Source organism: Elephas maximus, chromosome 1 (genome assembly GCF_024166365.1).
Source record: "Elephas maximus indicus isolate mEleMax1 chromosome 1, mEleMax1 primary haplotype, whole genome shotgun sequence".
Taxonomy (NCBI): Eukaryota; Metazoa; Chordata; class Mammalia; order Proboscidea; family Elephantidae; genus Elephas; species Elephas maximus.
In genome coordinates, this window is record NC_064819.1 from 80,067,077 (window position 1) to 80,139,165 (window position 72,089).

The 72,089-nt window shown below is 39.2% G+C and overlaps 1 protein-coding gene and 2 non-coding genes across 3 annotated transcripts; all 3 read right to left on the reverse strand.

Annotated features, from left to right (window-relative positions):
- Positions 1-12,236: 12,236 nt before the first annotated feature.
- Positions 12,237-12,310, reverse strand: TRNAT-UGU (transfer RNA threonine (anticodon UGU)). Its single transcript has one exon. It is a non-coding gene; the product is annotated as a tRNA-Thr (tRNA).
- A 17,200-nt stretch (positions 12,311-29,510) lies between these two features.
- SCAND3 (SCAN domain containing 3) lies at positions 29,511-55,233 on the reverse strand. Its single transcript, XM_049886850.1, has 4 exons — positions 53,903-55,233; positions 36,945-37,092; positions 33,138-34,633; positions 29,511-31,476 (listed from the first exon to the last, which is right to left on the reverse strand). The coding sequence occupies exons 1-4, from the start codon at positions 54,320-54,322 to the stop codon at positions 29,560-29,562; spliced, it is 3,981 nt and encodes a 1,326-aa protein (XP_049742807.1). The 5' UTR covers positions 54,323-55,233; the 3' UTR covers positions 29,511-29,559.
- Positions 55,234-57,770: 2,537 nt separating this feature from the next.
- TRNAS-GCU (transfer RNA serine (anticodon GCU)) lies at positions 57,771-57,852 on the reverse strand. The gene has a single exon. It is a non-coding gene; the product is annotated as a tRNA-Ser (tRNA).
- Positions 57,853-72,089: the final 14,237 nt, after the last annotated feature.

The window sequence follows — 72,089 nt, forward strand, 5'->3', positions numbered from 1 at the left end:
ATGAAGAAGAAAACCCTTAAAGGATTCCCACTGAAGGTCTGGCTAGTTATAGAGTACACCCCACTTTCCTCCTAACTTCTTCCACTCACCAAGATCCTTCCTGTCTTAGTTACCGAGTACTGCCCTATGGGAAATACCAGGAGTGAGTGGGGTAGTGTATGAGGGGAGGGAGCAGGTAAGATGGAAGTTAGCTACAGGGAAATAAAAAAAGCTCTCAAAGAGGTGAGTTTGGGAAATAAGGTAAATTCATATAAAAATTTTAATTGAGAAAGAATAATATTGTCTAAGATTAAAAAACCACCAAACCCATTGCCATCAATAGCAACCCTATAAGACAGGGCAGAACTGCCCCATAGGGTTTCTGAGGAATAGTTGGGAAATTTGAAATGCCTACCTTTTGGTTAGCAGGCAAGCTCTTAACTGCTGGGCCACCAAGTGTCCTATTTGAGATTGGCACAGTGGTTAAACATTACGTGGAACAGATTTCATTGAATCAATAAAAACATAATATCCAATTATATCATGTCTAATGATGCTAAGATTGATCTGTGATTAACGGCCATTTTCAATGGTGCTTGTCCAGCTTGGTTTTAAGACATCTTGCCACCAAAGATGAGAGTTTGGAGAAACACCTTCAGGGTGGAGAACTGAACATTCTTGCAGTTGGTGTTGAAATAGCAACCCCCCTCCAGGCAGAGATACTGGAAAGGTAGTTTGACATCCGTGGGGCTCCCAGCAAGAGGAGTTGACTATGATTCCACAGTTTTCTGACCAGTGTTTTATGTTGGGGAATACTGTGAATGTTCAAGGTATTCATTCCGTGAATAGCTGTCTAAATCTCAATCCTATGAAATAACAAAAGCCCCTAGAGAGACTAGAGTGAATTACTAATCATTCGCAGAATTATTTTGGCTGTAGGAAATTATTTTGTGCTTTGCCTGCAAGGAATTGTTTTCATACATATATGAAGTCTTTATTTAAATTTGGCTTTTGCTACCATTATAAAATTGGTTGCTTGTATCTTTAAGGGGTTATTGTAATCCTGAGGAGCCAGTGGGATCTTCTGGGGCCCCTCAAAGGCCCATGACTGCTTATTAGAGCACCTCTAAGAATCAAGGTTAACTGGTTGAAGCAATTTGTCATTTGTCTTGCTATGAAAACATTTAGTTCAAAACAAATCTCTCACTCAAGAGGGTCGTAACATTTTAAACATTTATGCATTTGCATACAAAGCATGCAGCTATCTAGAAAAATGGAACTAATGAACTGGAGGTGATTTGAACTTACAGTGGCCACCACAGGGCTTTTTGATAGGACCAAATAATCTATTTGAGACAGGACCTAGAACCAAAAATGGCCTCAGATCAGTAGGCTGTCGTTTTTGATTGGTATAAATTCTCAAACAGACAATATATTTCTTCAGTTTATTCCCTTAAAGATAACATCCAAAATTAGGAACTACACTCTTCTTGCTCTCCTTCTGCTAATTTCTACGGATGCCTTTCTAAAGACAGCCACTACCTTTTGTTAATGACTTCAAATCTGATTTTAACTCTAAAACTGTAACTGTTCCTGTGGTTTTTCTTTTAAAGTTATCTCTATCTTTTAAGGTAATCTCAAAAATCTATCAGTTTCTCAAAAGACAAGAATCACATGATTTTATTAATTGTTGCAGAAAAGGCATTTGACAAAGTTCAACACTCATTCATGATAAAAACTCTCAGCAAAATAGGAATAGAAGGAAAATTCCTCAACATAATAAACGGCATATATACAAAGCCAACAGCCAACATCACCCTAAATGGAGAGAGCCTGAAAACATTCCCATTGAGATCGGGAACGAGAGAAGGGTGTCCTTTATCACCACTCTTATTCAACATTGTGCTAGAAGTCTTAGCCAGAGCAATTAGGCTAGATAAAGAAATAAAGGGCATTTTCTTTTTTAGACTGGCAAGGAAGAAGTAGAAGTATCTCTGTTTGCAGATGACATGATCTTATACACAGAAAACCCTAACGAATCCTCCAGAAAACTACTGAAACTAATAGAAGAGTTCAGCAGAGTATTGGGATACAAGATAAACATAAAAAAATCAGTTGGATTCCTCTACAGCAACAAAAAGAACATCGAAGAGGAAATCACCAAATCAATGCCATTTACAGTAGCCCCCCAAGAAGATAAAATACTTAGGAATAAATCTTACCGGAGATGTAAAAGACTTATACAAAGAAAACTACAGTACACTTCTGCAAGAAACCAAAAGAGACTTACATAAGTGGAAGAACATACCTTGCTCGTGGATAGGAAGACTTAACATTATAAAAATGTCTATTCTACCAAAAGTGATCTATACATTTAATGCAATTCCAATCCAAATCCCAAGGACATTCTTTAATGAGATGGAGAAACAAATCACCAATTTCATACAGAAGGGACAGAGGCCCCCGATAAATAAGGCATTACTGAAAAAGAAGACAAAGTGGGAGGCCTTACTTTACCCGATTTTAGAACCTATCATACCACTGCAGTAGTCAAAAGAGCTTGGACCAATGGAACAGAATTGAGAATCCAGACATAAAGCCATCCACATATGAGCAGGTGATATTTGACAAAGGCCCCAAAACAGTTAAATGGGGAAAAGACAGTCTTTTTAACAAATGGTGCTGGCATAACTGGATAACCATCTGCACAAAAATGAAACAAGACCCATACCTCACTCCATGCACAAAAACTAACTCAAAATGGATCAAAGACCTAAATATAAAATCTAAAATGATAAAGATCATGGAAGAAAAAATAGGGACAATGTTAGGAGCCCTAATACATGGCATAAACAGTATAGAAAACATTATAAAGAATGTAGAAGAAAAACTAGATAACTGGGAGCTCCTAAAAATCAAACCCTTATGCTCATCCAAAGACTTCAACAAAAGAGTAAAAAGACTACCTACAGACTGGGAAAAAGTTTTTAGCTATGACATTTCTGATCAGCGCCTGATCTCTAAAATCTACATGATACTGCAAAAACTCAACTGCAAAAAGACAAATAACCCTATTAAAAAGTGGGCAAAAGATATGACTAGACACTTCACTAAAGAAGACATTCAGGTAGCTAACAGATATATGAGGAAATGTGCATGATCATTAGCTATTAGAGAAATGCAAATCAAAACTACCATGAGATTTCATCTCACTACAACAATCCTGGCATTAATCCTAAAAAACCTATAAAAAACACAAAATAATAAGTGTTGGAGAGGCTGTGGAGAGATTGGAACACTTCTACACTGCTGGTGGGAATGTCAAATGGTACAACCACTTTGGAAATCAATTTGGCGCTTCCTTAAAAAGTTAGGAATAGAACTACCATATGATCCAGCAATCCCACTCCTTGGAATATATCCTAGAGAAATAAGAGCCTTTGCACGAACAGATATATGCACATCCATGTTTATTGCAGCACTGTTTACAATAGCAAAAACATGGAAGTAACCAAGGTGCCCATCAACGGATGAATGGATAAAGAAATAATGGTACATTCACACAATGGAATACTATGCATTGAGAAAGAACAGTGAGGAATCTGTGAAACACTTCATAACATGGAGGAACCTGGAAGGCATTATGCTGAGTGAAATTAGTTGCAAAATGACAAATATTGTATAAGACCACTATTACAAGAACTTGAGAAGTAGTTTAAACTGAGAAGAAAACATTCTTTTGTGGTTATGGGCGGCGGGGGGCGGGGGGACGGTGGGAGAAGGGTACTCACTAATTAGTAGATAAGAACTACTTTAGGTGAAGGGAAAGACAGCACACAATACAGGGGAGGTCAGCACAATTGGACTAAACCAAAAGCAAAGAAGTTTCCTGAATAAACTGAATGCTTTGAAGGCCAGCGTAGCAGGGGCAGGCGTCTGGGGACCAGGGTTTCAGGGGACATCTAAGTCAACTGGCATAATAAAATCTATTAAGAAAACATTCTGCATCCCACTTTGAAGAGTGGCGTCTGGGGTCTTAAACACTAGCAAGCAGCCATCTAAGATGCATCAATTGGTCTCAACCCACCTGGATCAAAGGAGAATGAAGAACACCAAGGACACAAGGTGATTACGAGCCCAAGAGACAGAACGGGCCACATGAACCAGTGACTACGTCATCCTGAGACCAGAAGAACTAGATTGTGCCCGGCCACAACCGCTGACTGCCTTGACAGGGAACACAACAGAGAACCCCTGAGGGAACAGGAAAGCAGTGGGATGCAGACCCCAAGTTCTCATAAGACCAGACTTAATGGTCTGAGACTGGAAGGACCCCAGTGGTCATGGCCCCCAGACCTTCTGTTGCCCCAGGACAGGAACCATTCCCGAAGCCAACTCTTCAGACGTGGATTGGACTGGACAATGAGTTGGAGAGAGATGCTGGTGAGGAGTGAGCTTCTTGGATCAGGTGGACACTTGAAACTATGTTGGCATCTCCTGCCTGGAGGGGAGATGAGAGGGTGGAGGAAGTTAGAAAAAAAAAAAGCTGGCGAAAAGGACAGGAAAAGAGAGGGTGGAGGGAGAGAGTGGGCTGTCTCATTAGGGGGAGGGTAACTGGGAGTGTGTAGCAAGGTGTATATGGTTTTGTGTGAGAGACTGACTTAATTTGTAAACTTTCACTTAAAGCACAACAAAAATTATTAAAAAAAAAATCTATCAGTTTCTGAGCCGTGGCAAACAAGGCAGTGGGATTTTTTTTTTCCACATTAACAAACTGTACCATTTCTCAGGGATCTGTCCCTTAATGTCTCATCAGAACAGTTCCTGAGGGGAGGAAAACTCACACTTTAAAGCTTTGATCCAAGAGTGAATTGTAAGATAACGTAGAACATTTACCTGGTCTCAAGATCCTCAAATATTCAGGGGAAGAGTTGCATCAGTATGTCAAATGTACAATCGCAGCCAACCAGTTGTATAGCAACTCTGACAATGAATAGTAGTTCTGCTTAGCTTATTAAATTATGTATAAATGGAAGATGGTACTTACAAAATAGACCCAAGGAGGCCCCAGTAACAGTCACTGGTCTAACAGATGCTAAATCACTCTGCATGTACATGGTAAAAGAAATTCATATAACTTCCCCCTGAGTACCGCCAGAGTAGCTTAAGTCAAAACACCTTCTAAAGAAAATCTTAAAGACTGAGACAAACTCCCCTTGACGCAAGTCTTTTGTGATACTCCAAAATCACAGATCTTGATGCAAACAGTGGAGGCATTGTTCTGCTATGTTTATTAATAAATTAGAGCATGACATGGGAGATTAGAAAAAAATGCTAAAATCTCATTGGATAACAGCCACCTTGAAGACTGGAAATGAGGCACAGGATATGACTGAACATTACCAGTGGACTATATTAAAAGGCACTTTTTAAAAAACTACTAAACAATTGTTGGCCCAAAAAGCGCAACAACTGGGTAAACACAGTGCCCTCAGAGATGCTCAAATAAGTTTAAATTCAATTTTAAAACCATGAATTTCACTTTCCTTCTAAACATTACAAACAATTTTGTCATTAGAAAAAAGAGGTTTCAAATAGTGGCATGATATTAACCAAAATTGGATTCTGGGAAATTTTCCCACCGAAAATTATTTCTCAAAATTATTAACTTCCACCTGCGCGCGCGCGCGCACACACACACACACACTCACGGGGTCGGGCGGGGGGGAGTTGAAAAGAATATGATGGAGTCTTAGGTAGTGGGGAGAGTCTTGGTTACTAAGACTAAAAACAAAAGATATGCAAACAGTTTCTGTCAAGCTTTAGGAAACTTCTGCTTTGTCTTTTAACCAAGTTTCAAAAGTTTTAACGGTTCTTTTAAAATAATTATAGCAATTAAAAAAAAAACAAAAACCAGAGCCTTGATAGCTCAGTGGCTAAGAGTTCGGCTGGCTAACCAAAAGGTTGGCAGTTTGAATTCACTAGCTGCTCCTTGAAAACCCTGTGGCACAGTTCTACGCTGTTCTATAAGGTCCATATGAGAGTCTATAAAATTTCAAGTCACTTATTACTTCTATCTTGGTGAATACTTGGACTAAATATTTTTCTTTTTTTGGTTTAAAGGGCAGTTATATTTCCTTCCCCTGATTTTATCACCATGTGTGATACAATGCAAACAATATTTTGGTTCATACAAGTTTTAAGTGGGAACTTCCTCAATTCTTACACTTGTCTTACAGATCAGATGAATGTCCCTTACTTAAATTATATTTCAGGCAAGTTACAAATAATGTGGACTCACAGAATTAATCCATTTACAATACATTAATAAGATTTTAGAGTATCGCTTTTTTATAGGATTTTAATACCATTTAGGATTGTGATGTTTTAATATTATTTTAGCACATTAGGCTAATAATAAATTGAGATACTTAATAGGTGATCTTCAATTAAGAACAAAAATATTTTTCAAAAAATTAAAAACGAATAGTGCAAAGATAGAAAAATATTTGCCACCACACATTTTTTTCTTATGTACTCTTGTCTATAGGTAAATCATTGGTTCTTCATAACATTCAAATTGAGGGTAAAATCAAAGTAGTATAAACAGAGTCTTATAACATGCTTGGTAAGATTAATTAAATTTTAAAAGGTAAATTTTAAAGCTTACATGTTAGTATCTATTATTATTTAATATTATTTTATTGGCAAAGTGGTGAAGAGTTTGGCTAACCAAAAGGCTGGCAGCTCAAATTCACCAGCTGCTCTTTGGAAACCCTATGGTGCAGTTCTACTCTGTCCTATAGGGTCCCTGTGAGACAGAATTGACTCCATGACAATGGATTTTCTTTTTTATGTGTATATTATTAAAATATATACAAATCAAGTATATTACAAGATATTTTATAAAAGAAGTTTGTGGATAAGAGATAGAAGAGAGCTGTTGACCCAAAATAAAGATGTCATTGAGTATTGTTTTCTGCTGTTCTATACATGCTTTTTTTATACATGCAGGAAACCCTGGTAGCGCGGCGGTTAGGAGCTATGACTGCTAACCAAAAGGTCAGCAGTCTCAACAAGGGTTTCTCTCATTTTCGCTGACCCTCTACTTTACCAAACATAATGTCCTTTTCTAGAGGTTGATCTTTCCTGATGATGTGTCTGAAGTAAGCAAGTTGAAGTCTCGCCATTCTCACTTCAAAGAAGCATTCTCTTTGTGTTTATAACCACAGAGCTAAACAATTAAGATAGTAAGGGATTCCTCATCTTCAGAGAAGCTGAAGATCCTGAGGTTTGTTATGTTATATTTTTACTATAAAAAGTATGGATAAACTCATTATCAACTCAGCCAAGACTGTCATGTTTATTCTTAGACATCCGTGCTGTTATCTGACATCTTTTTTTTCAGGTTGCTTTTATCCAAGATCAGGCCAAAAAAGTGTCTTAAGGTGCCTGTCTTAAGAAAGGTAGCTGTACAGACAGCAGACGGAGTCACCAGGGACTGGTAGGGAAAGAAAAGTGCCTAGCTCCTAAATTTGTCTCTAAAGACCAATAAGGTGTTTTTTACACCCAAACCTTTTTGGGTGCTACCTAGACAGCCAGTTAATAACACCAAAGTCTTGCTCCCTCACCTTCTAATCCATACCATGGCACTCAGATACAGTGGGCTGGTGCTAGAAATATCTAGAGAAGATTGGAATGATCCATATTTTCCTAATTAGTTCAAAAGTAATGCACTGGATGCTCTGCTTGTTGGGCTCAGAATGTGGTGGAATTTTATCAACTCATAAAGAAAAGGAAAAGTTTCATTGATATGTATATTACTCGGTGACCATATCCCATTTCATGATCAATAGAAGTATGCTTATACTCATGTACATTCCACTTCAGGATCAGTAGAAACAGACTTTGGATGGACTTGTTATCAGGAGGGACCAGTACCTAGAGAAGGACATCATGCTTGGTAGAGTAGAGAGCCTGTGAAAAATAGAAAGACCCTCAGTGAGATAGATTGACACAGTGGCTGCGACAATGGGCTCAAACATAGCAGTGATTGTGAAGATGGCACAGGACTGGGCAGCGTTTCATTCTGTTGTACATGGGTTTGCTTTGTGTTGGCACTGACTCCACCATACCTAACAACAACAACAGAAACATACTTATATTCAAACACATGGGTTGTCGTAATAACCAACGATAGATTTCTAAGCAGATTTTATCTTTAGGTTTAAAATACTTCTGTCAGTTCAGAGCAGGAGAAAAATGTAGAACAGAGTTCAAATTCATGTAAAAAGATCAGACTTAATGGTGTGACAGAGACTGGAGGAACCCCCAAAACTATGACCCCAGACGCTCTGTTAACCTGGAACTGAAACCATTCCTGAAGCCCACTTTTCAGACAAAGATTAGATGGGACTATAAAACCGAAATCAATACACATGAGGAATGTGCTTATTATTTCAATCAGGTATACCAGGCCAAATGGGCAGCTCCTGTCCAAAAGCAGAATGAGAAGGCAAGAAGGGACAGAAACTGGTCAAACAGACACAGGGAACTCAGGGTGGAAAGGGGGAGTGTGCTGTCACATTGTGGGGATTGTAACCAATGTCATGAAACAATACGTGTATAAATTTTTGAATGAGAAATTAAAAAAAAAAAAGAAAAGGTTAAACTGTAGGAAAAAAATACTCCTGTCAGTTGGCATCAGTGGTGACTTAACATTTTATAGGATGAACTCCAGTACACTGGAAATTCATATTGTCTGTAATACGTTGGCCCCTTCAAGGTGAGCATCAATCGAGACATTTGTCAAAAACAAACAATCAGAATACCATTAACAGTTTGCTATGCATGTTTAATAGGCAATTTGCAATTGGCCAGCACATCATTTACTGAGTAAATCAATGCTCTGATTAATTAAAAAATTTAAAGCACTATGTATATAATTTTATCAAGAACTTTGAACAAAGAAATTTTGATTGGTTGATGATTACATCAGAATAGCAGCTGGTGGATTCAAACTGCCAACCTTTTGGTTAGTAGCCAAGCTCTTAACCACTGTACCACCAGAGTTCCAGAATGTGTTTAAATATTATCAAAGTTTAAACAGAAACCTTGCTAAGACAGTCACAAGATCAGTGAGCAATGGTTGCAAGACCTCTGGGGTCTTGGAAAGAAGACACGCTCATTAATCTTTGTTTTCTGAAAGAATAAATTTCGTGTTTCAGTGAGCCTGATCACTTAGATACAACGACATGAAACAAGACAAGTTACTTTTAAAGGTTAGAGTTTAAAGCATAGCTACAGGCATTAAAAAATTATATATGTCTATGATTATATATATATAGGAGCCCTTGTGGTGCAGTGGTTAAGAGCTGGACTGCTAACCAAAAGACCAGCAGTTCCAATCCACTAGCAGCTCCTTAGACACCCTATGGGGCAGTTCTACTCTGTCCTATAGGGCCATTATGAGTGGAACTGACTCCAAGGCAACAGGTTTGATTTTGGGGGGTTACGATTATACAGGGAGCCCTGGTAGTGAAGTAGTTAAGTGCTAGGCTGCCACCCAAAAAGTTGGTGGCTTGAACCAGCCACTCCATGGGAGAAAGATGTGGAAGTTGGCTTCTTTAAAGATTACAGCCTTGGAAATTATATTGGGCAGTTCTACTCTGTCCTATAGGATCACTAAGAGTCAGAATTGAATTGATGAGAACAGGTAATGATGATACAGCCCATAGGTTTCTAGTGTTTAATAAGATGACCTTTTGTGTCATGGGTAAGAGAATTCTCCCTGTTCTCATAAAACCAAAATTTATAATTTTATTTCATACCTTGTGGATTAGTTACAGTAATCCTATTTGCTTATATTTCCCACCAGAAGATTCTCCTCTCCTCCATTCTGATAATGTTAGTTACTGGAATAAATTAATGAGAGTCATTGAGTCTTACCATCAACAGGTTTCAGATCTTTCCTCATACTTGTGTAAAGATGCCTGCCTGGTACAGGTCAGAAACCATATTTCTGGGAGAAAAATCAAAGAAATTAAAGTCTTGGAAAGGACTATACCAGGAATTCATAACAGCAGGAGAAAGATTCTATTTCAATTTTAAGAAACAAGACATTAAGATCCAGGTATTCCTATATTCCCACTCGCTCTCCAGAAGCAGTTACTATCCTATAGTAACTGTCCTTTTTTGTGTCCTTTTTTCCCTGTTTTCTGCTTTAATCAATGTACTTATATCCACAAACAATATAGTTTTGTGTTTTTAAGTGTACAGAAATGAAATCATACTGGGGGAATTATTCTGCAGCTTGTTGTTTTTCATGCAAGGATAAGAAACATGGGGTCACAAACGTAATCTGAGGCACCATTCATTCATTCCACATTTCTTTACTCATTGAACAAACGTGGCTCCAGCAACTGAGAGCCATGCAGCTCCTGACGTCGGCTGAGTCCTCGGGAGAGAATGGGATTCGGAGACAAGTACAGTATAGCCACAGTGGGCTATCCCGTCCTTTGCACTCTGAACCTCTGCGGAAGGAGTATTTGAGGCTAGGAATGTATGAATTCTGTCTCTGAGGAGTAGGAACCAATGAGAAGCCGAGAACATGGCGGAAAGTAGTGAGCTCCTAGTCCTCGTCAGAGAGGGGCGTGGTGGGCCTCAGGTTTCGAAGTGCTCCCGGTATTCCACTACTTTTCACCCTATCCTCACTCCCGCTCCCTGAGACTCATGGCGGGTCTCTCCCAATGGACTCCACTTATGAGTCAATTATGTATGCTCAGAGAACACTGGGAGCCCTGGTGTCACAGTGGTTAAGAGCTATGGCTGTTAACCAAAAGATTGGCAGTTTGAGTCCACCAGTCACTCCCTGAAGGCCCTATGAGGTAGTTCCACACGGCCCTACCAGGTCGCAAGGGTTTGGGTTTTTTTGTTTTGTTTTGATTTTTAAGAGGACAGGGTTAGAGATGCAGAGTGATGGAAGCTCTATATCAGGATGCAGGTAAGGGTAGAACGGTGAATTTCCTTTTAGAAAGTGCCAATTTAAAAGTTAGACTAAGTGGTGAGGGTAACGATGCGAGGTTGGGGCCGAGGAAAGGCTCAGGCAGAAACTAAAAACCACCCAACAGGAAGGAGGCTACTGCAAATCATAGCTGAGGGTTCTTTATTTTCCAACGATTAAGATGGTAAAGTGCCTCAGAAAGACCCAAAACCACACGGAGTAAAGGAGCTTTCGTCAATGTCAGACTCTGCTCCACCACCTGCCGGGCGGGGCAACTCCTCACCACTAAGCCAGAGAAGAAAGGGCAGGAAGGGAGGACGGCGGGGCGGCGGAAGGGGAGCGAGGAGAGACGGTGTCACGTGTCGCTTCATTCTTCATTTCGATTGGTGGAGGCATCATCTCCGAGGGTCTGGAAGGTCTGCTCTGCTTTTTCTCCATTTTACTCTTAAAGCTCTGCTATTTTGAGAATAGCAGACTGGAACCACCGAGAATTTGAGATGTCATTCCCAGTAGAAAATATTTTACTGAACCAAGACTCTTCAAAGTGGACCCTGAGAATAAGAAACACGGGGACACAACACTAATCTGAGGCACCATTCATTCATTCCATCTTTATTTATTCATTGAACAAACATGGCTGAGAACTTCGCGCTTATACCAGGCACAACTGAAGCACAATATTCCCTGTATGGGTGTCCTCGAAGATGGGGACCAGGGAAAGGGAAAAGCGTCCGTACGCCCTAGGCAGACTGCACTGTCTTGTCAACACGGAAGCGCTAGAATTGTCTCCAAAACACTCTGCTTCTCTTAATAATCATTGACATAGTTGAGTTGTAAATTCTTAAAAAAAAAAATTCCGGAAAAACCTCAGAAATAGTCACAGTACTTGTTCTTAAGCCTAAGCCGCAGTTTGAAGCAACAATCGAACGCCTGGTCGCTGCAGCAAGCAAACGGTTATAATTTGGAGAGGTTTCATGCCCAGTCCATCCCCGCGCCCTGGGCAATCGGAGTTCACCTGAAGACCCCTCCTGTGACAATGGTGCCACAAAGTGGGTTGGGATAGATTAATTTCCCCAGGAAACGATATTCGCCCTTTTTTCAGTGGGGTGAAACGAGTTACTGATATTTAAACTTGTCTCTTGGAATCCTGTCTCTTCCGGGGATTGGGGTAGGGGCAAGGATGTTGTGATCCTGTCACCGAGACATTTTCTTTTCTTTTTAGTAGTAAATAAACGGTCACTAAAATACCACTGCAAGGCCCCACTGGGATTCGAACCCAGGATCTCCTGTTTACAAGACAGGCGCTTTAACCAACTAAGCCATGGAGCCAAGACGCTTGGTGGTTTCTAAAAGTGCTTTTTATTTACTTTCCAAGAACAAAGGTATCGCTATTGCAATCAATGTGTGTATGTGTTTTGTTTTGTTTAATATTCTATTAAAATTATTTAACATGAGTCCAATTTCAGCTTCTTAGCAATCATTGTAGTACGTACTTGGAAGGACCTTGAAGACTGAGAAACAGTTTACCATTGAGATGCTTACAACCTGTGCTCCTTTTTCTCACCCATCAGAAAATGACCACCAAGGTCCTCATTTCTCTCAGTGGCTTCATTCCTAGTGTCCCATGTGATTCCTGCCCTCACGACCCTCCGGTCGCTGAACCATGCAGCTCCTGACATTGGCTGAGTCGTGGGGAAAGGATAGAATTCTGAGACAGGATAGCCACAGCGGCCTGTGGAGGAATCCCGCCCTTTGAGTTCTGAACCCCTGTGAAGGGAATATTTGAGGCCAGGAATGTATGAATTCCCGTGAGCTGACCTCCGAGGGGCGCATTCACCCTATCCTTAATTTCCAACTTTATCCTTGAACACAGCCCATGGCAGAATCTTTATTATTATTATTTTTAAATCGTCTTTAAACTTTAGAAAACCTCTGCTCATTATTTAAGCGCTAATTTATCATTTTCATTCAAAAATCCTCTCTCCTTATCACCCCAGTCATTAGGCGATGATACCTTACCCAAGTCAGTTACCATGTAAAAAGGCAGTATTTTCAGAATTAGGCATAGGAAGAAGTCTCCCCCAAACACACACGCACCTTTAAAACAACAATAAAAAAACCTTTACCGTAATATCCAGTGTGTGGTTTCTTTATGTTTTTACCAGAATTTCTCAAATTTACGTTGTTCAGTTCTTCACACTTTTCTAAATTTGCATAGTCTTTTTAAAATAAATGGAACAACGTATATTTTTCTGCAACTTGGATTTTTCTTTCAAAATTATATTCTTAAAAGTAATCTATGTTAATGTGCATAATTGTAGGTCACTCGTTTTTAAAGTCAACTTTATTGAGGTATAATTTACATACAATAAGATGCACCCATTTTAATTATATGGCTCAAAGACTTTTGGTTATTCCTACGTAACCACCATGAAAATGAAGATACAGAATATTTCCATCATCCCCAAAATGTTCTCTCAGTGATCACTCTTTTTTCCTATATACATAATTTAATTTATTTTGTTGTTGTTGAGAATATACATAGCAAAACATACACCAATTCAACAGTTTTTACATGTACCATTCAGTGACATTGATTACATTCCTTGAGTTGTGCAACCGTTCTCACCCTCCTTTTCTGAGTTGTTCCTCTCCCATCAACATAAATGCACTGCCTCCCTAAGGTTCCAGTCCAATTTTTCCAGCTGCTATTGTCAATTTGATCCCATATAGATGGTTCTTAAAGGGCATAATGCTTAAGGCAGACATTTTTTACTAGTTAAGCTAAACCATTGTTCGGTTTAAAGAAGGCTTTGAGGATATTTTTGGTTTAAGGTTTAAAGATGATCTCAGGGCAATAGTGTCACTCTTGTCCAGCGTGCTCAGACTTGCCAGTTATCTGGACACTGGCATTTGAGAAAGAGAAAGTAACTTTACTGCAATGAGCAGAGCAGGGAGCCAGGAGGAAGTTCCTCAGATTCGGCTCCCCAAACTACAGCGAAGCAGAGCTTATATGTGATTTGGGCAGCAAGATGGTGGCTGAGCAGGTGTACTAAAAAAAAAAAAAAAAAATTTTTTTTTTTTTTAGGGAGGGAAAATTCTAGAAGGCTGCCGGGAAACAGGAGGTGATGTGGTTCTTGTCGGACCTCTTGCTTAGGAATAGGGTCTGGGTGATGATTTTCCTTCTGATATTTTCCTCCTGTTGCTGTGTCCTCCACTGAGCTCAATTAGGGATCACAGCTGGCCCTTCTGCACATGCAGGGCGGGCCAAAACTGGCTTGGGCTAGTTTAAGGACTAATAGAAATTTACTGGCATTCATAGGTTCAGACTATAATAGTTTCAGGGGTTCATCCAAACTTCGTGGCTCCAGGAAGTCTGGAGTCCATGAGAATTTAAAATTCTGTTCTGCATTTTCCCCCTTTTGTTTAGGATTCGTCTATGGAATCTTTGATCAAAATGTTCAGTAATGGTAGCCAGGCACCATCCAGTTCTGGTCTCATGGCAAATGAGGCAATTGTTCATGGAGACAATTAGCCACACATTCCATATCCTCCTCCTCTTCCTGACTCTCCTTTTTCCTCTGTTGTTCCAGACGAATAGAGACCAATTGTTTTTCCTTAGACGGCCATTTGCAAGCTTTTAAGATCCCATGTACTATGCATCAAGCTAGGAGGTAGAACAGAGACACTAAACGTATTACTAGGCCAATTAACTGGGATGTCCCATGAAACCATGTCCCTAAACACCCAAACCAAGAAACAAAACCCCATGAGGTTTCTGGTGTACATAATCAGCTTCAGCAGCTGCTCTTTTTTTTTTGTCATTGTTGTAAATGTATCCATCTTAGTTATCTAGTGCTGCTATAGCAGAAATATCACAAGTGGATGGCTTTAACAAACAGAAATTTATTCTTTCACAGAGAGGGGGCTAGAAGTCCAAATTCAGGGCACCAGCTCCTGGGGAAATCTTTCTCTTTCTGTTGGTTCTAGGGGAAAGTCCTTGTCATCAGTCTTCCCCTGGTATGGAGCTTCTCAGCGCAGGGACCCCAGGTCCAAAGGTCATGCTCTGCTCCTGGTGCTTCTTTTTTGGTGGCATGAGGTCTCTCTCCTCTCTGCTTGATTCTTTCTTTTATATCTCAAAAGAGATTGACTCAAGATACAACCTAGTCTTGTAAGTTGAGCCCTGCCTCCAATCCTGCCTCACTGACATTGTAGAGGTTAGTGTTTGCAACACATAGGACAGTCACATCAGATCACAAAATGGTAGACTATCACACAATACTGGGAATCATGGCCTAGCCAAGTTGACACACATTTTTGGGGGACACAATTCAATCCATAAAATATCAATCACACAACTTATGCCAATTCAACAGGTGTACAATTTATTGACAATTAGACTAATGTGCAACTCTATCTTCAATCAACATGATATTTTCATCGCTGTTAACTTTCCATTCTCCTCCTCCCTATCACCCCTGGGGAAACCCTGGTGGCATAGTGGTTAAGTGCTATGGCTGCTAACCAAAGGGTTGGCAGTTCAAATCCTCCAGGCGCTCCTTGGAAACTCTATGGGGCAGTTCTACTCTATCCTATAGGGTCGCTATGAGTTGGAATCGACTCGATGGCAGTGGGTTTAGGTTTGATCACCCCTGGTAACCACTAATTAACTTTGTTCTCTATCCATTTGTCTTTTCTTGTATTTTTATATAAGTGGAGTCATACAATATTTGTTCAATGCAATAACTAAGTGACTTCTTTCACCTAACATAATGTTTTCTAGCTCCATCCATATTGTAGCATGTATCAAGACTTCATTTCTCCTACTGGTTAAGTAGTATTTCATTGTATGTATGTATCACATTTTGTTTATCCATTCACCTTTTGATGGGCATTTAAGTTGTTTCCACCTTTGGCTATTGTGAATAGTGCTACAATGAAAATTGGTGTACGAGTTTCTGTTTGAATCTCTGTTTTCTAGTCTTTGGGGTATATACTTAGGACTGGAATTTCTGGGTCACATGGTAGTTCTAGTTTTAGTTTTTTGAGGAAATGGCACAATGTTTTCCACAATAGCTGTATCATTGTGCATTCCCACCAATGGGTAAGAGTTCCAATTTCCCCATATCCTTGCCAACATTTGTTATTATCTTAGTTATCTAGTGCTGCTATAACAGTAATAACAAGTGGGTGGCTTTAACACACAGAAGTTTATTCTCTAACAGTCTAGGAGGTTATAAGTCTGAATTTGGTGTGCCAGCTTCAGGGGAAGGCTTTTTTTCTATGTCTGTTCTTGGGGAAGGTCCTTGTCATCAATCTTCCCCTGGGTCTAAGGGCTTCTCAGCACAGGGACCGTAGGTCCAAAGATGTGCTCCACTGCTGGCTCTTCTTTCCTGTTGGTAATGAGGTCCCTCTCCTCTCTGTTCACTTCCCTCTTTTATATCTCAAAAGAGATGTACTCAAGATACAACCTAATCCTGTAGATTGTGTTCTACCTCATTAACATAACTGCCTCTAACCCTGCCTCATTAACACCATAGAGGTTAGAATTTGCAACATATAGGATAATTACATCAGATCACAAAACCACAACTTACTGGGAGTCATGGCCTAGCAAAGTTCACAGACATTTTTGGGAGACACTACTCAATCCATAACAATTATATTCTGTGTTTTTTGTTTTTTTTTTAATCTTAGCCATCCTAGCGGGAGTGAAATTGTATCTCATTGTGGTTTGGATTTGCATCTCTCTGATGGCTAATGACGTGGAACATCTATCTCTTCATGTGTTTGGTGGCCATTTGAATATCCTCTTGGTGAAATTTGGTGAAATGTGTATTCAAGCCTTTTGTCTATTTTATGATTAGGTTTTTTGTCTTGTTAAGTTGTCAAAGTTTTGTGTATATTTGATTGTTAGGTTCTTGTCAGATACATGCTTTCCAAAGATATTCTCCCAGTTGGTAGCTTATCTTTTTACTTTTTTGTTAGTCTTCTGATGAACAAATTTTTTAATATTTGTGAAGTCCTACTATTTACTTTGTCTTTTGCTGTTTTTGCTTTTGTTATTATATTAGATAATCCGTTGTTAAAAGCTAGCCCTGACAACATTGCCTCTGCTTTTTCTTCTAAGAATTTTATGGTTTTAGTGTGCACGTTTAGGTCCTTAATCCATTTTGAATTTGTTTTGGAGTATGGTGTGAGGCATGAATCCTATTTCATTTTTCTGCATGAGGAAATCCAATTCTCCCAGCACCATTTATTGAAGAGACTCTTCTTTCCCCCATTGAATGGACTTAGCACCCTTGTCAAAAATCAGTTGACCATAGATGTGTGGGTTTATTTCTGGACTCTCAATTCTATTCCATTGGTCTATGTGTCTATTGTTATACTAGTACCAGGCTTTTTGTTTATTTTTTTAAAAAAAATTTATTGTGTTTTAAGTGAAAGTTTACAGCGCAAATTAGTTTTGTTACCAATTGCCAATCTGACACAAAAGGCCCTTATTTTTTCCCCAGTAAGAATACATGTGAAAGACAAAACTGTATCTTCAGGAAGCTTTATTTTGTTCGAGTCAAGCAAAAGGAGTCAGTGAAGAACTAAGCCTCTCTAAAAGACTGACTCGTCAGAGTCAGAGAGGCCACAGGTATAATAGTTTAGGGTAGGGTAATTGTGTCATTTTTGCTTATGGGTTTTCTGGAATCACCAGGCAGTAGTCATCCGTCAGTCACGGTGCGGATATCTGTGCCTGTTCCAGGGCCAGTTCCTCTGAAAAACATCTTACAAGGGAGCACACTGTTCTTTCCTCATCACACAAAAAGGATGGGGGTTTTGTGTACTTAGCCAAGCACATAATTTTTGTAAGTAAGTTGCAAGTTGTAGATGATGCAGGGCTCCTTGTCTAGGGGCTCAGTCCCTTTTTCTTCCCTATCAGTTTCTCATTCAAAAATCTGTACACAAATTTTTATGTGACTTTGGTTGCAATCCACACAATGTGTTAGCACTCTCCCCCTTTCTTTTTTCGCCCCTGTTCTCTATGTCCATCTGTCCAGTTTTCCTGTACTTTCCTGCCTTCTCTTTCCTTTTGGGCAGGTATTGTCCATTTGGTCTCATATATTTGATTGAACCGAGAAACACATTCTTCACATGTATTATTGTTTGTTTTATAGGCCTGCCTAATCGTTGGCTGAAAAGTGGACTTTGGGGGTGACTTCAGTTCTGAGTTATTAGGGTGTCCGGGGCCATAGTTTCAGGGGATCCTCCAGTCTCTGTCAGATCAGTAAGTCTGGGGGTCTTTTTGTTTGTTTGTTTCTTGAATTTGAATTTTGTTTTCCATTTTTCTCCTGCTTTATATCCGGAACCCTCTGTTGTGATCCCTGTTAATCAGTGATGGTAGCCGGCACCTTCTAGTTCTTCTGGACTCAGGCTGGTGGAGGCTGTGGTTCATGTGGTTCGTTAGTCCTTTGGACTAATATTTTTCTTGTGTCTTTGATTTTCTTCATTGATCACTCATTTTTACTACTGTATCTTAGTTGTTGATAAGTTTAGCATGAATTATTTACTCATTTTCCTGTGAATGGACATTTGAGCTATTTCCAGTGTGAGCTTTTATAAACAGTGATGTTATAAATATTCAATTATATGGCTTCTAGAGATGCTCAGAAGTTTGTAGGGCATGCACACCTTCAACTTTACTAAACTCAAAAAGCAAACCTATTGCCATCAAGTCGATTCCAACTCATAGCTTCCCCATAGGATGTCCAAGGCTATAATCTTTATGAAACCAGATTGTCACCTCTTGCTCCTGAGGAGTGGCTGGTGTGCTGGAGCCTCCCACCTTTTAGTCAGTAGCTAAGTTCTTAAGCACTTCACCGCCAGGGTTCTTTTTAACTTTACTAACTTTTTTTTTTTTAACCCCACAGTTGCTGAGTCGATTCTGATTCATGTGACCCTATAGGACAGAATAGAATGCCCCCCCACCATAGGGTTTCCAAGGCTGTAAATCTTTTTTTTAATAATTTTTATTGTGCTTTAAGTGAAAATTCACAAATCAAGTCAGTCTCTCACACAAAAAACCACATACACCTTGCTACACTCTCCCAATTACTCTCCCCCTAATGAGACAGCCCGCCCTCTCCCCCCATTCTCTCCTTTCGTGTCCATTTTGCCAGCTTCTAACCCCCTCCACCCTCTCATATCCCCTCCAGGCAGGAGATGCCAACATAGTCTCAAGTGTCCACCTGACCCAGGAAGCTCACTCCTCACCAGCATCCCTCTCCAATCCATTGTCCAGTCCAATCCATGTCTGAAGAGTTGGCTTCGGGAATGGTTCCTGTCCTGGGGCAACAGAAGGTCTGGGGGCCATGACCACCGGGGTCCTTCTAGTATCAGTCAGACCATTAAGTCTGGTCTTATGAGAATTTGGGATCTGCATCCCACTGCTCTCCTGCTCCCTTAGGGGTTCTCTGTTGTGTTCGCTGTCAGGGCAGTCATCAGTTGTAGCCAGGCACCATCTAGTTCTTCTGGTCTCAGGATGATGTAGTCTCGGGTTCATGTGGCTTTTTCTGTCTCTTGGGCTCATAATCGCCTTGTGTCCTTGGTATTCTTCGCTCTCCCTTGATGCAGGTGGGTTGAGACCAATTGATACATCTTAGATGGCTGCTTGCTAGCATTTAAGACCCCAGACGCCACTCTTCAAAGTGGGATGCAGAATGTTTTCTTAATAGATTTTATTATGCCAATTGACTTAGATGTCCCCTGAAACCCTGGTCCCCAGATCCCTGCCCCTGCTACGCTGGCCTTCAAAGCATTCAGTTTATTCAGGAAACTTCTTTGCTTTTGGTTTAGTCCAATTGTGCTGACCTCCCCTGTATTGTGTGCTGTCTTTCCCTACACCTAAAGTAGTTCTTATCTACTATCTAATTAGTGAATGCTCCTCTCCCATCCTCCCTCCCTCCCTCCCCCCCCTCATAACCACAAAAGAATGTTTTCTTCTTAGTTTAAACCATTTCTGAAGTTTTTATAATAGTGGTCTTATATAATATTTGTCCTTTTGCAACTAATTTCACTCAGCATAATACCTTCCAGGTTCCTCCATGTTATGAAATGTTTCACAGATTCCTCACTGTTCTTTATCAATGCATAGTATTCCATTGTGTGAATATACCATAATTTATTTATCCATTCATCCGTTGATGAGCACCTTGGTTGCTTCCATCTTTTTGCTATTGTAAACAGTGCTGCAATAAACATGGATGTGCATATATCTGTTCATGTAAAGGCCCTTATTTCTCTAGGATATATTTCAAGGAGTGGGATTGCTGTATCGTATGGTAGTTCTATTTCTAGCTTTTTAAGGAAGTGCCAAATTGATTTCCAAAGTGGTTGTACCATTTTACATTCCCACCAGAAGTCTATAAGTGTTCCAATCTCTCCACAGCCTCTCCAACATTTATTATTTTGTGTTTTTTGAATTAATGCCAGCCTAGTTGGAGCGAGATGAAATCTCATTGTAGTTTTGATCTGCATTTCTCTAATGGCTAATGATGGTGCACATTTCCTCATATATCTGTTACCTACCTGTTAGCTACCTTCTTCAGTGAAGTGTCTATTCATATCTTTTGCCCATTTTTTAATTGGGTTATTTGTCTTTTTGCAGTATCATGTAGATTTAAGAGATGAGGCGCTGATCAGAAATGTCATAGCTAAAAACTTTCTTGCAGTTTGTAGGTAGTCTTTTTACTCTTTTGGTGAAGTCTTTAGACGAGCATAAGGGTTTGATTTTTAGGAGCTCCCAGTTATCTAGTTTTTCTTCTACATTCTTTATAATGTTTTCTATACTGTTCATGCCATGTATTAGGGCTCTTAATGTTATCCCTATTTTTTCTTCCATGATCTTTATCGTTTCAGATTTTATATTAAGTCTTTGATCCATTTTGAGTTAGTTTTTGAGCATGGAGTGATGTATGTGTCTTGTTTCATTTTTTTGCAGATGGATATCCAGTTATGCAAAGCTGTAAATCTTTACAGAAGCAGGCTGCCACATCTTTGTCCTGAGGAGCAGCTGGTAGTCTCCAAGTGCTGATCTTTCTGGTTAGTATGTGCCACCAGGGCTGCTTTAACTTTACTAGATAATGTCAAATTGTTTTCCAAAGTGGTTGTACCAATATGCACATAAGATCCCTAGTGTAGGGGTTATAGTTGATCCACACTTTTGTCTACACTTGGGTGTTGTAAAGCAGTATTTCATTGTAATCTAAATATACATTTCCATGATTACAAATTATTTTGAGTAGCTTTTTATAGGTCTGTTGGCCATTCAGGTTTTCTCTTCTTTGAAGTGCTGTTGCATTAATTTCTCTGCTTAGTTGTTTGTATATTTTATTATTGTCTTGCAGTAATTCTTGATATTTTGGATAATAATCCTTCGTGAAGTATATGTGTTGCAGATATATGCTTCTAGTTTTTGCTTAGTTATTTCACATTTTACGGTTTCAGGGTTGCATTGTTTCACCATACTTATTCAATCTGTATGCTGAGTGAATAACATGAGAAGCTGGACTATATGAAGAAGAACAGGGCATCAGCATCGGAGGAAGGCTCAATAACAACTTATGATATGCAGATGACACAATCTTGCTTGCATAAGGTGAAGAGGACTTGAAGCACTTGCTTATGAAGATCAAAGACTACAGCCTTCTGTGTGGGCTACTCTTCAACGTAAAGAAAACAAAAATTCTCAAACTGGACTGATAAGCAACATCACGATAAATGGAGAAAATATTAAAGTTGTCAAGGATTTCACTTTACTCGGATCCACAATTAGCACCCATGGAAGCAGCAGTCAGAAAATTGAATGAAGTATTGCATTGGACAAATCTGCTGCAAAAGACCTCTTTAAAGTGTTAAAAAACAAAGAGGTGTCTTTGAGGACTAAGGTGTGCCTGACCCAAGCCACGATATTTCCAATTGCCTCATATGCATGTGAAAGCTGGACAATGAATAAGGAAGACCAAAGAATTGATGTCTTTGAATAATGGTATTGGTGAAGAATATTGGATATACCATGGACTGTCAGAAGAACAAACAAGTCTGTCTTGGGTGAAATACAGCCAGAGTGCTCCTGGGAAGTGAGGATGGTGAATCTTTGTCTCACATACTTTGGACACGTTATCAGGAGGGACCAGTCCTGGAAAGGGACATGATGCTTGATAAGTAGTGGGTCAGTGAGAAAGAGGAAGACCGCCAGTGAGATGGATTGACATAGTGGCTGCAACAACGGACTCAAACATGATAATGATTGTAAGGATGGTGCAGGACCGGGCAGTGTTTCGTTCTGCTGTGCATAGCGTCACTGTGAGTCAAAAATGACTTGAGGACAGCTAACAACAATAACTGCATGATAAACAAAAGTTAATTGTTTGAATGTAGCTAGATTTATTATTTGTCGTTTGTGTTTTTGCATCTTAAGAAATAATTTCTTCAAATTCAGAAAGAGGTTCTCCCATATTTTCTTTGGAAAGTTTTATAGCTTTGCCTTTCACATTTAAGTCTTTAACATATTTAGAAAACGTCATTTTCTTCCAAATGGATAATCATTTTTCCCCCCATGAAGTAGCAATAGTTCTGCCATATATCAAGTTTCCATGTATCTACAGGATTATTTCTGGGATCCTTATTCTATTCCAATGGTTTTTTTTGTCTATTTCTGTTTTAATACCACCCCTTTTTTTTTTTTTTGTCTTAAGCACTATAGCTTTATAATAAGCTTTGATATAATGCAAGTTTTTTCCATCTTTTTTTTTTTATGTTTCTTAGCAAATGTTGACTCGTTGCTCATATACACAAATTTTAGACAAAACTGTAACTCTGCGTGAAAACTCTATCAGTGTATTCAATAGAGTTGCAAACTGGAACCTTTCTATTATTAATCCTTTCAAGTACGGCCACATCCTTTTATCCCTACTACCATTTCTGCAGCTCAGGCCGTTATTAGAATCTATTTCATTACAAAATCCTCCTTGGTCTCCTGCCTCCACCACCCCCATCTATTTTTCACACTGTAGCCAGAGAAATCATGCTAAAATATACTTCAAGTCACCCTCTGCTTATCATCCCTCCTGTGATTACCTAATGTCTCCAGGATTAAGGCTAAATTCCTCAACTTGTTTTATCTTTCTGAACTGACTTCTGTTCACTTATGCATTCTTACCTCTGGCCACCTTTTCCCAGCCTACAGAACCCTGAATTCCTCTGTTCTACTGCCATTCTGAGTTCATGTTTTGTTCCTCATATTAAATGACAGAAGGTCTTTCAGACAGAAAACTGGTAATTTGGAAATTTTGCCTTCCCAAAGGTGCAAAAAAGATTTCAGCCAGAAATTAATCTGCATTTTAACTCTGAGAGAAAATACAACATTGAAAACAACTTTGCATTCTTTCAGAGTCCTAGCCTCCAAGGCGCAGACACAGTAGAATCACAGACTCTTAAAAGTCATACAGTCCATAAACAGTCTCATTCTTTTTCCTTTTTTATGTTGTTTAATGAATCCATGGTTTAATAGATTAAGATAACTATAATTGTCTTAATCTTAATAACAAGTTGACTGTAAATTCAATTTAGCACAAATTTATCAGAATACAAAAAATACAGGAGGTTCTTTGAACCAGTAAATAAATATCTCATCTCCTAATTTAGTAATTTCTAACTGTGTAGTGTTTGGAATTTTCATATTATTTTTTCTATCTTGGTGAACATTGGCAAATGCATTCTGGAAGTAATCATTTAGGAAATCCCAGGAGTAGTAGAAACTGGGCTTAAGAGCCCCCATCTAATTATCAAAGTTCCTAACAGACTCACTATGTAAAGTGCATAGCCACATGGGAGAAGGGAGCTCTTCCTAACAGGGATGCCTTTAACATCTCGTCTAGGATTCTTTTGGGCCTCTGAAGTGTTCCTAGGTGCTGTTATTGTTGTTAGGTGCCATTGAGTTGGTTTTGACTCATAGCAACCCTGTGTACAACAGAAGGAAACACTGCCAGGTCCTGTACCATCCTCATAATTATTGTTATGCTTGAGCCCGTTGTTGCAACCACTGTGTCAATTCATCTCATTGAGAGTTTTCCTCTTTTTTGATTACCTTCTACTTTACTAAGCATGATATCCTTCTCCAGGGAGTGATTCTTCTGATAGCACATACAAAATATGTGAGACGAATTCTTGCTATCCTTGCTTCTAAGGAGCTTTCTAGCTGTATTTCTTCCAAGACAGATTTGTTCATTTTTCTGGCAGTCCATGGTATATACAATATTCTTCATCAACACCATAATTCAAAGTCACCAATTTTTCTTCAGCATTCCTTTTTCGTTGTCCAGCTTTCACATCCATATGAGTCAATTGAAAATACCATATCTTGGGTCAGGTTCACCTTAGTCCTTAAAATGACGTATTGGCTTTTTAACACTTCAAAGAGATCTTTTGGAGCAGATTTGCCCAATGCAATGTGACATTTGATTTCTTGACTGCTGCTTCTATGGTTGCTGATTGTGGATCCAAGTAAAATTAAATCCTTGACAACTTCAATATTTTCTCCATTTATCTTCATGTTGCTTATTGGTCCAGTTGTGAAGATTTTTGTTTTATATTGAGGTGTAATCCATACCGAAGGCTGTCATCTTTGATCTTCATCAGTAAGTGCTCAAAGTCCTCTTCACTTTCAGCAAGCAACTTTGTATCATCTGCATACCAAAGGTTGTTAATAAGTCTTCCTCCAATCCTGATGCCGTATTTTTCTCCATACAGTCCAGTTTCTCAGATTATTTGCTCAGCATACTTATTGAATAAGTATAATGAAAAGATACAACCCTGACACACACCTTGACTTTAAACCTCTCAGTAGCCCCTTGTTCTGTTCCAACTACTGCCTCTTCGTCTATGTACAGGCTCCTCATGAGCACAATTAAATGTCCTGGAATTCCCATTCTTTGTGACATAACTAATAATTTGTCATGATATACATAGTCGAATGCTTTTGCATAGTCAAAAAAACACAGGTAAACATCTTTCTGACATTCTCTGCCCTCAGCCAAGATCTATCTGACATCAGCAATGATATTCCTTGTTCCACATCTGGCTTGAATTTCTGGCAGTTCCTTTATGTACTGTTGCAACCATTTTTGAATGATCTTCAGCAAAACTTCACTTGTGTATGATATTAGTGATATTGTTCAATAATTTCTGCATTCTGTTGGATTACCTTTCTTTGGAATGGTCACAAATATGGATCTCTTCCAGTCGGTTGGCCGGGTAGCTGTCTTCCAAATTTCTTAGCATAGACGAGTGAGCACCTCCAGCTCTACATTCAAATGTTGAAACATTTCAGTTGGTATTCCATCAATTCCTGGAGCCTTGTTTTTCACCAATGCCTTCAGTGCAGCTTGAACTTCTTCCTTCAGCACCACCAGTTCTTGATCATATGCTATCTCCTGAAATGGCTGAACATTGACCAATTCTTTTTGGTACAGTGACTCTGTATTCTTTCCATCTTCTTTGGTGCTTCCTGCATTGTTTAATATTTTCCCTGTAGAATCCTTCAATATTGCAACTCGAGGCTTGAATTTTTTCTTCAGTTCTTTCAGCTTGAGAAATGCTCAGCATCTTCTCTTTTGGTTTTCTAACTCCAGGTCTTTACACATTTCATCATAATACTTTGTCTCCTCGAGCTGCCCTTTGAAACCTGTTCAGCTCTTTTACTTCATCATTTCCTGTTTTGCTTTAGTTACTCTGTGCTCAAAAGCAACTTCCATTTTGGTCTTTTCTTTCTTTCCTGTCTTTTTAATGCTCCCTTCATATACAATGTCCTTGATGTCATTCCATAATTCATTTGGTCTTCAGTCATTTTAGCGTTCAATGCATCAAATCTATTCTTCAGATGGTCTCTAAATTCAGGTGGGATATACTCAGGGTCATACCTTGGCTCTTGTGGACTTATTCTAATTTTCTTCAGCTTCAACATGAACTTGCATATGAGCAATTAATGACCTGTTCCACAGTCAGCCCCTGGCCTTCTTCTGACTGATATTTAGCTTCTCCATTGACTCTTTTCACAGATGTAGTTGATTTGATTCCTGTGTATTCCATCTGGTGAGGTCCACATGTATAGTCGCCATTTAAGTTGCTAAGAAAAGATATTTGCAATGAAGAAATCATTGGTCTTGCAAAATTGTTATGTATCTCTGGTGTCTTTTCTATCACCAAGGCTATATTTCGAACTATCGATCCTTCTTCTTCGTCTCCAACTTTCACATTTCAATCACCAGTAATTATCAATGTGTTTTAATTGCATGTTTGATCAATTTGAAACTGCAGAAGTTCATAAAAATCTTCAATTTCTCCATCTTTGGCCTTAGCGATTGGTGTGTAAAGGGCCTTAGTGATTGGTGTGTAAAGGGACTTCCTGTAGGTGTGTGAATATCATCCTATCACTGACAACACTATACTTCAGGATAGATCTTGAAATGTTGTTTTCGACTATGAATGCAACACCATTCCTCTTTAAATTGTCATTCCCAGCATAGTAGACCATAAGATAGTCTGATGCAAAATGGCCAATAATAGTCCATTTCAGCTGACTAATGCTTAGGATATTGATGTTTATGCATTCCATCTCATTTTTTTTGACAATTTCCGATTTCCATAGGTTCATACTTCATACATTTCACAGTCTGATTATTAATGGATATTTGCACCTGTTTCTTCTCATTTTGAGTCGTGCCATATCAGCAAACGAAGGTCCAGAAAGCTTAACTCCATTCACATCATTAAGGTTGACTCTACCTTGTGGAGGAAGCCCTTCCCCAGTAGTATTTTGAGTGCCTTCTAACGTGAGGAGCTCATCTTCTGGCACTGTATCAGACAATGTTCCTCTGCTATTCGTAAGGTTTCCACCGGCTAATATTTTCATAAGTAGACCACCAGGTCCTTCTTCCTATTCTTTCTTAGTCTGGAAGCTCAGCTGAAACATGTGCATCAAGGGTGACCCTGCTGGTATCTGAAATACTGGTGGCATAGCTTCCAGCATCACAGCAACATGCTTGCCACCACAGTATGACTAACTGACTCATGCATAGGGTCCAAGGTGCTAGCCAACTCAAAGTAGGGGTCCCCAAAGGCCCAGGGATTGATTGTACCAGTAACATTCCTCAAGTCCTCCCTTCTTTCTGTCTTCCCCCTGCTGCAAAACCCCACACTGCTTTGTTCTCTCTCAAGCTTCTCACCACCAAAACTAAGGGAGAAGAGGTCCTCCAACCTAGGCAGGTCTGGGGTAGGGTGTATGGAAGATCCCTGGGTATGAAGTTGTGCAGATCATCTTGCTTCTTAGCTGCAACTCCCACTTTTTTTCTTGTTTCCCCCAAACTCAGACCTAACTATGACAATAAACCTTGCCGAAGCCCAAGGTTAGTCCAAAGACTGAAAAATATGTGTGTTGGGAGGGGTGGTTGGACTTGCAGAAGATCAGTCTGCATACCCACTAATTAGGGTGGCAGAGATATGCGAGTTGCCTGTGCACTATGGAATACCAAGGAATGTAATCAAATGTGAGCCCTCCCCCAGTGCTTCACTCAGGAAAACTATAAACCAGCAGAGAACTTCCCAACAAAAGACTTTATGGCTGTTGGAAGCTGAAGGAAATTAAAGAGGTTAAGCTAAAGGTTAAGTTATACAGTTATATACAAACTAGAAGTGTAACCCAGTAACTTGCTCTCTGACTAAGCCCTAGAATTTCAGCTTTCTCATGGGGAATGTGTGCAAATTCTTCCAAGATCTTTGTGGAAACTTACCACTGTATAACTTAACTTACAGTTTAACATCTTTCAGAAAGAGTTCCTTCAGATATTAAATAGTAAAAAAGAATGTACACTAAGCCAATAAAACAAACAGGGAGAAGGGAAGGAAAGAAAGACTAATATTCCTAAGTCTGAAAAATATAAAGTAATTCAACCTGCTGGTACTAAATCTTACAACAGAAATATGTAGGCACCTAATTCAGTTATCTAAGGCTTGATTCCAAAAATCTCTTCCAAATGACTCTAACTCTGTCCTCAGATATCCAATACTTTAGAATTCTTAGAGGAAAAGTAATGGAATTTAGTTCTTTTTAGAAATATACTCTTAATATCCCCCTCAGTTTGTTTTCTCCAAGACCACTTTAAATATTTATAGAAATAAATATGAAACCATCACATATGTTGCTTTTTAAAATTAAAAATGGGAAATGCAAATACTTTATGCAATCAATAAAACAAATGGTAGAAGATTAAAAATTGTAAATTCTTTAATGCTAAAAGATCAGATAGGAAAGAGGGCATGTAAATCATGAAGGAGAGGAATTAAACCACTGTCTTCTAAATCTACCCACCACAAAATTGTTGGAAAGCTGTAACATTTTATTAAAACAAACAATAAAATATAATCCAACTGATGTTTCCGGACTGAATGTAGAAAAATATTTCATCCTCTTTCAAAGGTTTTGGGAATCCAATTCCTTAAAAAGTTTTCTTTTTTTAATTAAAAGGCTAAACTATTAGTGATATTTTTTATCACTAAATATCTTTTCCTTCTTCAACTTTCAATGTTACCTTTCTTTGGAAAGAAGCACTTACCGTATGTTGTTGCTTCCCTGTCTAGCAAAACTGTCATTTTCTTCAAGGATCCAGGCATTTTTTACCCTAAAGAAAATGCCTTGTGCTAAGCATCTGTTTTCAGTCATTCTGAGTAGTTACACAAGCATGAGACCAGATATGTGTGGCATTTTTTATGAGTCACATGCAAACAATAACAAAGATTGAGGTACCAATAATATCTAACCTTGTCACACAGAATCTTTAAGGCAGTCCACTTTAACAAGGCCTAAAAACCTTCACCTGACAAATTTGTCACTGTGGTCCTATCCCCCCACACAAAGGAAACCAGAATTTATCATTATAAATCCAAACCATAACGCCATTACAAGAAATGTATTTCTCTCATGTCACCTAATTATACATTGTCTAATCGTGCAGCTACCAAACCAACTTAACATCAACTTTCAACCTAATGTTACAGCGTGGTTCAGCTTAATAAGCTTAACATCTTATTGCTCCCTTCCCTTGCATTTGAATTCTAATTCCACTCCCTGAATTCACTTCTTTTCGTTGATCTAGTCTGCCACTTCAAAGAAATCATTCCCCATTCTGAAGTCATTCTACAATCTTAACCCCCTAATGAAATATAAAAATAAAAAAAGACATAAAAATATGAGACCAAATTTTTGATATTAGAATTAGCAGATTTAAAATTACATTTTAATAAATATAACAAATGTGACAGGAAAAAATAAAAAGAATCATAAAAACTTCACACATTCTTCACTGGAAGTGTACATATAGGCAATTAATGTAAAGAATTGCTATTAATTATACTCATAGTTTTTCATAGTTCTATAATTTTAACTGAACTGAGAGTTAAAAGTGAAATAGTAAATTCCTCACACTAAATGTCTATATGCATACTTTGGACACTTTATATATGAATATTTAAAGTTTTTAATGTGACAAATGAGCTTGCTTCTTGCTTGTTAATTTGTCTAATCGAGGTTGAATGGATGACAATGCTACTCGCAGAGGATAATGGATATTTAAACTGTTTCGGTGTTTTGTTTTAATAATGCTTAAAGTAGAAAAACCAGCCTCACAGAGGTATGTTGAAGGGAATAGAAGAAGAGTTTTTAAAGCAATCTCGGCAAGTTCTGGATACTCATTTTTAACTTTTATCCAAAATGAAGCAAGTGATGCTGTATTTTCAAAATTCATCTTCAATCCTTCATCAGTAGCCAGCTCCAACAACTTATTCTGTAGGGTTACAGTTAGATTCGAATTATTTTTTGATGAAAGAAATGGATTTTGGATCCATGAATTTCCTATGCGTGGATCTTCTTTTGATGGAAAATAAATTTCAAAACATTCTAACAAATTAGTTAGATGTTCATTGATAACTTTTCGCAGATGCACAGTGTCAAGGTCATTACCTACTTCACTGGTAAGTGTTGTTAAATTATGGAACATGTCATAACAACCTGTAGAAACTCTGTTTTTCCACATTTCTAACTTTCGTTTTTGTCCTTCAATTTTATCTGCCATTGAAAAACATGTTGCATTCTTCCCTTGCATAGAAGCATTAAGATCATTAAAAATGCTGAAGATATCAGACAAGTAAGCAAGTCTGGCTGTCCAATTCACGTCTTTAAAAATTTGGGACCAAACTGGTTTCTTGCTTTGCAGAAACACTAAGAGTTCCTTTCGTAATTCAAACATTCTCGACAGAATTTTTCCCCGTGATAACCACCGTATCTCAGCATGCAGTAACAGTTGCTTATGTTCAGTTTCCATATTATCACATAATAAAGAGAATAACCTTGAATTTGATGCATTAGCCTTCACATAATTCACAATTTTTACTATGTCGGTAAGCACACTATTTAGTTCAGCAGATATTTTTTTCATAGCAAGACTTTCTCGATGAATGAAACAGTGCGTTGTTTTACATTCTGGCGCAAACGCCTTAATCTGGGCAACCACTTCAGAATGTTTTCCTGTCATTGAAGCTGCACCATCAGAACATACCCCTACACAGAACTTAAATTCCAAACCACATTTGTTGACAATGTAGTTCTTCACAGCTTCGTAGAGTTCTGAGCTAGTCGTGTTTGTAGGCAAAGCGGCTGAAAAAAAGAATTCTTCCTTTATATCATCGTCATGTTCGAACCTCACATATACTAAAAGAATTACCATGTTAGCAATATCTCTGCACTCATCAAGCTGCAAAGAAAAGTACTTTGCTAGCTTTATTTGTTCTATGAGTTGGTCTTCCATATCATTAGCCAGTTCCTGAATACGTCGAGCTATGGTGTCATTGGAAAGCGGTACTTGAGCCACTTTTTTTGCTGCAGACTCACCCAACATTTCCAAGCATACTTCTTTGATGCAGTCTTTCACTAATGTTTCGGCAATTGTGTACGGAGTTTTAGACTTAGCAACTGGAAGTGCTACCTTATAAGAAGCCCGCAAAGCACTAATGTTGATATGTGAAACATTGAACACCTGCTTTGGTTGGCTTTTTAGTTCGCTACTTTTCCTTTCAAAGAATTCTTTTGGTTGTGAACTTATTTCTTTATGTTTTGAAAATAAATGCCGCTTAAGTTTTGATGGTTTCATTGCTTCATTAGCCAGTATATCTCCACAAATAATACACTGTGGTTTTAGCACTTCACCATCAATTACGGCTACAAAACCAAACTCAATATATGAGGGATCATACTTCCGAGTAAAAGTAGTATGCGCTTTCTTGGTTTTCACTTCTCCAGAATGACTTCCACTGTTACCATTTCTTTTCTTACTACTGCTGCCTTCAGAAAAGGTGTGTCTTTTCTTGACAAAAAAATCCAGTGAAGCTTGTTTCTCCATCTGTAAATTAGGATTAAAAATAAATAATACAAATTTTACTTCCCTCTTTGGCTAACAAGATTACCACCAGATTAGTCACACGTTAAAAACTGGGCTTAATTAAAAACCTAAGTTAATTTACTTTTAAAAAGTAAATAAGTGCCTACATTCCCTCAGAGTTTTATATAGTTTTGGTTACAGCTGACAAACTAGTTGTAAAATATTACACATTTGAATATGACCTGCTGTGCGTGTCTGGTGTTTCCACTTTCACCACGTGTGGCCCCACTTAAGAGTCCAACAACACCCAAATTGGCCTATACTCTGTTCAACAAGATGAGTTCATTGATCATGGATATCGCAGCAATGTCAAGTTGTTATAAACATTTCCAGGCACTCTCAATTTTGATACTTATTTCATTATGGACTGGTAAAAATAGTTTGCAGACCAAAACTAGTCTGCAGATCACACTTTGATTAGCATCAGCCTAAATCATGTGTAACCTCCATATTTGAAAGCTCTGACCTGAACACACATTAGCCCTGCCTCATAAAGCCTACTGATTTAAAATCACCTTGGTCTTACCTCACGCTCTCTATCTAAATGCCCAAACTGAACTCTCACCACAAGCCCATATCACTCAGCCAAATTTTCACCCCCACCCGCTCCTAAACATTTCTTTACTTGACCCAAAATACCCTTTCTTAAATTTATGTTGGAGAAGAGTGATAGATAAAATTAGACCAGTAAGGTATGGCTAGAATAGAGGACCTTCAGTAGGTACAAGAAGAATTTGAATTCTTTTTCTAAAAACTAGGGAATCATTGCTGGTTTTAGAGCAGGAACTAGAATAAATTTCGACTCTACCATGTTCCCTGTTAAGGGATACCTGGGGCTTAACACAGAGCCAGGTACATAGCAAGTGGTCAATTTATTAGATGATTTAATGAAAAATGACTGAATAAATATATTGCTACATTGTGTTTGCACAATGTGAGAACTATGGGTTGGCTGCCTACTTCAAAATCTAGATTTTCAGATGAGTAGAGAAAACCCTTGTATATTATGGTGGTGAAGGGATGGAAACAAAATGCCCTTTCATAGCTTACCTCCCCACCCAAATTCAGGCACAACTGAAACAAAGCAAAAACCAAAACCAAACCCGTTGTCATTGTGTCGATTCCATCTCAGAGGAACCCTATAGGACAGAGTAGAACTGCCCCATAAGGAGCAGCTGGTGGATTTAAACTGCCCAAATTTTGGTTAGAGACTGTAGCTCTCAACCACCTCACCACCAGTGCTCCAAATTGAAACAAAGTAACAAATTCATCAGTTCCCAAATTCACTCTTTTGTGGAAACATACAAACACTCCATTTAACCCTGGATCCTAGCTTTCTCATTACCCTAAGAGATGCTTTGTACCAGAAAGGAGTAAAAGAGCTACTGTTCCTCATCCCAGAACAAAAATAGGATAGCATTCAAGGTTATAATTTCCAACTTGGGGAAAAAAAGGCATCCAAAATAATTAGCCTTTCTTTAGAGAAAATATACTCAAGGTGGCAGTAATTGTGCTTTAGTGTACCACGTAAAACTTGTAACAATAACTCTGTCATCATGATCACAGTAAAGTGTAACGAGGTTCTTCCCCTGCTTTGATCTAGCAGATACTCAAACTCTTACCCAATCTCCTACTTTTCCTGGTGAAAACGGTGTCTCCGAAGGCTTTAGCATTTTGGATGGTTGAACAGCCGGACTTCTTTGAGTCTCATCATGTTTCCTTTTCACTGGAGTGGTCTTATAACAAAGACTACAAGTTATTCTGTGGCCATAGCCATCAGTCTCACTTTGAGAGGGCACTCCACAGATTGCATGGACATTTCTGTCCCATGATATACAACTCTTAGCACCTGTGCATTCTTTTTCACAAACTACACAGGATAAAAATCCTGGTCTACTTTCAGAAGAGTTTTTTTCCACCACCTTCCTAGTAATAAAAAGATTATCTTCGATGTCACTACTATCTGTTCCAGTCTCAATGTTTTCTTCATATTGGGCTCTTAGAGTATTTTCTAGCTCTTTGTCAGCTTGTTCTAACTCATTTTCTGTGTTCAGGCCGGCAACAAGTTCTTCAGTTAACTGAGAATGAGACAAGCCCAGTTTTGCTTCAGGGCTAAATGTACCTTCACATGGAGTCTGCTGCATGTCTCTGTGACAGGGTTGATTTTGTGTCATCTGAATGAACCACAAAAATTCAGCCCAGTGTGATGAGTTGTTAGCTTGCATCCAGGAGATAATCCTATTTTGGATATCCACATTAGCTTTCTCCATAGAGTTTTGGCTTTGACAGGTCCAAGGGTTCCCATGGACAATTTTCAACTCTGGCCAAATATTATTGAGTTCACTAACAATCTGGCTTGAAAATTCCCTTCCATTGTCAGATTGTAAGACACTGGGTGCCCCAATAATTGTAAAAATATCTAAAAGAGCATGTGCAACTTCCTTGGGACTTTTAGATTTTAATGACCTCAAAAAACTTAGCTTTGTATGGAGGTCTTGATAATGCATAATAAATTTATACTCTCCATCAGGATTCAATTGCATATCTATAAGATCCACTTGGCACCTTGAGTTAACTTCCTTAATTGGCTGTGATGTTAAAATTTTCTTGGGTTTTGAATTTTTCTGTTGGCATGGTTTGCAAAGTGTCAGGTATAGCATGATAACTTCTTTCGTAATGTTCTTATATTTCGCTTGTAATTCTTTTTCCATGCGGGTGCGTCCCCCATGTCCAATGCTGAGATGTGTATCATGCAGAATGTCGAATAAATCTTCACTGTGTAAATAATACCGTATTTTACCTGTTTCCTCATTTACAGCCTCAATCAGTTTCTCATTTCCTTGGACAAGGATCACATCAAATCTAGCCAAGCGACGGTAGTCAACTGATTCCTTTTTTGCCTTAGCTTTAGCCTCTTTGACTTCCCTTACCAACTGACAGTACTTTGCTTTAGAAAATATCTTAGTGTTATTACTTTTGTTTTCCAATAACACTGCTAAGCTTCTGAAGAACTTTTCTCTCATGTTGTCTGGATCAATTTCTGCTTCATTAGCATCTAAGTTACTGAGGTTATCATCACCCACACTTTTGGACACCATGGAAAGCCATGAAAATGACCCTAAAATATAAAGGAAAAAATAAATTAGGATATTTAAGAATGTAATTTAAAGTCTTTTTTTTTTTTTTAATTTAAAATCAGATATTGCCCCCAAACCACTACAGCTCGGGGTGTAAGTGGGGGTTGTGGATATATAAAAGAGGTGCACAATTTTGGTTACGGTGTCCAACCCCGGAGGAATGAAGGGAGGGTGAGTGAAGAACTCTATCCAGAACAAAACTTTCTGACACAGTAAAGCCAGGAGGTGACTTTCAGTAGTAGTATCCGGAGTGAGCCTTAAAGTTTTATATAAGCTCTGTTTTATGTAAAACAGGAAGCAAAGAATAATATTACTATTTGTTAATTTTATTATTTATTTATTTTCATTTTCTTTATGAACTATATAAGAGCTTTTTTTTTTTTTGACTAGAGAAGTCTCAGCAATACATTAGTAGATTTTTTTTCAAAAGTCCCAGATTACAGCACATTTTGTGCTTCAGTCAGGTCAGCTGTTAGATCAACATTTAAAGTTTAAGTCCCAAAACAATACATTTACATCAGTTCTCTTTTGGGGTCCCCATACAAATACAAATACCCACATTACTAATTTTAATAAGGGAAGAGCAGCATAGGAGCCTGAACTAGTGAAAAATCTCTGACTTAATAAAACATACTTTAAAAAAATGTTTAGAATATTCAAAATAACAGAAATACTTAGAAAAATTCAAACTTGGCTTCCTAAATCTTAAAAAACTACTTTGAAAAAAAATAATTTGGGATTAGTATATCCCTTCCAGTCTTACAGCTGCTTATAAAAAATACTTTTTCTCATTGTAACATTGTTTACCCTACCAATTTGTATCCTGAATGTTGAACTAGTAATTTAAATCATTATCAAATGTTCATAATTTCTAAAAGTAGGCTCAAATTAGTGATATGTTACTATGTGTTTTGGCCTCACTTTAACTCTCAGCTATTCCACTAAGACTTCTTTGATGATTTAAGCTCACAGTGACTTTGCCTTTCCTAATAAACATAATCTATTCATAACACAAATTAGCACTCAGCACTTTCTTTCACTGTTTCATATATAGATCTAACAAGACTGTAAGTTTCTAAAGAAGCAGGGATCACTTATTTCTCCAGTATCTTTCACATTACCCAACATATTACTATATGCAAAGGTGTTCAATAAAAATTTGTTGACTAATTTCATAACTGAAAATGGCAGTACTCACAGTAAGTACTATCTCAAAATGCAACTGAAAAGACCATTGTATGAATAGTATTTCTTTCCACACTAATCCATTTTGTGCAGTGCCTGCTTTAATCTATTTTTAGTGGATTATTTGTATTTCATTGATGTTTGCCAGAAGTCGTCAACTCCTAGCTAGCACAGAATACATCTGTGTAACTCCCTTAATTGCCTAGTACAGAGCAGCAAGGTGGATAGAAAATGACTTTGAGAGTGATAAGTTAAAAGAGTTTGAATAAGGAATGACGGATAAAGGGAGAAATGGTGGGAAGTAGCAATAAGGACTCTGAGAAGAAAAGAAAGGTAAATGAGGATGAATTTGGAGGAGGAGAGGAATGATAAGTGAGAACCAAGAGAATATGATCTCCAGTAGTTACTAGAATTGGTATTAATAGGTCTAGGATGGGCAGGGAATAGGGAATTGCTAGGGGTATAAGAGGAAAAGAAAATTGTATCCATTACAGTTATCACTTCTTTGGAAAAGAAAGCTACTCCAGAACCAAGCCAGCCTGTGTGCCTGCCTCTACTACACAGCATTATACTATTTACAGACTTTAGAACTCTAATGAACACGGGCTTCAGAAATTCTATTTTCTTCAGTAGAATTTCTAATTCTTAAACAACCATTATGTGACAACAATTGGGGGCAGGGGCAATAGAAATGGAGCATATAGCTAGAGTGACAAGAGTTCAACAGTTACGTGCACAGGCATCTCTGATTTATCCACAGTACTTAACTCCGTTACAAAATATCCATGGATAATCTGTGTTCAATTGTTTTTGACATTATTCAGCCAAAAAAACCAAAAGCGTTGCTGTCAAGTAAATTCCAACTCATGGCAACCCCATGTGCTTCTGAGTAGAACCTGACTACTTGTTGCTGTAGGGTCGCTGAGCTGGAATTGATTCGCCAGCAATGGGTCTGGTTTTGGTGGTTTTAATATCACTATTGGTTGACTTTTCCTTCAGCTATATTTAGTAGAAGCTGAAGTGGAATGAGGTTTGATAAGGCTTGAATTACTAGATCCTTCCCTCCCCCAGTTTTCATCCTCTCTCCAGGGATTAAATTACCCTCACCATTATCTTGAAGTAGATATGGCTCTGGAGATTCACATTCCATTCTGTCCACCATAGGATGGAGCTGGGTACCTATGGACTTCTTTGCAATATCCAGAGAGGTCATTTCTTCCATAGGAACTTCCTGCCCATATGTGCCTGGTGGAACCTGGGGACAAATAGGTTCATTTGGGAATCAATATCAGTAATCACTTCACAAACCATAGCTAAATTTCAAATCCACAAAAAGTCCTGATTTCATTGAACTGGAATGTAGGAAGAAGAAAAAAAAACAAACAGTCCGCATTGAATTCTGAAGAGGAGTGCAAGACAAAATAAGAAGAGAAATGAGAAATGCTAGAACTAACAAAGCCAGAGCCATACGACAGAAACTGTTTCCATCGGACAAGAGTTGATATGTACCCCTGTGATTTCAATTTTTGGCAGAAAAAAACAGTAGAAATACACTGAAGGAATCTTTCCTAAATTGTGATGATTGAAAATACGTATGTAAATAAGTTTCAGTGTGAGCAGTTAAAAGTAAATATTTTGGGGGGAAATGCAAATTATCTAAGAGAGACAAATAAGCTGTTAAACCAAGGAAGGAACTAGACAGCTGTTTCAGACCAACTGTGAAAAACATTAGCCCAGGGTGTTATGATGAAAAAGCCAACCAACTGGATAGCTGTGTAGGGTAGAAAAGAAAACATTATCCTCTCCTTACCTTAATCATCTAGTATATGGTTTATAATTAAGTTTCCCAAGTGTCCCAAAAATTTACTTTATGATTTGCTTTTTTTTAAAATCCATGATCCAATTAGTGTTTATGCATTGTTTTTGGTTATTATGTCTCTTTCGTTTCTTTTAATCTAAAATAGTCCCTCCCTTTTTTTAATTAGATTTTGAAGAGTCCAGAACCAGTTAAAATGTAGAAGATCCCACATTATGGATTTTCTGGTTGTTTCTTCACAAATAGATTCTGGCCAATCATTTTTGGAAGAATGTTACATGGGTGATGTGTATTTACTGTGTCACATCACAGGAAATATGAGATCATGTTATTTCATTGCTAATAATGATAAATTTGATCATTTGGTTATGATAGTGACCACTAGATCTAGCCATTCAAAAAAATATATTTTCCCACTATAATTAATAAATCAGCTATGCATTAATAATTTTGGGGTATGTGAATATCCTATTCCCTAACAGTCTTTCCCCCAATAGTTTTAGCATTCCTTGATCCTTGCGTAAATCAATTTTTACATTGGGTGTAGCAAAACGGTCACTTCCTACTTTTATAATTCCTTCTGTATTAGCTAGCAATTTTCTGTAAAGAGCTTTCTATCCCTACCCCTTTGTCTGTGTCTCTTTTTGAGTATCACTATAGACTTTTTTTATAATCCATTCCATCCTTATTTAACTTGATGCTCAAACTGATGCACAAATTTGGCCAGAGGGAGCCCCTTCAAGCTGGCTCCTGGGTCCTTTACATATGATCCCACTAGTTGGGATTTTTTTTTTTTTTTAACACATCCATGTTTTCAGGAACAATAAACAATACAAGGCCCACTTTGTATTTTCCATATCCCAGCCCTGGTTCCAGCTACTTTTTCCATGAAGTCCTGATTCCTTCTAGAGGGTAATAAACATGGAAAAACCAAACCCGCTGCCGTCAAGTCGATTTCGACTCATAGTGACCTTATACCGCAGAGTAGAACTGTCCCGTAGGGTTTCCAAGGAGCGCCAGGTGTATTCGACCCACTAATCTTTTGGTTAGCGGCCATAGCGCTTAATCGCTAAGCCACTAAAATGACGTTTAGTACAAAGATCTTGCCTCATTGTTAATGAGGTGTCGTTGCCCCTAGACCCGTTCATGGACAGAATCGAGATATGTGTTTTATAAAATATCACAAGTTCAATTCAATTTCAACACCATAGGGTTTTTCCTCATCTTTCCCCAGTTCAGGGATCCCTGGTGGCGTAGTGGTTAAGAGCTGGCTGCTAACCAAAAGGTCAGCAGTTCAGATTCACCAGCTGCTCCTGGGAAACGCTACGGGGCAGTTCTACTCTGTCCTGTGGGGTCGCTATGAGTAGGAATCGACTCTATGGCAATGGGTTAGCCCCGGTCTGTATTAGTATCTCCCTTTTCTCACGTCGGAAACCCTGCTGTCCTAGTGGTTAAGTGCTACCGCTGCTAACCAAAGAGTCAGCAGTTCAAATCTGCCAGGAGCTCCTTGGAAACTCTACGGGGCAATCCTAGTCTACTCTGTCCTAAAAGGTCGCTATGAGTCGGAATCGACTCGGTGGCACTGGGTTTGGTTTTTGGTTTTTCTCACCTTGAGGAAAAAGAAAAAAAAAAAGTTCACAATAATATAAATATGTTTCGCATTTGCTCTAACCTACACTAAACACAAAATAGTTTCAGAATTACAACACCAAATCTATGTTGAAGAACACTTCCAACAACATACGTACTAAGTGAAATTCAGTATTCTTTGCAGCCTTTTTTGTCCTTAGTTAGTGCCTTAGTTATCTACTGCTGATATAACAAATACCACAAGTGGATGGCTTTAACCAGAAGAGATTTATTCCCTTACGGTCTAGGAGGCTAGAAGTCTGAATTCAGGGTGCCAGCTCCAGGGGAAGGCTTTCTCTGTCTGTCGGCTCTGGAAGGCCTTTGTCATCAATCTTCCCCTGGACTAGGAGCTTCTCAGTGCAGGGACCGGGGGTGCAAAGGATGCACTCTCCTCCTGACAATACTTTCTTGGTGGTATGAGGTCCCTTTGTCTCTTTGCTCGATTCTCTGTTTTATATTTCAAAAGAGATTGGCTTAAAACACAACCTAATCTTGTAGATTGAGTCCTGCTTTATTGACATAACCAAAACCAAACCCAAACCCAGTGCCGTCGAGTCGATTCCGACTCATAGTGACCCTATAGCACAGAGTAGAACTGCCCCATAGAGTTTCCAAGGAGCGCCTGGTGGATTCGAACTGCTGACCCTTAAGGTTAGCAGCTGTAGCACTTAACCACTACGCCACCAGGGTTTCCTTTTATTGACATAACTGTCTCTAATCTTGCCTCATTAACATCATAGAGGTAGGATTTACAACACATCGGAAAATCACATCAGATGACAAAACGGTGGATAATCACAAATACTGGGAGTCATGGTCTAGCCAAATTGACTCATATTTTGGGGGGACACAATTCAAACCATGACAGGCAGTATCTCACTAAGGGTATATAGTCAAAATACTGTATTCAAGTTGCCTGAATTGATTCTTTTCTCTGATTATGTTATTAATTGGATACACAGTCAGGTTCATTGGTTTCTGTTTGTGCGTATTTTTTTTTTTTTATCCTTTTGAATTTAAGGTCGCTGTTTTTAAAACACTTATAACACTCACTTGGTATCAAAAAGTCAAAACGTATTTTCTCAGAGAAGTCTTGCTCATAACCATATACCCTGCATCTAACTTTCACCTGCTCCCATAAGAAATTATTTTTGTTAGTTGATGTTTTACTTTATCTTTATTTTTGCAAAAGTAAAAACATTATATTTATACACACATATGTTTGTGTGTATATACTTATATGTGTGTGTATATATATACACAAATTGAGTACAAAAGTGTGTACATACACTTATTTCTTCTTTTTCATATGTATATATAAAAGAACATAACAATGATTGTGAGGATGGCGCAGGACAGGGCAGTGTTTCATTCCGTTTTACATAGGGTCGCTATGAATCAGAACTGACTTGACAGGAACCTAACAACAACAACAATATAAAATAAAGGAGTCCTAGTGGTACTTTTTTAGTGGTACAGTGGAAACCTTCGTGGTGTAGTGGCTAAGAGCTAGATTGCTAGCCAAAAGGCTGCAGTTTGAATCCACCAGGCGCTACTTGGAAATGGTATGGGGCAGTTCTACTCTGTCCTATGGGGTTGCTATGAGTCGGAATGAACTCTAGGGCAATGGGCTTGGTTTTTTTTTTTTTTTTTAGAGGTGCAGTGGGCCCTGGTGGTGCAGTGGTTGAGATTGAAAGGTCAGTGGTTCCAAACCACCAGCGGCTCCTCAGAAGAAAGATAAAGAGTTACAGCCTTGAAAACCCTGTGGGGTCACTGAGAAGGAATCAGCTTGATGGCAGTAGGTGGGTATACATTAAATAACATGTGAAAATATATCAGGAATGCCTTGTATGTAAATATACAAAATATGTTTATAGTAGTTCATACCTTTTTTTAATCCGGAAATAATTTTTAGTAGTTTATACCTTTTTTTTAATTTGGAAATAAGTTCATACCAGTTCGTACAGATCTTCCTCATTCTTTTCTGTTTGAATAGTATGGCATTATATTGATGCACCGTAGTTTATTCAACCACTTTTCTATGGATGGGCCTTTAGGTTGTTTATAATATTTTGCTTTTATAAGTAATGTATATTGAAAAACTATGTCCATGTTATTTCTTATTTGTACACATATATTTTCAAAGTAAATTCCCAGAAGCGGTATTGTTGAGTCAAAGGGTAGACACATAAAGAGGTTTGCTGGATGGTGTCAAAATACTTGCTCTAGGAGCTGTACCATTTTGTTCTCCCACTAGCAACGTAAGACAGGACCTGTTTTCCCACAGTTAGACCACCAGAGTGTTTTCCAGCGTTTGACTTTTTGCCAGTCTGACAGGTAACAAACAGCGCTTCAGTATAGTTTTAATTTGCTCTTCTAATGATTGAAATTGGGTACTTTTTCATATGTTTAAAAGTCATCTGTTCATATTTCTGAAAACTGCTCATGTCTTTTTAGCATTTTTAATTGCATTTCTATTAAGGAGATTAGCTTTTATCCATGATATATTTTGCAGATATTTCCATCGACTTATTATTTGAACTCTATTTACAGATTTTCCCCCTGCATTTTTTTAATGTATAAAAATTTATTATTCTCTTGATATTACTTCTAAATTTTGCACAATGATTAGAAAGGCTTGCCTCACACTTAGATTTTAAAAGAAGCCATTTATGTTTTCTCCTAGTACCTGTACAGTTAAAATTTTATGTATGGATCTCTGACACATTTGAAGTTTACTCTGGTATATGGTATAAGGTATGAATATAATTTGTTTCTTTTCAAAATGTCTATTCTTTGGTCCCAACAGCATTTATTTTATTTACAAGTCCATCTTTGCACTCAGTGGTTTGAAATGGCACATTTAGTATACAAAATTTCCGCATGTGCTTCGGTCTACTTTTATACTTTCTGTTGTTTCATTGATCCGTCTATTCATGTGCCAGTACCACTGTTTTATTTTAAAAGGCTTTATGATGTGTTAGGATTTAGTAGGGCTATCCTGTCTTCTTTACTCTTATACGTTTTTCTTAGCTATTCTTTCCTACTTTATTTTCACACAGGAATAAAATTTGTATGTTCTAACCCTTTTCTTCTCATAACTAAGAAATTAGGTTTTTTTTTCCCTGAGACAGTGGGTAGAAATTCATTATCTGTAATCTTTAAGCTTTGGGTTCTAAGCAGCACAGATATCTGCTTTAGGTATGGATCAAGCTATAATATAGTAACATCTCATTAGGTTATTAGCTAATACAGTAATTCCCTTATAATTAATTTCAATGGGCAATAGCTAGTTCACTGTGTTCTTCAGCTTCCTTGGGTTCTGCTTAGTTACTTTTTTATGCTAGCTGCAGTGGTGGGTGATCAATGGCAGGCAATTTCTCCCAGACCCTTCGATGGCACTGGGTTTTTTTTATAGTTAAATAAGAGAGAGGGTAAAAAGGAGAGGGCAACAGTGGTCATAATAAGTTTATATGGCAGGAACATTCAAAATAAGTTATTCCAGCTGACTTCAAAAGGTTGTTGTTATTGTTGTTAGGTGCCGTTTAGTCAGTTCCGACTCATAGTGACCCTATGTACAACAGAACAAAACACTGCCTGGTCCTACGCCATCCTCACAATCATTGCTATGTTTGAGCCCATTGTTGAAGTCACTGTGTCAATCCGTCTCGTCGAGGGTATTCCCTTTTTTCACTGACCCTCTACTTTACCACGCATGATGTCCTTCTCCAGGGACTGGCCTCTGCTAGTAACCTGTCCAAAGTAAATGAGATGAAGTCTTGCCATCCTCACTTACGAGAAACATTCTGGCTGTGCTTCTTCTAAGACAGATTTGTTCTGGTAGTCCATGGTATATTTAATATTATTCACCAAGACCGTAAGTCAAGTGCTTCTTTGGTCTTCCTTATTCATTGTCTAGCTTTTGCAAGCTTAGGAGGCAACTGAAAACACCATGGCTTGAGTCAGGCTCACCTTAGTCCTCAAAGTGACATCTTTGTTTTTTCACACTTTAAAGAGGTCATTTGCAGCAGACTTTGAAAGGTACCGTTATTTAAATATTCAGCATGATCTTTCTATTTTAAATAAAAATACTTGAAATAGATAGCGCTTGAACTGATACCAAATGATTGATAAGTCAGAGAATGCTTAAAATAAACCACTGTCTTTAATATAAAAGGATGTTTACCTCCAAATTATCCATATGGCACTGTTTATTACACTGGTGTTCAATTATGTTCCACTTTCTTGGGAAACCAGAATAACCAATTTAAATCTCTAGTGTATTTTCTCTTTGAGCATTTGTGTAAGTCAATTTACTACAGTATGGGCCTGTAAATTTAGTTATCTAACCATCCAGTATGTATGTTTTTCTGGGCTATTACAGTCTAATATCTGATTGTGCCAAGCTAGGAAACAACAGTCAATGTACAATAGGAGAAGGTGGCTATTGTGGGTTGAATTGTGTCTTCCAAAAAGTTATGTTGAAGCCCCAACCCCCGGTATCTGGAATGTGACCTTATTTGGAAATAGGATCTTTGCAGATGTAATCAAGTTAAGATGGGTCACACTGCTGTCCTTATAAGAAGTGGAGAAGAGGAACAGGCATGGCGAAGGCCATGTGAAGATGGAGACAGAGATTGGAGTGATGCATCTGAAAGCCAAGGAATGCTACGGATTGCCAGCAACTGAGAGTCAAGGAAAGACTCTCCCCCCAGAGCCTTCAGAGAGACCACGGCCCTGCCAAAACCTTGATTTCAGACTTTCAGCTTGCATAACTGCTATTTCAAGCCAGCCAGTTTGTGGCCGTTTGTTACAGCAACTCTAGGCAACCCTGTCTGGCAGTTTGTTGGCAGAAACCCTGAATGTTCCCATCTGGCATCTCCTTCAGTGTAACACTGTATTTGTGTAACTTTTCCCACTCTGATGGCATGTCTGTCTTTAAGCTTCTTGATGAAGGCTAAAGCATTAATGCCATTAGCAACAACAACAAAAAGTTGTGTTACAGTGTGTTATACTACTCTAGGAGAGATTTCATTGTGTTAAAGAGTCCCTGGGTAAATACAAATGGCTAAGTACTCACCTGTTTACCAAAAGACTGGAAGGTTTGAGTCCACCCAGAGGCACCTGGGAAGAAAAAGGCCTCATGATCTACTTCCAAAAAACTAGCCATCGAAAACCCTACGGAGCACAGTTCTACTCTGACATATATGGGGTCACCATGAGTCAGAATCAACTCGATGACAACTGTTGGTCATTGGCTTAAAAGCCTTCTACTCATTTCTACATATTTGCTGGTCAATTAAGCAACAGGTAAACTGGGGTGTGAGAATATGTTAGGTAGGATCCATTCTGAATCTCTACCATTGCGAAGTCTAGTAAAAGTAAGTATTTAATGGTCAACAACCTCCTAAAGCTGTCTTAAGAGAATAGTGCCTCCAGGGTTAATCACAGCTTTTTGGTTAATTCTGATACTGTGAAGGAGAGTGAGAGCTTCTCAAAAAACAAAACAAAAAAAAAGCTGTTACTTGCCTAAGAAAGGAAATTTTTTATTCATATTTACTTTGTATACAGTGAAAAGAACACAAATAACAAACCAGGACTCATTAATTGGAAGTTTTAAGTATGGCGCCTCTGGCTCTACCTCTGTAAATGCACCACTTAAAGTGGGAGTGGCCTGGCCACTTCATATTCCTGCCAAGCTTGCTCCGTTGCACAAAGCCTTGTAGAAGCCACATGTACTCAAGCTAACCACCTCAATGGTTTGCCTTGCCGCACGCTGTTGAGGACAAGCAAAGAAAAATAATTTATCTACCAGTATACAAGACTGTAGCATAGAAAACTAGTTAACTCATGCCATACCATATACATTACTTCCCTATGCTCTAGGTCTAACTTGTAAAATCCAAATGAGAACTCATTTCATCCTCCAGTGAGAATTTATGGTTAATTTTGAAAATTTCCCTCACTAGGCCTTGGCTTTGTAGAAATAACTTCTTATTCACATGTATTATGAATCTAAGAGTATGCATGTATTCAAGTACCCTAGCCTATCATGCAGAAGACACCACAATGGGATGAGTCTTTTTTCTTAATATAATTTTTTATTGAAGTATTATAAATGTAGTGTCTTAGTTATCTGGTGCTGCTATAACAGAAATAACACAAGTGGATGGCTTTAAACAAAAGAAATTCATTCTTTCACAGTTTATTTAGGAGGCTAGAAGTACGAATTCAGGGTGCCAGCTCTGGGGGAAGGCTTTCTCTCTCTGTTGGTTCTGGGGGAAAGTCCTTGTCATCAATCTTCCCTGGCTGAGGAGCTGGTCAGTGCAGGGACCCTGGGTCCAAAGGATGTGCTATTCTCCTGGCTCTTCTTTTCCCCATCTCTCTGCTTACTTCTCTGTCTTATATTTCAAAAGAGATTGGCTTAAAACACAACTTAATCTTGTGTCCTGCCTCATTAACATAACTGCCTCTAATCCTACCTCATGAACATCATAGAGGTGGGATTTACAACATATAGGAAAATCACATTAGATGACAAAATGATGGACAATAGGAATCATGGCCTAGCCAAGTTGACACTTATTTTTGGAGGACACAATTTAATCCATGACACTTAGGAAAAAGTGCATAGCTCATAAGTGTAGTGCTCAATAATATCACAAAGTGAACCAGGTTAAGGAACAGAATTTTATCAACATTTCACAAGGTTACCTTATGACTCACCTTCTTCCCAAAAGTGACCACTACTCTATAAGGAAATAATTTGAACTGAGAGCAACTGATAGATTCATTTGCTTTTTGAACTTTATATAAACAGAATTATACAATAGGTATTCATTTTTTCTGGCTTCTTTTCCTCAACATTAGGTTTGTGAGATTCATTCACATTGTTGAATGTAGCCATTGTTCATTCATGTTCATTGTGTATAGTATTCAGTTGTATAAGCACACCCCAATGTATTTATCCATCCACTCTTAAAGAGCATTTGTGTTGTTTCCAGTTTTTGGCAGTTATAAATAATGCTGCTATGAATATTCTCTTCTACATCTTTGGGTGTATTTCTGTTAGGTATATACATGGTAATACTTTTGCTGGATCATGATTCCATACGGCAGGTATTTCCAAAGTAGTCATAACAATTTACTCCTTCCAGTAGTACAAAACAGTTTTAGTAACTCGACATCCTCACCAAAATTTGGTCATATCAGTACTTAATTTTATCCATTCTGGTTGGAATAAAGTGGTACCACATCGTTGTTTTAAGTTTTATGATCACTAATAAAACTGAGGATTGTTTTATAATTTTATTGGCCAACTGGTCATCCTTCTTTTGTAAAGTGAGCGTTCAAGTCTTTTGTTGATTTTTCTTTTGAAGTGTCTATCTTTTTTCTCATTGATTTGTAGTACTTTATTCAGATATGAGCTTGTTGTATGTACTTTGTCTTCATCTGGCATTGAGAAAATAAAGTTAGTCTGGAAGACCATGTTGTCTGAAAGTAATGATGCTTTCACTGATGTCTGGGCTGTCGTCAGGTTTCCAATGCCAAGCAGTGACAAATTAAAAACGCTTTATGTCCATACTACTACCAAAGGTGGAATTACCATGAAATGAGTAACAGGCAGTTATAATTCACATATACTGAATTTTTTTTTGCAAATAGTGTGCCCATGTAAATAACACGAATACACACATAATGCAAGGAAAAAGAGAAATTATGGTAAAAAGTTCTTGCATAGCACAAATGCATATACTTCGCACGTCTAGTGACACTTCCAAAAGTGAATTTCAGCCTGCTTCACCCTCATTCAATAGTCCGAAAGTGTTACTTTTGATCATATTCATGTAATAAAGATACAAGCCATGGTCAAGAAGTCATGGATTGAGTTTGGTAGTATCCAGGCAATTGGAAAATAAACTGAAACTGAGCGTGTGCTCTGGGGCAGTTTTATGCCCGGGCCTCAGAGCGGTGTTCTTGCAGCCCATCTTCGGCCAGGTAAATCGCGCCTGGTTGGTCGCGCCTAGTCGGGCGGAAGGCTGAGCACTGGCTGCGCCCAACGCTAGCGGAGGCCACTGCCCGTGCGCGCCCAGGTCCCGAGGTGCCGGCCCCACACGTAGCCAGGCAGCAGGCGGGTGTGCACTGCCCTGGGGGCCAGACTGGCTCGTCCGAGCGAGGGACAGTTGACCCCTCTGCGGCCGCTGATCTCGTGGCTCTCACTCCCGCCCCGCGTCCGCGAGATTCAAACGTCCCCTGCGCCGCGGCGGGCCTGCTGGAAGGCAGGTCGGGAAGCCGCGCCAACCTGGCCCGCCTGAGCGGCCTCTAGCCCGGGTGCGCAGACTTGCGCACCTCCCGGGCTGGGGCCTGCCCTCCGGACTAGGGCTGTTTCCGGAGCTGAAAAAGTGATTTCTTCCCGAACTGGAGAAAACGGTTTGCAGAGCAGGGAAGGTATCCTGCTGGGAGAGGGGCTGCTTTAGAAATGGAGGGTAGCCTGGTAAGGGTCTGATGCTGGGAACCAAACCTCCAGGTCAACAGGCATCAAGATGGAGACTTAACATTAAATCCGTGGTGGAGTGGGTAATTGAAATTGACGTCAACAACGTGTAAAAAAAAAATATTGGTATAGTGCACTTATGAAAATAACACGTGGGGGTGTCGCGTGGTATGTAAAAATCATATAAAAAATCATATAACGCGCTAGTTATTTGTGTAAATTACGGTAAGTTCTTAACGTCTTATAAATATTATTGATCAATCTGAATTGTAAGGGCCTTGCATATAAGTTGTGACACAACCCAAATTACCATAAAATACAGTTTATCTGCAGGTCCTTATTTATTTAAGCTGCTTGGTTAAAGTTTGGCATTTCCACATTTGCGTATGTTGAAAAGAAAGCTAGGTTAAATAATCAAGGGTTATCCTATAATTAACAATAAAATATAGAATTATCTAATTTTTGCTGGATTGGAAAGTTAATACAAGTATTACCAGTATATTAGTGACTTTCCTATACTAAATGCTTTTATGGTTTTGTCTTGATGAAGAAAAACAGAGGCTATGTCGGTATTCAGGTGTCAGCCAGTAAAATGTTCTGCTTTAAAATACATAGATCGTAAATAAAATTTTATATTCATCAGCAATATCCATGAAGAGAAATTTTCTAGTATTGTCATCCTAGTCACCCAAAATTCATCGAGCAAAGAAGTTCCTGAAATGATTTTAGTGTGCATAGTGAGTAGTACTGAAAAAACCTAAGACATTGTAGAGAAAACTTCCCTGGCCCACCTAAAAAATATTAAGCTGTGACTATTTCAAGCTGTAAGACAACAGTAATGTTGATTTTTCCTCCCCTCAATTCTAGTTGCAGCAGCAGGTCACACTCTGAGCAAGGCAGGGGGCTGACAACAGTCCCCCAAGTGTCAGTGAGGAAGAGTGTCTGTGAGGAAGCATGTCCCTATTCCCTCAATACTAGTGAATTGGTGGAGAACAAATACTGTCAGAACCATGAGCTCTAATAACGCAGCTTCTCCAGGCAGAACAAGATACTCAAATTGTTAAGGGATTTAACAGGTGTCAAAACTTGCTCTGCTGTGTGGCTGGAAAATGTCCATGGATACTGAACCCCAAATTGCACACAAACCAGAATACTTCAAAAGGGAATATTCAATGGCATATGAGAAAATGAATGCCAAGGTGAATACCATGTCTTGCTCCCTTTCCCCAAATTGAACACCATGTTGTAAATTTACTCTCTTCTCAGACTGTGAAAAGTATATAGAAACCAAATAAATTTTCTTTTAAGACAAAATTTATAAAATGGTTGAGCCAGTTCCCTTTGGTAAAAATCTCCCCTCTATAATCTTTAGAATAAGATACCTTATGTAGACTGCTTCGTATAATTATAATAGCATGTGTTTCAGTTTGTCCAAATCTTTCCATAACTGGGGAAAAGCAGGGTCCTGGAGCAAGAGATGTAAATTTTCTGGGACAGAGTATAATCTGCTGTTTGTATTAAACAATCATATCAATCCTGTAAAGTTAGTGTAATTATCCTGAGCCCTTAGAAAACAAGGACAGGAAATTAAGTATGGATGTGGCTCACTGTGATGCACTCCCCACTGTCACCCTCCCCGCCCCCCACCTTCACCTAGCCTGTTGACTCCACTACTTTTCCACCACAGGGACTGATTCAAGGTAGGGGAGCCTGGTCTTGGAAGAAATTGGATGAACTCCACTTCTGCCCATCCCGTAGAAGTTTGAAGGGTGTTTGGGGATGGCAATAACAAATTTCAAAAATGACATTACTTCAACTGGTTATGACAGTCATTTGTATTTCACTATTTAATCCCTGAGTTTGATTAAAAAAAAATTATTATTAGGAACTTCTGGTTGTAAATTCATGCAGTATATATGGCTGTCTTCATTAGAAATGCATATATTTTCCAGTAACAGTATGTTAGAACTGCTAATAATGGCTGAAACAAACAGGCGTTATTCTCGCCATATAACAAGAAGTCCAGAAGAAGGAAGTTGCTGGCATTGGCTCACTTACTAGCAGTTTTGTCAGGGGCTGTAGCTCTCTTTATATTTCTGTTCTGCCATTCTTCATATATTGATATTTACCTCATACTTATCATCACTTCCTGTTCACAAGAGGGCTACCACTGCTCCAGATACCACATTCATATTCAAGGCAAGAAATGGGAAAAGATGGAAGCAAATACGTCTGTCCTGTTTTACCAAAGAAGTAAAAGCTTCCCCAGAAACCCCTAAAAAATGTTTATTTCTCCCTGGCCAAAATCATGTTGCGTGGCCAATTCTAGTGCAAGGAAGGCTGGAAAAGTATTTAGTTAGGTGCATTGCCAACACAAATAAAACTAATGTTCTATTAGGAAGAAAGAAGGAGAGAACAGAAATTAGGTTGGCAGCTAAAGTGTCTGCCACAATGATATCTACCTGTCAGAAATCATACAAAAAACAAGAAAAATGAGAAACATTTACGCAAACTAGATGTTCAATAAGACTGGAAGATATCTACAAGCCTGAGCCATATGAAGAACTATCAGATGTGATCAGGGTATAACTCTTGACATTACCCAGGGAATTTCATCAAATGCCAAGTCCTACCAGTGGCTGCACTTTAAAAACAAAGCTTGAAGAGGAAATTCTAAATTAACAGGCATACATCAAGGGGGAAAAATACTGTTTATTTCAAACAAAGCAAAAAGATGTGCTGGATAGAGGTGAGAGATTGCCTGTACAGGCATCTGTGCTATAATTTAAGATATGCACTCATAAAAAACTACTTTCTGCAAAACTGCAACTAAAAAAAAAAAAGGTTTATGGGGAAAAAAGGTTTAAAGGGTAACTATTTAAAACCTACACAATTTTGTCACCAGAGTACTAATAAAACTCTAACAATTCTAGTCACACTACAATGGTTAAAAGACTTATGGAACCTCCAATAACTAAAGAGCACAGTAAGTACAGGATTTTAACTTAGAAAAGTGACGGTATCTGGATGGAAAGGGTCGTAAGGAAAGGGTGAGGCAAGGGTAGAGTGATATCATCACTACAAATTCAGGCGGAGGTGCACTTGCACACTTTCCAAGAAACGCTGTGATGGTTCTGGCTCATCATCTTGTATTTGTTCCCTTCACACTGGTTTTTATAAAAAGATATGCAGTTTTTTCTAACATTTTCCTTTCATAAAGAAGCACTTACATGGCTCCAAATAGGATCTTCTGCCACAAAGTGCAATCCTTCGTTCTGCACTATAGTCATTATCTTCTATCCACGGCAACTGCTTCTCTGTCATACTTACAGCAGAGCATAACTGAGAAGTGAAAAGCTCTTGTGGGGCTGCTTGCTGAACTTCGTCATCATCTTCCAAACCTTCCATTTATGCCTCAGCAACTAGAGCTTGTACCTCTTGTGTAGAAAGATCCTCTTTGTGAACTCCAGCAGTTCCTCAATACCCTCACTCCCAACTTCTTCAAATCCAACCTCCTTTGCAAGAGTAACACAACTAGCTTTGATTTGGGGAGCTCTTCAGAAGGCTCAAAGCCTTTTGAATCATAAATTAAATCAGGAAAAATTTTATGCTACACCCCATGCAAATAGGCTTTTGTGACATCATTCCCAGGCCTCTAAAATAATATCAGTTGCAAGTTTAATGGTGAATCGATTTCAAAATTCACTGTTGGGGAACTGTCACTCCCTGTAGCTACAATCAACATCTTGAATGTTTGCTTTAAATAATATGCTTTAAATGGCAATCACACCCTGATCAAGGGGCTAGAGTACGGCTTGGTGTATTGCTGAGAATTATAAGAATTTTAAAAATAAACTTTTCCTCTTAACAATATTTTTATAAAATATCTACAAAAACATCACCTAGAAGATCAGTAAAGATCTGCCCTGCCATCCAGCTTCTCTTGCTACATCTGTAAGAGATACCAAGGCTAGTCTTTACAATTCCTTTTACAGCTTATGAGTTGGCACAGTGATAAATCACAAACAGCTTTGGCTTTATATCTTCAGTGGCATTTGCACCCAGTATCACAGTCAGTTGATCCTTTGTAGCCTTAAACTCTAGAGCTCGTGTTTCCTCCTTAGAGAGAGGGGTCTTTGAGGACATTTGCTTCCAACAGAGACTGGGTTCATCAAAATTAATATTCTGATCCAGGGTATAGCCTTCTTCTTCAATTAAATTTCTTAACACTGGGGGAAATGTCTTCACAGTTTTTTCATCTGCACTCACAGCATCAACAGAGAGCTTAACACTGTGGAAAACATAGCAGTTCTTGAGGCCACTAAACCAGCCACTATTTGCACTAAATAAAGGAACTTCTGCAGGATTGTTAGCTTTTTTCTTACAGTCTTCATATATTGCTAAGGCTTTCTCTTTAATTTTGAGAAAGGTTGCTCTTTGAGAAAGGCCGCCCCTGACTGCTTCTTTGCTTGGTATTCAAGCCATATACTAAGCAAACAGTCCATTTCTTCCATTTCCTCATGCCTTGTTCTAACAGACTTCGTAGCACAGGCAGTTGTTCCAGCTAGATAACTTTGTTTTATTTTCCCAGCATTGTCTCTAATTGTGCATAACATTGACTTATTTATGCCAGTTGTACAACCAATGTCACAAGTTCTTTCACTTCTTTCAAAATGTTTTATAATTTCAAGCTTTTCTTCAATTGTTAAAGCTTTTCTTCTTTTACACTCACTAGCAGAAATTGCATCACCAGCATGCTTCTGTGGCACCTGCAAACCCCTTTGCTTGCTCATTTTCTGGAACACAAAAAAGTTTAGCAAAAAGTGCACGAAGGTGGGAGGAAACCATGCAAATAAACACTTCCAAGACAGAGCTTATGGCCAAACTGAGCCAAGAGAAAGGATGTGGGAATGGATGGGAATTATATGTAGTACGGCATGTCTCCATAACTTGCTGCATTAGGCTATAATCGTGTACCTCACATTCAGCTGTTCTTAGTTGACCCAAAACATCAACTTGCTGGGAAAACTCATGTAGGAGCTGCACATCTTCAGCATTATACTGACTCATTTCCCTGTTCAACAATATATTAGAAATTTTGCATTCCAGAAACACGTGTCTTAGCAGACCAGGCTATATATATGAAACATTCATATTCAAAAAGATTTCTGATAAACGCATGGGGAATATCATTATAGAAATGTAAGGGTGTTTGGCAATATTCATAATGTTCTAAAGTTACTGTCATAGAAGACAACTATACTCTTAAAAATAACCTCTAATATAATGGTAAAAAAAAAAAAACAGAATACTGGGCTGAATACACCTCTGATACCAATGACTCTAGGTACTGAAAAGTATCTAGGAAATCATGCAATTAATTTCTCCATTACACAGACAAAGACATTAAAGCCAGGAGAAGGTGTGATCTGCCTGGTTACACAGCTAATTAATGGCACAGCCTATCATATAACCCAGATCTTACGATTCACCTTTTCAGATAACCTAGCCATAAAAAAAAAAAAAAAAAGCCATACTTCTACTAAATTAGGCTACTTCTCTATTTGTCTCTCCTAGAAAGTATTATATGGAGCCCTGGTGGCACAGTGATTAACTGCTATCCAGAAGGTCGGTAGTTCAAATTCACCAGCCTCCTTGGAAACCCCATGGGGCAATTCTACTGTGTCCTATAGGGTCAAATATGAGTCAGAATCGACTCGACCACAACGGGTAGAAGGTATTATGCTGATTTATTTTCATAAATGGTACAAATAGTGGGCATCATAAAAAAGAGATAGCTACACATCAGTGATTTTTTTTTTACAATTTCCCCTAATATATTTAATATCACAGTCACTTTTCCAAAGATAAGCAATAAATCTTTTCCACAGATAAGCAATAAATCAAAGTTTCCCATTTAGTTAAATCATCTACTTATTTGAACCAGCCATCACTTACACAGACTTACCCTATAAGCATGAATCTATTCATATACATCACTGCTCCAATAAGAAATAACGGCCCAAACCAGAGTTTGCAGCCACTAATGTGAAGTTAATCCCATTTACTTCACCCTGGATATCCATGCATCCAAATTCTCCAGAGATGACACCTCCAATTTCTCACCTGTTGTCTGGGTTCATCGAGCTCCCTCTCCAAATCTTCCAACACAGTCACCGCCTCCTCTCCACTCTCAGGGTTATGCTCCCGCACCCAAGCCTGGAGCTCCTCAGGCAGGATGGTCAGAAACTGCTCCAGCACCAACAATTCCAGGATCTGTTCCTTGGTATGTATCTCTGGGCTCAGCCACTGATAGCAAAGTTTTCGGAGTTGACTCAGGGCTTCCCTGGGTCCAGGTGTCTCCTGATAGCAGAACTGCCTGAAGCGCTGACGAGAGAATTCTCGGATATGAGACAAGTTTCTCTGTAGGCAGGATCCCTGATCCCAAATATGGTCTTCTTCCTTAACCCTTACTTTGATAATCTCCCCTTGTTCGCCTAAAGCCTGGCCACTCAAGGCAGGGAGGGCCCCAGAGGCTGTCGCCATCCCGAGCTGAGCTCAGAGAAAGGTACCCTCCAGTCAGGATTTAGGCAAATGGATAACTTTACTTGAGCCTTCCACCTCGCCGGTCAGGAAAGTTTTCGCTATAAGAAAAACAGTATTAATACCGAAAAACTATAGACGCAATGAAAAAGGACTTGTTTACGTGCCGACACAGGGCTGTTACAAGAGTTATTCAACAAAGTGAAGTCATCCTCTGACAAGAAGACCGGAAAGAGTGAGCACAGGACTAACTACTCCTTAAAACTGCAGGGTCACAAACAGCGCAGCAGGTAACCTGTGAGACAGAAAACTGAGGTTACCAAGAACACGCAGGCCCTAAATACGGGCTGGGTATAGCACCCAGGCAAGGAAACGAAAGAGGGTCGCTCTAAAGGCCGTAGCTCCCTGCAGCCTGGGCCGGGGGCGACCAAGACCGAGAAGGGCTCCTCTCACACCACGAGCTGCCTGCAGCGGAGGTCAGGTTGTCGCCGCGCACACGCCCCCCCTCCCTCGGCCGCAGCTCCCACCTCTGAGTGCACACGGGTCACACCCGAGATGCGAGCCGAGGACAACACTCCCCGGTACAGTGGGCTGTCCCACCGACACACCCCCCGCAGGCCCCGGCACGTTCCGGCGGGGCAGAGGAGCCGCATTCACTTCCGGTACGCTCTAGGATTCCGGGCGGTGCAGTCATCTCGGTGGTTGCGGTGCTGCGGACTGGTAAAGTTGGCAGGAAAAGTACCTAGGCACCTGTAGAAAAAATGAACTCCAGAATTGCCCAGTTTTCTGTTGTTCTGATGAAACGAATTTCACACTGTGAGCAGTGCTGACGTAGAGGCTGCTCTGGGTTTGGTAAACCGCCGCTGGCATTTAGCCCCCGGTTACTCACCTGGTCGTCCTAAAACTTGCGCTGAAGGACTTCTTTACAACAACAACAAGTCGGCTGATTAATGGGCTCTTCCCTGACCTTTTCTCATTAGTTTAGGGCCACCCCCTTTTTTCCCAGTCACCATACTTCAGACTTGGAAAAGAGGTATAAGATCTAGTCCAATCTTTATGTTTTACGAATGGGAAAACCAAGATCCTTAGTGGATGGGCTTCACTTTAATGTGTAGCAGAAAGCATTTCTGCTACTTCTGGCTCTATGAGCCGTGACTGTAAGCAATTGTGGGTAACTGACCCCAGAAAACTAATAAGCAAATTCTGCACAAGTTTTCCGAGCCTAGAGAGTCACTAGATTGAAGCAACCAGAAAATTCCCACCTAGTTCATGCTCCTTCAAGCAATTTGTGCTTCTGGAAAGGCAGAGTATTTGAAGGTTTACGGAGCTAGCGATGCTAGAGGATATGCAGTTATCAAGGAGAGACGTTGTAGCGGGAGCGAAAGGCTCCGGCTGTGAGATTCCGCCACAGGTCTGGGAGAGCAGGAATCATCGCCAAGTGCCCACGTTGGATTCCCCCTTCCTTCTCCCCACCCCAGCCTACCCCACAAGCAAAAAACCAAACCAGTTTGCCTTCCTGGCTGATTTTTCCGAAGTAGATTGCCAGGCCTTTCTTCCAAGCACCTCTGGGTAGACTCAAAGTGCACCACCCGGGGACACAGCCTGCCCCATACTGGAGTGCTCCATACATACTAGAAGTCCAAGGAAGATATATTCAATCGCTGAATGGCTCCCCTTCCGCATTCTCTCTTTGCACCGTCTTTGATCCCTGTGGATTATTTTTTGGCCTTTCAAATTCCAGAGGCTTTGACAAATCAGAACATTTCTTTTGGAAATCTGCAAATGGTCTTGAGTGAGTCGCTATACTGAATGAAATTGTATATAAATTTTTAATCTATCTGCCCAGAGACCAAAAAATACCAAAACCCAGTGCCGTCGAGTCGATTCCGACTCATAACGACCCTGAGACCACACTTCACAAAATACTGCTTTCAACTTAAAAAAAAAAATCAAGTAAATAAAAGCAGAACAACTCTTTTCATAAATATAGCAAATGTTTTATTTTAATAAAAGAAATGAAAATTTAACTGTACCGCAACATCACTTTTCACCTACTAAATTAACAGATCCCAAAGTTGTCAAAACACCACATTGGGGAGGGTGAGGGGAAATAGGAACTTCAGTCATCACTGCCTGGGAATGTAGATTAATAAAATCCTTTTGGAGGGTAATTTGGCAATATCCATTGATATTTAAAATGCATATATCCTAGGGCATAGTAAGTCCACTTCTTAAAAATGTATTACAGTATCACAGATATACACACATCCAAAATAATATATGTATGAACTTTTCCATTGCAGTATAGTTTGTGATAGCAAAAGATGAGGGAAAACCTAAATATCAATCAATAGCCCACCCACCCAGTGCCGTCGAGTTGAAGAGGGCTGGTTAAATAATATACAGTAACACATACATTGGAATACTGTGCATTCTGGGAAAAGAATAAGCTATCACTTTTTGTGACATACAAAGTGCTCCAAGATGTATTGGCTATGGGGAAAGGACAAGGCACAGGCCAATGTGCATGGTGTGTTATCTCTTTTTGAGATTAAAAAAAAGAGGAATATATAATATACATTCATTTGTGCTTAATATGTTTCTGGAAGGAATTAATAGCAGTGCCTATCTATGGGGAGCTGAATTAGGTGGCTGGGGGGTAGGGGTGGCTGCAGGATTTTGCTATACAGTTTTTTTATACTTTTTGAACCATGTGAATGTAGTGCCTATTCAAAACCTTAAATAAAAGGGAGAAATACGTATTTTTTTGTCCCTGAAGGCCTGACAAGATGGAAATCATACGTAGAAACAGTATTGACATTCTTCTCTGTCTTGCTTAAGAAGGATCTAACTGGGAATGTTGTATGGGTATATTTTTCAGTTTTGTCATATCTGTAAGCAGAGACACACCCTCTACCTCAAAGCTAGAGATCCTTGGACAATAAAGATTCAGTATTTTACTTTAAAGTTAGCATACATGGTGAAAATTGTAGTACAGTTAAAATTAGGCTGAAAATAGCCCACAATGTACAGTATAAATAATTTGTGGTACCTATCTCTGTGGACGATTTTATCATTTAGTTGTTTGTCAGACAATTTTTCTATAGCCCTCAACTAATTATTCAATTGGTTCCTCAAAAAACCTGGGGACTTTGTGCTGAGTATGTCTCCTGCACTCAAGGTTACCGTCTAGCGGAGAAAGGAAACACTACTCAAACGATTGCACCGGTTAACTTAATTTACAAATTTAAGTGCCACTGAGGAGGAATTGTGAAGAAGTTTGAGAGAATATTTAATTGAGTGAGTTCTGAAATGGGAGGATAAATTTAGCAGTTTACTCAATTTAGTGGTAAGGAACGAATCTACCACACGTAAGGACTGAGTAAACGCTGAACTTACATGTCTTCTTGGGTACCTGGAGCAGGGAGAGTTAAGAAAATCCTCAACAAGCCGACGAGAGTGGGATTCGAACCCACGCGTGCAGAGCACAATGGATTAGCAGTCCATCGCCTTAACCACTCGGCCACCTCGTCCGGCGAACTTACCGCATCTTTCTTTTCTTTCTTCTTGAAATTTGTCCTGTAGTAATTATACTCAATCACCTTTTTTTTCTGGTTTAATCCTGATTGTATCCTCACAACCACACCCAGGGTGAAGTACTTCTTTAGGTACATTTCGCAGCAACCACAACACTGATAAATGACGCTTAGAGTTACTTGGCACATATAAAAGAAACAAGTAAAACCAGTATACAAATCCTTGTTGAACAGATGAATGAATGAACATACCAGCTCCCGTTGGCCGCCCCGTGTTCTTTCAGAAATTTATATTACTGAACAGAATTTCTACTAGGATTTGTGTTTTCTGCGAGTTACCAGGGAACAACGAAATCTGGCTCTTCGATTCCCTTGTATTTGCATCTGAAGTATGGCCGACAGCCAGGAAACGAATTTATTTCTCTCTTGCTGCCTTCTCCAGGGCGTGGCACTGACCAGTCTGTGACATGTCAGCAATGGTGAGAACGTGGTTGAAAAAAATGCAAGGGCCCTGATGGGACCGTTTTGATTCCAGAGTAGGTGGGAATATTAAAGCATAAAACTGATTTACCACCAACACTGAAGAAGGGCTGAGTAGGATGACAGTGGAGAAATCCCCAATGGTCCACTGGTGCAGAGGTCAGGATACCTGGGTCCTGGCTGTGGCTCTTTCTCATGCACTATGTAAATTTGGGCAGGCTGCTTCACCAGTTTCATCCCCACTCCCTCCATCCCACCCCCACAATTTTCACCATTTTTCCAGGGAGAAGCTGAAATTGACAACCTCAGATAAACTGGGCATCAAAACACCCCTTCCACTCACCAGAGTTTGTTTGCTTTTCTATATCTAGTGTAGAATTTTGGAGAGAAAAGATGCTTTCTTGCCAAAACGTGTTGCTTTTTCCTTATGACACCTCTACCTCTGTTCTCAGCTTTGGCAGGAGAGACCCTGTTCTCTCCCTTTCACGTTCCTTCACTGAATTCCATATTCTCACCTTCAACATAAAACTACCCCTCACAGAAAACTCACCTATGTTAGAAAACTTAAAGATTTATCCAATTAGTGAGTAAAAAATCATTTCTTTGAATGAAATCAGTTGTTACGGTTGTCCTTAAGGTTTGAGTTAGGACGGCCATTCTACCACTCAAATCTCTTAATGTGACAGAGACTGAAAGAACCCCTGAGTCTCTGACCCTAAGACACCCTTCGGATCTGGAACTGAAGCCATTCCTGGGGATTACCTCTCAGCCAAACCATTAAAAAAAAAAAAAACCCAGTGCCATCGAGTCCATTCCGACTCATAGCGACCCTATAGGACAGAGTAGAACTCCCCCAAGCCAAACCATAAACAGGCCCATAAAATAAACAATAACTCCCAAGAAGAATGTGCTCTCTCATGGGTGTTATTGTTTATTTTATTACTAGAACAATCAGTTATATGAGATGGGAAGGGCAACATTTGCCCAAAAGCAAGGATGAGAAGGCAGAAAGGAGTAGAAAATCAGGATGAAAGGAAACGGGGAACCTAGGGCAGAAATGGGAAGAGTGCTGACACATTGTGGGGAGTGAAACCAATGTCATGGAACGCTTTAGGCACAAACTATCAAATGGGAAACTAATTTGCTCTGTAAACTTTCACCTAATACATAATAATAATAAAAAAAAATCTTAAAAGAACGCTTAAGAATCTCTTCATGTTCTCTTCTTTTGTTCCTCTTTGAGGGTTCCAAGGATAACCAAATTTTATACCAGTGACTTCAAATGTATTTCTGAATACCAACTTTAAAGGGGAAATCCCCCATCTTCTGTGGTATCCCCACTAAGAGATAATATTATGCTTTTAGAAATGATGAAGGGATCACTAACCTTCCCTGCTAGAAGAGAGATGTATTTTAATCAAAAGTTTTGATTATAAATAAAATGATTTGTTTCATTGAATATCATGTGCTTATATTGTACTATACTAATTGGTTAGCAATATCATAACATTCCTACTCTGATGAAATTAATAACATAGCTTGGGGCAGACAATAAATAAGTAGACAAGCAAATACGTGTATAGCTTATGAAAAGCTGAATGACAAGCTAAATACCCCATTTGTCAGAAATTCCTTAAGTACAGCCTAGAGGTTCAAGAAAGCACGTGAATAAAATTATAGCATTTAGTAACATCATGATCTGCCAAAGCCCCTTTACCACTCAGCATGAAGGCTCCTGGTTTGCAACACCAGACGCCCAAGGCTTTAGCTTTTATTTATCCTCAGAAAGCGCAGAAGGTCGTGGAACACAAGTTGGTGGTGATGGCACTAAACCTAATATGCTGCTCAAGGGCTTGGTGGTCTCTCTCTAAATTCACATAATCCCTGGTCTCTGTCTTTCAAAAGCCTTCATAGCTGAGCAATAATGACAATGGCAAACACCTACATAGCTGTGGACTCTATGCCAAGCACAGACTGAAGCACTTTGCTCCTTGTGATTCATGGAATCCCGGAACCATCCTTACCAGACGAGGCATGTGCTCTTGTCCATCGGCCCTTCCAGGGTCACAAGGCAAAGGGTGGCTGAGCCACAGTTTTAGTGGGGCAATCTGGCCCTACAGGCCTGGCTTTCAACTGCCAAGCAGTGTTTCAGGGGTGAAAATTTGAAAAAGTGTTTCCCCAAAACTCAGTAGAGAGGCAATAGAGCTTGGTTGAGTGGTTTGTCTGAGGCTAGGGGTGGGGAGTGTCTATCATAACAAAAGACTTAAAAAGGAAACAGCAGCATTAAAGGCCAGAAGCCATGCTTGGGATGAATTTGTCAAACACCAAACCCAAAGCCCTGAAAGGAATGCTGTTCTGTGCGCAAGTGAGGGGCTCCTTCGATTTCTCTGGTGGCTTTAGAGGGGCATTACCTGTTATAGGGGAAAAAAATCACAAAGTTTAGTAAAGCAAAAAGAAAGTTTTATTCAAAAAGACAAAAGTTGAGAAGTGGACAAGCATGCTGCCAGAGCTAATGTCTGCCCAAATCCAAAGAATATTACAGAATAGACAGAAGTGGGAAAACGCCAAGGAAGGTTCAGAGTCATCAGTATATATTAACATTACAAATGGGCAAAACCATTGACAGCTTCACCTTTTCACAGATTGGGTAGAAACTGTGATCCTACATTTTGAATTATCTTTCTTAACGATCATTGGTACAGGTTTCAGTAACTGACAGTCAGAAGGGTCTTCATTGATCCAACAGATTTCTATTTACTAAATGTTAATAGAAAAAGATAAGAGTGGAAAGTCTTTTGTGTTCTGGCTTATGTGAAAAGTTCTGTAAAAGATATTTTTCAAGATTATTCTATTGTCTTTATACCCCAGGGCCAAGCTGATGTGTCCGTGTGAGTCCTTGTGAGCTCTTGTGAGCCCAAATCCAGCTGGGTCACATTCTCTATGCTCAAAAATGCTCAAGGACAGGCAATAATGACTCCAAAATTATTTCCTAAATTATAACCACTCCAGTGGGGAGAGCTGTGGTGGTAACCAGCTCTAGAAGGCACCTTTTCTTTCCTTAGTCACAAGGCCCTTGTCCATGCAAATCAGCTTCCCAGAGTTGGGCCTCTCTCACACCAAGGAGATTCTTAGCTAAGGCTTCAAACTACCCCTGTTTCCAGCCTCGAGGGAGTCAAGGTCCTGTCCACCCTCTTCTAGAAAAGTACATGTCCCTGGACGGATTAGGAAGAAAGTCAAGGAGGATAACTGGTGAAATGTAGGAAATTCCTATGGTGGGGGCATCTTGGCCCTCGCGGGGATGCAAGTGTGGGTTTCAGAAATGACCATCTGAGCCACATTCTCTAGAAAGAGCAGTGACTCTGAAAATGGGGGCACTTCCAATCTTTCTCTGCTCCATGTACGCAGGAGCTGTCCAAAGACCCTTTCCCCTCTTATATCTTCCTTCCAGGCTTTTCAGTCTGTCTACCGCTTGCCCTGACTGTTATGTCATGCCCTAGGTAGCTGCAGCTTGTATATTTGCCTTCAAATGCTTTGACAAATGCTACCCCAGGGGCCATTTCAGCCCTGAGAGAGCTCCAAGTTGGGCGAAACAAAGGCAAGCCCCTGAGCCAGCCACCAAATAGCTCAAAACACACCACCACAATTCTTTGACGAGGTGGGCACTGCTCCTTCTGGCACCAGCAAGCTGCACCAGGAAGGCATGATGCTTGCTGTCTTCAGAGCCACAACTGAACTGGGGAGTGGGGGATGGTAGGAGGGCAATTTAAAATGCCACAGTACCTTCTTTCTTTGTTAAGCATTCTCCTAGTGGTTTAAGCTTCTTATCGGATTTCGGAGTTCCACAGAAATTGATTTCAACCATTTTGTCAGCTTAACCACTGCTTTAGTGGAGGGACAGAGTTCTACCATTTTTGGTGATGTCACCCCCCTCCACTTTTTATAATCCTAAGTTAAACACCATTATTATTTCATTCAGACAATAATTGTTCAGATTTTCTTACATGCTTAACATTTTGTTTGTGCTCTATTCATTCTTACCTCTCAGGCTGGTATCATTTTTCTGTTTTGAAGTACATCATTTAGAAATTTTTTTAATAATGGATTTGTCATTTACCTCACCTGTGTGAAGGTAACCAACAGATGATTAAGATAAGTTTTTCTTTATGGAATGTTTACATGTAATAAATGCAAAAGAAATCCTAAAATATTTTAATCATCATTTTGTGATTCTTACTGCATAATGGATCTAAGTAATTATAATCAATGGGTGCTAAGGCAAAGGGATGGAACAGCTTATAGTATCTGAACCCACCAAATAACATTAGCATAGTTAAAAGTGGAAGCACCTACCTATATTATGTGCCACGTGGTGTGATGCTGTAGGAAATACATAGCAACACCTAGAATGTAGTCTAGCTTAAAACAGTTGAATGTAAATCTAATCAAACTTCAGATGTAACTAAAAGTTTACAGGAAGTGAGGGAGAAGGACAAATAAACATGTTAAATGACACCGTAAAATGAGCTGAACTTAGAGCAGAGGAAATTCTACAAGACAAACTGCCCAGTTACATCAACAAATAAATGCTATAAAAAGGTAGAAGTGGCATTGTTATATAGTAAAACAGTTTTAAGAGATTTATCAACCAAAAGCAATGTGTGGACTCTAAATCTTCTTTGGACTCTAAATCAAGCAAATCAACTATAAAAAGGCATTCTTACACAACTGAGAAAATTAAATATGGACTGGATATTAGATAATATTAAGAAATTTTAGTTAAATATTTTATATATGATAAAGTTATTGGTATTATGTTTTTAAAAATGTCCTTATACTATATACTGACGTATTTGAAGATCAAATCACATGATGCCTGGAATTAGGTAAAAAGATGCTTTAACAAAAAAGAGGGATGAATGAAATAAAAATGGTAAACGTTAACCATCATTGAACCTAGGTGATGTATGCATGGAGATTCATTATAACTTTCTCTAATTTTATTTAAGTTTTAATGTTTTAATAATATAAAGCTAAAAGAGTCTTATTGGGTACAACCCTTTTGGTTGTAAACTTGGTATTTATTTGTAAATAGTGCTAAAAATCCCTCATTCTTGAAGCTCAATTTGATGATACGCAATTCTAGATTAACAGTTCTTTTACTCAACATTCTAAAATATTATTTCACCCTTTTCTGGTTTTTATTGTGGAAGTTAAGATGTTTGTTAACTTTCTAATTGTTCTTCCTTTGCAGGAGATCTATCCACTATCTCTTGCTAATTTCAAGGTCTCTTATCCAAAGATTAAAAAAAAAAAAAAAAATTTTTTTTTTTTTAATCTTTGGTGTAACATAGTTCCAGTATTATGTATGCAGCTATGAGTTGTTTTTCTTTTATGTGCTTGTGGTACACTGTGCTTTCTGAATCTATTAGATGAAATTTTTCTTTCCAGTTCTGGAAAATTCTCAGATATTATCACTGCAAATATTGCCCGACCTATATGTTTTTCTCTTATTCTTGTGCTCTAATTAGATATACTTCAAAATTTCTCATTCAATCTTCCATCTTTATTAATTTTCTTTATCAGTTATCTGTGGCTGTGTAATAAACTAACCCACAATTTTGTGGCTTAAAACAATATCCCTTTATTTTCTTGCAATTCTATGGGTTGGCAATCTGGGAAGGGCTTAGCTGGAATGGGTCATCTCTTCTCCTTGTGGAGACAGCCACGTTTGCTAATTCATTTCTGATCAGTTGACAGGTCAGCTGAGGACTAGCTGCTCCTGCATAATATCAGTCACATTTCTGGCAGGTGGCAGGGGCTATTTCCTGTGATTCAATAGTTTTTCTCCATGTGACCTTTCCAACAGGATGACCCAGCTTTCTTACGCCATAATAGCAGTATTCCTAAAGGGTGAAAGCTAAGAGCTGCAAAGCCTAGAGGCCTGGACTTGGAAGTAACATGACATTACTTTCACTGCATTCCATTGGTCAAAACAAGTCATAAACCATATCCAAGGATTAGGAGATTGGACTCAATCTTCTGATGGGAGGAGATGTAAATAATTTGTGGTCACATTTAGCTACTACAGTTTTGTCTTAGTTATCTAGTGCTGCTATAACAGAAATACCTCAAGTGGATGACTTTAACAAAGAGAAATTTATTGTCTCACAGTTTAGGAGGCTAGAAGTCTGAATTCAGGGCGCCAGCTCCTGGAGAAGACTTCCTCTCTCTGCTGGTTTGGGGGAAAGGTCCTTGTCATCAATCTTCCTCTGATCTAGGAGCTTCTCAGCTCACAGACCCTGGATTCAAAGGATTCACTCCACTTCTGGAGCTTCTTTCTTGGTGGTATGAGGTCGCTATCTCTCTGGTTCCTTTCTCTCTCCTTTTATCTCTTGTAAGATAAAAGGTGATAAGACCACATCCCAGGGACACTTCCTTTACATGGATCAGAGTTGTGACCTCAGTAAGGGTGATGTATCCCTACCTAATTGTCTTTAACATAACCTAATCTTGCCTCATTGACCACAGGCAGAGATTAGGATTTACAACACATAGGATAATCACATCAGATCACAAAATGGAGGACAACCACGCAATACTGGGAATCGTGGCCTAGCCAAGTTGACACATATCTTGGGGAGACTCAATTCAATCCACGATGTTCCACCTTTTGGCCCCCATAAATTCATGTCCTTACCACGTGTGAAACAATTTCAAGCCCATCATATAACCCCAAAAGTCTTAAATCAACTCCAAGTCCAAATTCCATCCTGGGGCAAAATTCCTTTTCATCTGTGAAATCGAGAATACAAGTTATCTGCTTCCAAAGTACAGTAGTAGAACAGACATTTCCATTACAAATGGGAGAAATTGGAGGAAAAGAAGGTATAACAGGCACCAAGCAAGTAAGCAGAACATATTACTTTAGCTCTCAAGGCTTGAAAATAATCCTTTGTTCTCTGAGGCCATTTAGGCAATGGCCCTGACCTTCAGACTCTGGATGTTGACCACACACTCCAAATTCTGGGTGGAGGCCACTCCACCTTGGGCTTCAACTTATCCATCCAAGCACACTAGGACAGCAACTCTACTCCTTTGGATTTGGCAGCCCCATTCTTTTAGTCTATCTGAGTGGTGACCCTATCCCATCAGCCCTCAAGGGCTCCGTTCTTCTTCCCCTTGGACCTGGCAGCCCTGCCCACTCAGCTTTGGGCAAGGGACCTGCCCCTATCCCGCTGGCTCTTGTGAAATGCAACCCCATACTTCAGAACCAAGTTAGTGAAGATCTAACTCTATGAAACCTAGGAGGATGTAGCCCCACCCTTTGAGACCCAGCAGGCCATGGTTCCACACTTTAAGACCCCAGATGTGGTAGTCCCACCCTTTGAGACTGAGGCAGCTCTGCTTCCTGTGCTCTTTGTCTCTTTAGCTTCTGCTTCCTGCTTCCTTGACCTCTTGGCCCCTCAGCCCTTTGGAAGGGCCGGATGTTTTGCCCCGATCAGACAAGGTTCCAAAGCTCTTTGGGAGCCTCCTGCCAGAAGGCACTCAGCTCTCTTGCTCTGTAGATGGGTCCTGTGCCATCTCGCACCGGTCTCCTGGTCTTGCTGCTGTCGTTTCTCTCCTGTTGATCCTTGCCATCTGTGTCATCTCTGATGTTACAGCTTTCCTCATTTCCTTCTGAGCCCTTACCAGAATTGTCTTTCATGTCCATAATTTCACCAACAGTCTCTTCAAGGCAATCTAGGCTTTTACTCTTAGGCACCTTAAAACTCTTCCAGCTTCTACCTATTCACATTTTCAGAACTGCTTCCACATTTTAAGTATCTGTTAGAGCAGAAACCCACCCATGGTATCAAATTCTGTCTTAGTTATACCTAGTGCTGCTATGACAGAAATACCACAAGTGGATAACTTTAACACAGAGAAATAAATTGTCTCACAGTTTAGGGGCTAGAAGTCTGAATTCAGGGCACCAGCTCCCGGGAAAGGCTTTCTCTCTCTATTGATTCTGGGAGAAGGTCCTTGTCATCAATCTTCCTCTGGTCTAGGAGCTTCTCAGTGCAGGGACCCTGGACCCAAAAGATACACTCTGCTTCTGGAGCTTCTTTCTTGGTTGTATGAGGTCCCTATCTCTCTGGTCCTTTCCCTCTCCTTTTATCTCTTGTAAGTTAAAAGGTGATGCAGTCTACAACCCAGGGAAATTCTCCTTATATCGAATCAGGACAGTGACCTGAGTAAGGGTGTTGCATCCTAACCTAATCCTCTTTAGCATAACTTAATCTTGCCTCATTAACCATAGGCAGAGATTAGAATTTACAACACATAGAAAAATTACACCAAATCACAAAATGAAGGACAACCACGAAATACCAAACAAAAAACCAAACCCACTGCCATTGAGTTGATTCAGACTCGTAGCCACTCCATAGGGTTTCCAAGGCTGTTTTTAAACCTCTACAGAAGCTGACTGCCACATCTTTCTCTCATGAAGCCACTGGTGGTTTCCAACTGCCAAACTTTCAGTTAGCAGTCCCTCACTTTAACCAGTGTACCACAAGGGCTCCTTAACAGCACAATACTGGGAATCATACCCTAGTCAAGTCGACACATATTTTGGGGGCCATAGTTCAAGCCATGACAGGTTTGTTCCATGTTGTTCACTATTTTTGCTTTTTTCTAGATGAAATTTTTGGCTTTATCTCTCAGCTTAATAATTCTTTCTTCAGCTGTATCTGATATGCTAGTTGACCTTATCTATTAAGAATTTTTTATTTCAACTATGATGTCTTTCATTTCTGGAAATTCCAAGTTTTTACATTATTCTATACATTTATAACTTGTCGTTGCATACTCCTGTCTGTAATTATTTCTTTACTGAATTATTATATGTCCTGCACAGCTATTGTATACTTTGTGTCCTAAAATTTCAACATCTGCTGAATCTCAAACATAGTTGTTTACCTTCTTGTGTCTGTAGTAATCTTTGCTGTTGATCTTATTGTATGATCTTAATATGAGGGAGGATATACAACACTAACTTGGGGAATTTTTCTTTTGGAGAGGGCATATTTCTACTTCTACCAGAAGTTAGAACACAAAGTTAATCCTAAACCACTTCTGCCCCACTAGAGGTTTTGGACTATTACAAAAGTATCAGGCTCAATTTTTCCATCTCTCTGCTGTTCTGATATTAATTATCCATCTCCACATATGTATTTCTGTTGATATCTGGCTCAGAGCTCTTCCCAGCCACCTGCTGGTCCAGGTCAGCTTCCTTTAATTGTTGTTTCCAACTGCTGTTCTTTCCAGGAGCCCTGGTAGTATAGTGGTTAAGTGCTTGGCTGCTAACTGAAAGGTCAATGGTTTGAACCCACCCGCTGCTCCAAGGGAGAAAGATGTGGCAGTCTGATTCTGTAAATATTACAGCCTTGAATACCCTATGGCAATTCCCTACAGAGTTGCTATGAGTCAGAATCAGCTCAATGGCAACAGGTTTTGGGCTCTGATTTCCAGGCAGTCCAGGCAGGGCTCCCATTTTTATAACTTTGGCTACTGGTCACCCTGACCCTGACTCCAGGTGCTCTGGGATCAGATTAGAGTGCAGATAATATTTATTTCTTTGTTTTAAATGACCCCTAGAAAATCGTTCAACTTTTTGTGAGATAGAAACATTGTAACAAGTGTACTATCCAGAGACTAAATGTTTGAAAGTGGGAAAGTCCATCAGAGCTTCCAGTTGGTCATAACGGATGATGATTTTAAAAAAAAAAAAACCAAAAGGCACAAATAGCTGAAAATTGATACAGCTATCACTAAAGGTGACGATTTTCATTCAACAAGGCATGACAGAGATGAAATTAATAGAAAGATAACAGGCATCAACAAAACGTTACAAGAGTAATATATACTAAATAAAAGAACCCCTTGCATGAGCAATGAATAATTGGAATTTGAAACTAAAAACTAAAAACACACAATTAACATTGGCATGCAAAACTTACATACTTGGGTATAAATATTTTGTTAGATTTATACATATTTCCTCTGTATGAGAAAAACCACAAAACTCTGATGAAAGAAATCAGAGAAGATCCAAATAAATGGATAAAAAAAAAAAATGGATAGCTATTCCAAATCATGGGCAGGTATATTTAATGTTATCAATTTCTCAATTCTTCCCAACATGATCTATAAATTCAATATACAACCTTAAAAAAAACCCACCACCTTGTTTTATGGATACCAACAGACTGATCCTAAAGTTTATATGGAGAGGCAAAAGATCTGGAGTAGCCAATACAATGCTGAAAGAAAACAAAGTCAGAAAACTGACACTCCTTGATTTCAAGACATACTGTAAAGCTACAATGATCAAGATACTGTGGTACTGGAGGAAGAATAGACAAACAGATCAATGAAACAGGATAAAGAGACTAGAAATAGATTCACACACAGTTAGTTGACTGATCATTGACAAAGGAGCAAAGGCAATTCCATGGAGTAAAGATAATCTTTTCAACAAATGGTGTTGGAACAACTGGACTTCTGTGATGAATCTAGTGAATCTAGACATAGCCCTTGTGTCTTTCACACAAAAAAAACCTACCTCAAAAAGGATCAGAGGCTAAATGTTTGAAAGCAGAAAGGTCCATCAGGGCTTCTCGTCAGTCATAACTGGTGAAGATTTAAAACAAAACAAAAACCCAAAAGGCACAAGGAGCTGAAAATTGATGCAGCTATCAGTAAATGCAAAACTATACAACTTCTAGAAAATAACATAGGAGAAAATCTAGGTGACCTTGGATTTGGTAATAGATTTGTAGATACAACATGGAAAGCACAATCCATAAATGAGAAAATTGATGTTGGACTTCATTAAAATTAAAAACTTCTACTCTGTGAAAAACCCTGTGAAGAGAATAAAAGACAAACTACACACTGGGAGAAAATATTTCCAAAGTATGTATTTGGTAAATGACTTGTGGCCCAGATATGAGGTCCCTGGGTGGCACAATTTGTGCTTAACTACGATTTTGTTTACTGGCCAAAAGGTTGACAGTTGAACCCCCTAGTGGCACCACAGAAAAAAGGCCTAGCAATCTGCTTCAGAAAAGATTACAGCCAAGAAAACCCTATGGAATTCAATTCTACTCTGACACAAATGGGGTTGCCATGAGTCAGAATTGACTTGATGGCAACAAGTTTTCTTGGTTTGTTTTGTTTCATCCAATATATACAAAGAATTCGTAAAACTCAACAATAAGAAAACAAACAATTCAATTAAAAACATTGGTAAAAGATCTGAACAGACACTTCACCAAAGATACTCAGATGCAAATAAGTGTATGAAAAGACGTTCTATAACATATGCCATTAAGGAATTACAAATCAAAATGAGATATCACTACACACTTTTTTTTTTTTACCAGTTGTGATGGAGTCATTGCCGAGTCATGGTGACCCATGCGTGTCAGAGTAGAACTGTGTTTCCAGTGACTGATTTTTTAGAAGTGGAACACCAGGCCTTTCTTCTGAAGTGCCTCTGGGTGGATTCAAACCTCCAACCTTTAAATTAGCAGCTGAGTTAACTCTTTCTGCCACCCAGGGACTCCATATACCTATTAGAACGGGTGGTGCAGTGAATAGCTTTTATATGGCCTTTCCAGCCATGGTTCTTTTTTTTTTTTATTAACTTTTATTGAACTTCAAGTGAACGTTTACAAATCAAGTCAGACTGTCACATATAAGTTTATATACACCTTACTCCGAACGCCCACTTGCTCTCCCCCTAATGAGTCAGCCCTTCCAGTCTCTCCTTTCCTGACAATTTTGCCAGCTTCCCTCTCTCTCTATCCTCCCATCCCCCCTCCAGACAGGAGATGCCAACACAGTCTCAAGTGTCCACCTGATATAATTAGCTCACTCTTCATCAGCATCTCTCTCCTACCCACTGTCCAGTCCCTTTCATGTCTGATGAGTTGTCTTCGGGGATGGTTCCTGTCCTGTGCCAACAGAAGGTTTGGGGACCATGACCTCCGGGATTCCTCTAGTCTCAGTCAGACCATTAAGTATGGTCTTTTTATGGAAATTTGGGGTCTGCATCCCACTGATCACCTGCTCCCTCAGGGATTCTCTGTTGTGTTCCCTGTCAGGGCAGTCAACGATTGTGGCCGGGCACCAACTAGTCCTTCTCGTCTCAGGATGATGTAGATCTCTGGGTCATGTGGCCTTTTCTGTCTCTTGGGCTCTTAGTTGTCCTGTGACCATGGTGTTCTTCATTCTCCTTTGCTCCAGGTGGGTTCAGACCAATTGATGCATCTTAGATGGCCGCTTGTTAGCATTTAGGACCCCAGACGCCACATTTCAAAGTGGGGTGCAGAATGTTTTCATTTTGCAAATTGACTTAGAAGTCCCGTTAAACCATGGTCCCCAAAACCCCACCCTTGCTCCACTGACCTTTGAAGCATTCATTTTATCCCGGAAGTTTCTTGCTTTTGGTCCAGTCCAATTGAGCTGACCTTCCATGTATTGACTGTTGTCCTTCCCTTCACCTAAAGCAGTTCTTATCTACTAATTAATCAGTAAAAAAACCTTCTCTCACCCTCCGTCCCTCCCCTCCTCGTAACCACAAAAGTATGTGTTCTTCTCAGTTTATACTATTTCTGAAGATCTTTTAATAGTGGTCTTATACAATATTTGTCCTTTTGCCTCTGACTAATTTCACTCAGCATAATGCCTTCCAGGCTCCTCCATGTTATGAAATGTTTCAGAGATTCGTCACTGTTCTTTATCGATGCGTAGTATTCCATTGTGTGAATATACCACAATTTATTTAGCCATTCATCTGTTGATGGACACCTTGGTTGCTGCTAGCTTTTTGCTATTGTAAACAGAGCTGCAATAAACATGGGTGTGCATATATCTGTTTGTGTGAAGGCTCTTGTTTCTCTAGGGTATATTCCGAGGAGTGGGATTTCTGGGTTGTATGGTAGTTCTAGTTCTAACTTTTTAAGAAAAAGCCAGATAGATTTCCAAAGTGGTTGTACCATTTTACATTCCCACCAGCAGTATATAAGAGTTCCAATCTCTCTGCAGCCTCTCCAACATTTATTCTTTTGTGTTTTTTGGATTAATGCCAGCCTTGTTGGAGTAAGATGGAATCTCATCGTGGTTTTAATTTGCATTTCTCTAATGGCTAATGATCGAGAGCATTTTTTCCTGTATCTGTTAGCTGCCTGAATATCTTCTTTAGTGAAGTGCGTGTTCATATCCTTTGCCCACTTCTTGATTGCGTTGTTTGTCTTTTTGTGGTTGAGTTTTGACAGAATCATGTAGATTTTAGAGATCAGGCGCTGGTCGGAGATGTCATAGCTGAAAATTCTTTCCCAGTCTGTAGGTGGTCTTTTTACTCTTTTGGTGAAGTCTTTAGACGAGCACAGGTGTTTGATTTTTAGGAGCTCCCAGTTATCTGGTTTCTCTTCGTCATTTTTGGTAATGTTTTGTATTCTGTTTATGCCTTGTATTAGGGCTCCTAACATTGTCCCTATTTTTTCTTCCATGATCTTTATCGTTTTAGTCTTTATGTTTAGGTCTTTGATCCACTTGGAGTTAGTTTTTGTGCTTGGTGTGAGGTATGGGTCCTGTTTCATTTTTTTCCAAATGGATATCCAGTTATGCCATCACCATTTGTTAAAAAGACTATCTTTTCCCCAATTAACTGACACTGGGCCTTTGTGAAATATCAGCTGCTCATA

What these genes read in the sequence shown, in the direction of transcription:
- SCAND3 (XM_049886850.1), bottom strand. Translation starts at nt 54,322, where the DNA reads ATGGCGACAGCCTCTGGGGCCCTCCCTGCCTTGAGTGGCCAGGCTTTA. An exon ending in TCGATGAACCCAGACAACAG is followed by an intron (nt 37,093 to 53,902) that starts GTGAGAAATTGG and finishes ATTTGTCCCCAG; the next exon opens with GTTCCACCAGGCACATATGG. An exon ending in CAGGAAAAGTAGGAGATTGG is followed by an intron (nt 31,477 to 33,137) that starts GTAAGAGTTTGA and finishes CCTAATTTACAG; the next exon opens with ATGGAGAAACAAGCTTCACT.